The sequence below is a fragment of the Nomascus leucogenys genome, chromosome 11 (genome assembly GCF_006542625.1).
Source record: "Nomascus leucogenys isolate Asia chromosome 11, Asia_NLE_v1, whole genome shotgun sequence".
NCBI lineage: Eukaryota > Metazoa > Chordata > Mammalia > Primates > Hylobatidae > Nomascus > Nomascus leucogenys.
Window position 1 is genome coordinate 16629862 of NC_044391.1, and position 72089 is coordinate 16701950.

Sequence of the window (72089 nt, forward strand, 5' to 3'; positions counted from 1 at the left end):
GAGTCTTGCTCTGTCACCCAGGCTGGAGTGCAGTGGCGCGATCTCGGCTCACTGCAAGCTCCGCCTCCCGGGTTCACGCCATTTTCCTGCCTCAGCCTCTCGCGATCCGCCCGCCTCGGCCTCCCAAAGTTCTCGGATTACAAGCGTGAGCCACCGCACCTGGCTGTTACAGCTCTTAAGGTGGCGCGTCTGGAGTTTGTTCCTTCTGATGTTTGGGTATGTTCAGAGTTTCTTCCTTCTGGTGGGTTCGTGGTCTTGCTGGCTCAGGAGTGAAGCTGCAGACCTTCGCAGTGACTGTTACAGCTCTATAAGTCAGCGCGTCTGGAACTGTTCGTTCCTCCCGGTGGGCCCGTGGTCTCGCTGGCTTCAGGAGTGAAGCTGCAAACCTTCACGGTGAGTGTTACAGCTCATAAAAGCAGTGTGGACCCAAAGAGTGAGCAGTAGCAAGATTTATTGCAAAGAGCAAAAGAACAAACCTTCCACAGCGTGAGAGCGGACCCGAGGGAGTTGCCAGTGCTGGCTTGAGCACCCTGCTTTTATTCTCTTATCTGGCCCCACCCACGTCCTGCTGATTGGCAGAGCCCAGTGGTCTGTTTTGACAGGGCGCTGATTGGTGCGTTTACCATCCCTGAGCCAGACATAAAGGTTCTCCACCTCCCCATCAGATCAGTTAGATACAGAGTATGGACGCAAAGGTTCTCCAAGGCCCTACCAGAGCAGCTAGATACACAGTGTCGATTGGTGCATTCACAGACCCTGAGCTAGACACAGGGTGCTGATTGGTGTATTTACAATCCCTGAGCTAGACATAAAGGTTCTCCGCATCTCCACCAGACTCAGAAGCCCAGCTGGCTTCACCCAGTGGATCCTGCACTGGGGCTGCAGGTGGAGCTGCCTGCCAGTCCTGCGCCATGGGCTCGCACTCCTCAGCCCTTGGGTGGTCGATGGGACTGGGCGCCATGGAGCAGGGGGTGGCGCTGGTCGGGGAGGCTCGGGCCGCACAGGAGCCCATGGAGGGGGTGGGAGGCTCAGGCATGGCGGGCTTCAGGTCCCCAGCCCTGCCTCGCGGGAAGGCAGCTAAGGCACAGTGAGAAATAGAGCGCAGCGCCGGTGGGCTGGCACTGCTGGGGGACCCAGTACACCCTCCGCAGCCGCTGGCCCGGGTGCTAAGTCCCTCATTGCCCGGGGCCGGCAGGGCCGGCAGGGCCGGCAGGCTGCTCTGAGTGCGGGGCCCGCCAAGCCCACGCCCACCCGGAACTCCAGCTGGCCCGCAAGCGCAGCATGCAGCCCCGGTTCCCGCCCGCGCCTCTCCCTCCACACCTCTCTGCAAGCTGAGGGAGTGGGCTCTGGCCTTGGCCAGCCCAGAAACAGGCTCCCACAGTGCAGCGGTGGGCTGAAGGGCTCCTCAGGTGCCGCCAAAGTGGGAGCCCAGGCAGAGGACGTGCCGAAAGCGAGCAAGGGCTGTGAGGACTGCCAGCATGCTGTCACCTCTCACTGGGATATCAGTTTGTCTTCCAGCAGCACTCAATATTCTGGAAAAAGTGGTTATTGTTATGGTCGTTTTGGAATCTGTTTTATGCTTTCTGAGCCTCTCGCCCAATACATGAGCTCTTAACAGTTGGTAAATAGGCTGGGCAAAATGGCTCACGCCTATAATCCCAGCACTCTGGGAGGCTGAGGTGGGTGTATCACGAGGTCAAGAGATCAAGACCATCCTGGCAAACATGGTAAAACCTTATCTCTACTAAAAATACAAAAATTAGCTTGGCGTGGTGGTACCTGCCTGTAGTCCTAGCTACTAGGGAGACTGAGGCAGGAGACTCGCTTGAATTCAGGAGGCGGAGGTTGCAGTGAGCCGAGATCATGCCACTGCACTCCAGCCTGGCAATAGAACGAGACTCCATCTCACGAAAAAATTAATTAATTAATTAATTAATAGTTGGTAAATAAAGATAAGATTATATGGAGAATTTCAAGGTTACTCAATTTTCTTTTCCCAATAATGACACTCTTGTAGTCCCTGACGTCCTTGTTTTCCTCTTATTTAAATACATTTTTTAAAACTTTAACTGCTTCTAGTTCATGCCAGGACAGTTAGTTTAAAACAAGTTAGGATATTATTGCTAAATGTAAAAATTTCTCTGAAGATGTATTTTGGATTAAAATATGCAGGTATTTCAAATAAAAGAAAGCTATGGTCTGAAAAATGAGAAAAAAAATTCTCCTTTCATTTCTAGGCCAAGAAATATTAATGATAAACCCAAACACCCTTCTTTCATTGACAGATTTTTAAATTTAATAGCAGAGAAGGTACTGATACCCAATAAGTATCATGGAAATTTAAAGTCCTTTTTTTTTTAACATAAAGTTGATAAGGAAAAAAATCTATTTTTTTCTCACTGTATAGATATCTATCTTTTCTTTTTTTCTTTCTTTCTTTTTTTTTTTTTTTTTTTTTTTTTTTTTTTTTTTTGAGACCGATTCTTGCTCTGTCACCCAGGCTGGAGTGCAATGGCATGATTGCAGCTCACTGCAACCTCTGCCTCCTGGCTTCAAGAGATTCTCCTGTCTCAGCCTCCCGAGTGGCTGGGATTACAGATGTGAGCCACTACGCCCAGCTAATTTTTGCATTTTTAGTAGAGACGGGGTTCGCCATGTTGGCCAGTTTGGACTCAAACTTCTAGCCTCAGATGATCGACTGCCTCGGCCTCCCAAAGTGCTCCCAAATACAGAGATATCTATATATCACTACATAGTGATATATAGCCTCCCAAATACAGGCATATCTATATATCTTTATAGTGAGTAGAATAGAATATTTCTAAAAAGAAAACAAAACAAACAACCACAACAAAAATAGTTCTCTGTATAAAAAAAGGTAAAACAAAAAGGAAGACTGGCTACATAATTTTCAGGGCCCAGAGCACAAAAATGCAGGTCCAATTTTAAAAACTAAGAATTTTAAAATACCTATAGCAGAATATTAAACATGTTTTAGAGACTAGTAAATATTCCTCCTTTATTTCTAAAATTCATAAATAGAAAACGATTCAAACATTTACCTCATTGTAATGTTCTAAGTGATTTGTATGGTGCACAATGTGTATACATGCGGTAACACTATCCACTGGGGAAAACATTCTATACTATAACAATATGTACATGAAGCACTTATTCTTTTAAAAGGATATATGTTAGCTGTGTAGAAAAAATAACTTACATTGCTCTTGATATAGCAAAAAAATGTGTTTTCTATAGTAAATATAATATATATCTTCTTGAGAGCTCTTCTGAGAGCTGCCATTTATGTGCATGGAGCCACTGTTTTCATTCTACTATTAATACTTTATTTTGAGCCCAAACATTCACCAATGTTATCACTTCTTTTTCATATCATGATACATTTTCTTGGTAAAAATTAAGTCAAATGTAAAATCATACAATGGAACATTACGACTCTTCCAATTTGAAATAAATTTGACAAAACTCGGTATCAACCATTGCTTAATAATTTAAAATAATTAAAAATTTGCTTAATAATATTGCTGATTATTTAACATTCTTCCCATTCATCATGCTCTCTCATACTTTTGAAACTGGTTTTTCTATTCCTTTTGCTTGGAATGCTTTTATCATCCTCATCTAACTCTCAATTCCTTGGCTATATTTCAGATTTGGTTTAGACATAAATTCATAAAGTTGGAACTTGCTGGCTGTGTTCTGGCTGACTCTCTAGTTCCATAGTACCTGCCCGAGCATTGATGGGCCATTGGATATAGAATACTAGAATAATGTGTCTTGTATTATCAGTACATCTGTTCCTCATGGTAGATCCCTGCTTTTGTAATCTTTGTATTCCTAGCATATAGTAGGTGTTCAACAAATAGCAGTTTGACCAAACTGACCTAAAATACACCAATTTTGTTTGTAATTTTATTCATCAAACATTTCTCGAATACCTAGCACTTTTCAAGCAGTGGACAAATACCAGTGAGAAAGACAGATATGGTTACTGCCCTTACATAACTAAAAATACCAGCAACAAAGATAAAAAATGAAAAAGAAATCTACTATGATCATAGCTATAAGGAGAGGATAGGGTATCAACAGGCGTGTAACAGTGATCTTAGGATTCCAAGATTACTTAGCATAAAATGATGTTGTTAAACAGATGTCTTTAGTATTTGTATTAAAAAAATTATCAGAAAGATTGTGCAATGATCAATCTTGTTAAGCCTATTGTTTTATTCTTAGTGATGTTATCCCCCTTTTCAATTTTAGACTTTATTTATTTTAAATTTATATTATTAACCAGCTTTCCAGTGAAACACGTTTACTTTATATCTGCTCTTTGACAATATTAAAATGTATAATATGTTGATATGAAGTGCAAAACATATTATCTTATTGTTAAGCCTTCTGTTTTAAGATGTAGATGTAATTTTAATGACATATATCAAATGATATATAATTAAATGATTATATATCAAATGATTACAAAGAAGCTTTGTTAGAGAACTCCATTCCAATGTTAGTATAAAGTAGAATCACACGAAGTTATAAGTGACATAGACTCTAAGATTATCTTGTCCAGTACTATAATATTTATATCTCTGTCTATTTGCATACCTATAGATGAAATATTTATTTTCAAATCTGACTTTACTTAACACACATAAGTGTGCTCATTTTTACTACTCGGGCATAATTTATATTAAAAATTGAACAATTTATTGTCATCCTCATAAGTAAAAGGAGCATACACTGTCTTGACTACCAATGATCTCGGAACAGAAATAGCACCTTGGCGGACATGTTAAATGGGAAATCATGCTTTTTTGTTTCCTATACTTACTATTCTTTGTCATCTTATATTATCCAAACCTGAGATGCCTAGACATGAGTAATTTTAGTAACTCAATCTCACTTATTTTGGAGAAACTGCTATTCAGCTTTGGAAAATTAACTTTTGTTCATCAGCCATATTGCTTGAGATGGAGACAAGTTTTAGATCTTCATGAAGAAAATATTTGGACACATCCTATGCATTATTCGCTTCCAAGTACAAGGTTTTTAACTAGTTACAAATTATAGTGAAGCAAAGTCATCCAAAAAAAGGAAGAAAATTCTAATTTTTAGCTACAATAAGATGATCCACATGAGATAGGCTACCTTCTGTGCAAACCTGTAAGTGTTCTCTATGAGTTAGTAGTTAACTAATTACCTATTAGTAGTTAATAGTTATGATACTAGTTATTAGTAGTTACTAGTTAGTATTACTAACTAGTACTAGTAACTACTATTAGTTACTAGTTAACTAACCAGTGAGTTGTGGCCTTGGGATAACTTTAAAGTCTTCAAATTCTAATACTTAAGTTTATTTCAAATGTGGACTTCTGAGTTGTTTATTTTTCAGAGATACTATGAACAACTTATTTATTACTTTTTCCTAGGTTTCTTAAAAGACTGAGACCCAGATGAATAATTTCATTTTCCCTACCCATTGGAGAAGGTAGAAAACTACCAAATGTACGTAGTCCAGCCTTTGATCCTGGAACACTAGGACACAATAAGTTTAGAAAAATAAATATATTCCAAATAAGCTAAGATTATTTCTTCCTGAGAGCAAAGGAATAATATATCAAGTTAGGTTTTCTATATTAATTTAAAAGCCCACATGGGCATGGATATTAAATGACATGTCTCTGTTAAAATTGTAAATATGTGGCAAAAATCTTCTTAGCAGTGATAAAACATAGAAATACTTCAGTTTTTAACCTCAAAAGATATTACTTACATGTGCATATATTAGTCCCTGTACCATATCTGAGCTATAAAGAGTGTCAAATAATGTCTTCTATAAATAAAATAGAACCAATTAAAAAAAAAGCTAAACAAAAATGTAAACTATTTATAAAACATCCTGTTCTAAATTATTTTAAATATTTAAAACCTCTAGTAGAAACTATTATTAATATCAATTTTGCTTTGAGTCTCCAGAGACACAAAAAATAAAAATCACAGAAAAATAAACTTGAAAAAAAAGTTCAGATTTCCAGAGAATAAAATTAATACTTCAGATATTCTCCCAGAGATTTGTACTTATATTTTCTTTCTAAGCATATCTTTTGGTTGAAATCAATGCTTACATATAAACCTGTCTATGTAATTTTCAGGGCTCAGTGCAACATAAAAGCTCCATGTTAAAGAATTATTAATAATTACAAGATAGCAACAGCAGAGGGTTAAACTAAGCATGGTGCCATCTTCGTATTGGGTCCTGTGTGATTCTGAGGTTACTTGCCTAAGAAGTGGTCCGCGCTTATACTTTCTCTCCATAGTTGCTTCTCATTCTATAATTGCTTCACTTTTATGCCCCTATTTCCATTTCAAACTCATGTTGGGGCTTATTACAAAGTATATGAATATTTATTAAAAATATTGAAAATGTTCATAATTTTATTTATTTATTTATTTATTTTGTGATGGAATCTCGCTCTGTTGCCCAGGCTGGAGTGCAATGGCGCTATCTCTGCTCACTGCAAGCTCCGCCTCCCGGGTTCACGCCATTCTCCTGCCTCAGCCTCCCAAGTAGCGGGGACTACAGGCGCCTGCCACCACGCCCGGCTAATTTTTTGTCTTTTTAGTAGAGACAGGGTTTCACCATGTTAGCCAGGATGATCTTGATCTCCTGACCTCGTGATCCGTCCGCCTCTGCCTCCCAAAGTGCTGGGATTACAGGCATGAACCACCGCGCCTGGCTGAAAATGGTCAGAATTTTAATGCAAAAAAATATGTTTGAATACATTGGTTAGTGAATTGTTGGTCAGCATGTATAGTTGAGAAAATTGTCTTCGGCTGATTCATTATAAATACTGCAGGAAATAAAACAAATGAAAGTCTTTTTTGGTTAATTCGTATCAATTGCCCTTGTATGGATTTATGTAGATGAAATCATTTAGTGTTTGTAGTGTGCATTGATAATCTTGAACAAATTATTTGTATCTAATACTGTTGTAGTGTGGGCTAAGCTTTGCTAAGTACCCACAAAGAAATTAAGACCAATAAAATGCAATGAAGAAATGAGCACTACCTATTATATTAATGTGGAAGTTACTCAAATTTGATCACAAGTAGAACATTTGAGAAAACTGCTATTTAAAGTTCCCTATTAAAAATTACATTTGTCCTATTTTAAAATTTTGAGGCTGGGCACGGTGGCTAACGTCTGCAGTCCCAGCACTTTGAGAGGCCGAAGCGGGTGGATCACAAGGTCAGGAGATCGATTTTTCTTCCAAATCTGGAAGAAAAAAACATATTGGATAAAAAGGAATATACGGAATAGAATAAGGCTATACTAAAGAAGCTCACATTACTTCACTCAATAAGGACAAAGCACAGATTCGAAATTCTGGGAAAATAAAGCAAACCTGATCCTAATATAAAACAACCGTGGCAAACCATACTTTTTAGCTGAAGTGTAAGAAAATATAATCAATTTCGACAAGATGTGGCTTGCATTCTTCAGTAGGTCAGAGATACGAAATTGAACCAACAGGGAAGGAAGTTCGCCATCAGCATACTACTGGCTATGCGAGTGGCTTGGTTACAAGTCATTTATTAGTTTTCACCTTGTTTAAAAACTTCAATATTCATCCACATAAATTTTATTAACCTAGACAACATAAAGGCAAAGCTGTAACTCTCAGAAAAAGAACGGTGGGAAGGGAAATTAACATCTGAGAGTCAAATCAAGAGATACTATCTGAAATAGTACAAAAAATGGAGGTTGAAGAATTAGTAGAAAGAAATAAGGGAAGATGAATATGATCCAGAGTCTCAGCTGTTAAAACAATAAGTCAGGAGATAATTTCTAATGATGATAAATTTAAAGACCCGTAGAGCATACTGTTTAATAATTTGGAGGTAATAAAAAAGTTTTCTGGGATGTGGCCCTGGCCCTGGGCAGGGGTGAAACTATTCCATTGAACTATGGTTACTTTAGTACTGTTTTATTTTCTACTATGCATATACACATTGCTATATTTTAAATATTACAGAAGCAAATTAATGCATGATACACATCCATCTTTTTTGATAGTTTAATATGAGACTGTTATTACTAATATATCTAAAATATAGGCAATAACTTATTTTTAACCATAATACAATAGCTTTCCTATGTGAATTTCAATTTTTTTTTTTTTTTTTTGAGACAGAGTCTCGCTCTGTCTCCCAGGCTGGAGTGCGGTGGCATGATCTCGGCTCACTGCAAGCTCTGCCTCCCAGGTTCACGCCATTCTCCTGCCTCAACCTCCCGAGTATCTTGGACTACAGGCACCCGCCACCATGCCCGGGTAAGTTTTTGTATTTTTAGTAGAGACGGGGTTTCACCATGTTAGCCAGGATCATTTTATAATCAAAGAATTGAATATACTTTACATTTTTTTGTATATTCTACCATGATTGATGAAAATCTGATGTAATTGACTTGTATTTTCACTCTGGAAACTTAGTGTTCTGCAAATTCAAAGTCATGTATCCAGGTATAGTCTTATTTATTTGTATTTTCCACCTTTTCAAAAGGGGACTTAGCAGACCCTTCCCATTTTGATATTTTTTCTTTATTTTAAGCTTTTATAAGTTAGTTACCTTCCAACAGTAGTTATTTACTCTTCTCCATATTTTTTCCTATTCTCTCCTTACCAAATTCTGTAATTCATATGTTGACACTATTGGAATGTTACATTATGCCTCTTTTCTCTCAAAATCAACTTTTTAAAATTTTTATTTAACTCTAAATAAGATTTTCTTTCCTTAATTTCTAATCTTTAGGATTTTTTTTCTTTTCCCTCATAAATGCTTAATTTTATTTATATTATTGTTGTTGTTTAGGGACAGGGTCTCACCCTGTTGCCTAGGCTTGTGGTACAATGGCACCATCATAAGCTCACTGCAGCCTTGAAATCCCAGGCTCAGTTGATCCTCCTGCCTCAGACTCCCAAACATTTAGGAATACAGGTATGCACCTGGCTATACATGCTTAGTCTTAAAAGTCACTTTTGCCTTCTCTCCACCCACTCCCCATCTTTTTTTTTTTTTCTCATTTTTTTATAACATCATGTTCTGGCTTTATGTAATCAACGTGTTCTTGAATCTTTCTGAAAATATAAATTTAAGATGTTTAAATTTTTGTTTGAGGGCTTTAATTCTGTCTTCATTCTTTTTATTGCTCTTTATTCTTTTTGACTTTCCTTTTTTTGCTCTGCTGCTGATTTTTATCATATGTATGACAATCACTATAGATATCCCCATTTAAATGTATGGACAGGGACATTTTCTAGGTAGCTAGAATAGATTTCCCCTATTGTTGAAAGGAGGAGCGCACCATATACATATGTAAGGATGCTGACTGACTCACTTCTTTTTAGGATGAATAAACCAAAATTCTGAATTTAAGCCAAGGGCCTCTCAAAGGTCAGAAGGCTTTAAACATTGGAGCCAGCATCTACCCTAGGATCCCTAATTCTTTTAGGACTTCTGATAAATCTTTCATGTGTCCTTTAGGTCTCCACTGATCCAGATAAGGCGTAAGGTACTTAAACTCCCTGTATAATCAAAAATGGCCAGATACAGGACAAGGGGTATAAGTAGAGTGAAGTCAACTCTTCCAGTTGTTCCCTATATGGACAGTCTATTAACCACCAACACCCCTCGCCCTCTTCCTACAGTTTTATACCCCATCTGATTCTCCTGCAGACTCATATCCAGGTACCTTTTTGGTCCTGTTCTGACCAGACACGTTCACTGCCTGCCAAAATTGGCTGCATATTTTCTTTTGCCATTTTCTCCCCTACTTCATCAGTAGAAATGTGTCAACAATCTATTTTCTTAGACATGGGTTAAATGTATTACCCAACCAGAGTTGCTCATTCCCAAACCACCCATGCATCCCCAGATTTCTTGGCTGGCGCAAGTCCATTTGCTTACCCTCATTGTAAATGGACCTTAGGAAGGATAAAAGACAGTGTATATTCTCAGAGCACTCCTTGATGATTGTCTTTGTTCCTATTTTATGCACTCCTCTAGAGAAGTTACATTTTTCTATTTATTCCCTCCACAGTTATTCTTAAAATTAACAAAAAATACATGTTCTTACCTCCCATCAAAAATGTATCTAATTCCATTTTTTAATAAACTTCATTATTATAAAGTCATTGCTTATTTATATACAATGCAGTAATTTTCACTCTCTTTTTAAAAGTTATCATTAGCTCTGTCATCATTTCTTCCGAAATTCCTTTCCTTCCTTCTGGTTTTTGTTATTTTTGTAATAGAAAATTGTTTATAATTCTGTCCACCACAGTCTGCAAGTAGTGAACTTTCTCATTTATTATTTTGTCTAAAAATGTTCTTTTTATCTTAATTTTGAATGATACCTTAGCAGCATATGAATATCTAAGTGTTAGTTATTATCACTGAGCAAATGGAAAATGTTTTCCAGTGTCTCTCTGTTGCAAATATAAATACTTTTATTGGTCTAAATTTTATCTCATTTTTATAATGCCTGCATTTTCTTCCTGTTTTAAAATTCCTCTATCTTTTGATATTCTGCATTCTGCACTTTCTATTTTAAAATTCTTCTTTGTTTTGATATTCTGCATTCTGCACTTTCACTATAATGTGTACATATGTGAAGATCTATCTCTGTATCTATCTACTATTATATATATAATGTGTGTGTGGCTATATTTACATATTTTATATATATACGTCTAAATATATACACATGATTTCATATATATATATACAACTTTATATATAAATTACTTAAGCTTCTTCAGTTTGAGGATCAATATCTTTTAACAATTCAAGGAAATTATCAGCTATCTGTTCTAATATTGCTTCTTACAAGGCTCTCAAATTTCTTAAAGTTTTATTATATTTATATTGTACCTTTCATCCTATATTAGTATTTTTTAACTTCTTTTTTCCTATTTTTAATTTTCTTTTAACACCTGTTGTTTATGTTTATGTTAATATATTAATAGCTATTATGTACTTACTTTTCAGAATTTATTAATAATTTCTTCAGTTTTAATATGTTTTTAAAACATTTCTGCTAAAATTTTTTACTTATAGCAGCTCTATTTTCATTTCTAGAGATTCTACTGGATTTATTACAAATCACTTGGCAATTTTCTTGGGGTCTAATTTTTTTTATTTCATTTCTCCTTTTATACCTTAAATAACTTACCTCAGTATTCTGAGAAATACTCTCTCAGATTTTTCAGTTTCTTAAGTTCCAGGGATGCTATTCCTCCTTGGCTTTCTGGGCATATCTTCTGACTTAGTATCATTGTGGATTCTTTCATTATTATTATTATTATCATTACTATGGATGTGAACTAATCTTCAGTGGAAATTGCCTAATGTTTGGAAATAATGTGAGACCTGGATTGTGAAAAACAAACACTGTTTAACAGGTTTATTTTATTAATATCTTAGCTTGGTAATATGAATTCATACTCTAAATTTTCATAGCATGGATTAGAACGTTGATTTCTTTCACAAGTAAAAAATGTTCTTTATTGTGTTTATATTCCCCTCTGAAGAACCTTGGCCCTAGGTGGAGATTAGCATCCTGGATGTCTTTATAGACAGTGCATGGAGAGTTCTAGTCTCTTCTGCTTAGGGACAGCCTCATGAGAATCTGTGTAGGAGTCTCCCTTGCAGTTCCCTACTATGTGCACAGGCAACACCTTGTTTATAATTTGCTTTTATTTTATCCAGATTTTAGGATCTTATAGCAAAAACAAAATTTTGTATTACTTCGGTTCACCATGTTGCCACATTGTTCTCTATGGTAGCTAATATCCTATTTAAACTTTATAAATCTGTTTATTATGTAAAGAAAAATTGGTTCTAGATCCTGGGTCAGCAAACATTTTTCTTTAAACGGTCAGATAGCAAATATTTTAGGCTTTGTCAATCATATGTTCTCTGTTTCAACTATTCAACTCAGCCATTATAGCATGTAAACAGACATAAACAGTACACAAACAACTGAGTATGACTGTTCTAATAAAATTTCATCCATTAGAGGAGGTAGGTTAAATCTGGGCCATGGGCCATTGTGCTGACCTCTGATTGAATCACAGATTCTTACTCTTTTTTCTTTTGATTCATATTAGTGTTGGTGTCATTTGGTTGTCCTTCTATTTTTTATTTTTTTATTTCAATAACTTTAGGGGTACAAGTGGTTTTTGATTACATGGATGAATTGTGTGATGGTATGAAGTCTGGGCTTTTATTGTACCCATCAGCTAGTGTTCATTGTGTAGATCACTGATTCTTATTCTGATTTCACATTCAGAATTCAGGAACATCCATTAGCCTCACTGAAAATGTCCACAACATAACTATGAGAGAGTTTTTGTAAATGTGTGAGTCTGCATATATGTTAATATGTGTGAGTCTGAATATATGCAAATGTGAGTATGTGTGTATGTGTATGTTTGGTGTGTGAATACATAGTTGTGGATTAGAGTATGGGATCATTCATATTCACCTATAATTATTTATTTTCTGTGGAAAAAGGCTACATTTTCAAACATCTTAAAGATCCAAGGCTCTGAAAACATTAGTTAAATCATGCAAATATCCCTGAATGCTAAAGCTCTAGAATTGTCTGATAAGCTTTTCTCTTAACATATTCCCTTTCTCGTATAAAACAAATCTACTAGATTTTAAATAACTTTAAAGTAATATTCTGGGACCCTTTTTTTTAATTTTCAATAGGAGATGTGGGAGAGGGAGGCTGATACAGCTTAATACTACCATTTCTTTTGATAATTCTAGAACCATGCCATGACATATAAATAATTTAAGGTCAACTTATTTAACAAAGTACTTCCTCTCCCCCTAATTTTAACTGCTAATTTTAACATCCTATCATCAAACCACTTGATGTTCAACTGCCGATGGAAAAACTAATCGCCACCCATCTGGATGCACTCTATTATGTCCATATATATGTTGGCTCCAAAAGTATAAAAATAGTGCAACCATAGCTTTACCTTCTGAATAGAACATAATCTTTTTTTTTTTTTTCTTTTTGATCACTCGGGCTAAGACAGAGACACAAATAAATGCTAGTGCTTATTTCTGGCTTTTAGCCAAAGTTTCTGTTTAAGGAAGTTTAGGTCATCACTGGCAGGCATTTTTGGTTGAGATTGTTTCTGAAAGAATAGTTAAATTAGTAATGGTCTAAAATTTATTTCTGAGCTCTTGTAATGGTTTCTCATTTCTATGTATTATTACATAGTTATTAATAATTATAAGTAATACATTATGATTTTGCTCATCTGTAAACATAGTTGGAAATATCAAATTAATATTTGGAAGCAATATAATAATAGCTATTGATAAGGTATAAAAGTCTACCTTGGTCAACAGTCTGACAGTCAAAAATGAGTTCTAAAATACAATTTGAATATTATCTTTTTGAAAAAAAAAACAATGAAACTAAGGTATTCTTAGAATGATAGATTTTCAGGATTATATTTTAAATTCTTCCAATAACCAAACCATACTGTTTACACATAAGAAATCATAAACATATTATTTCCTTCAAATTAAATAGAATAGAACTAAATTTGGAAATCTAGCTCATCCAATTTTACCCATTGGTACCTCTAGAGTAATTTCAGTCAGGTTATTTAGATATTTTTTAAAATTTATTTTGTTGTTCTTCTCATTTAGTTATGTCACAAGACCTTTAGGGTGTTGCTTCACCAGCCAGATACCTCTGTGGTGGGTGGCACCTTTGCCTGAGTTTTGCTTGGGCCTGCTGTACTTCTCTCACCCACTTGGCCTGACAGACTGCACTCAGCTGTCACTACCAGCCCAGATCCCATGACCGTCAAGGGGAAGCAAGGCGCAGAACCATGAGGGGTACATGAGTGATTGAACGCAGGCTCAGGTCACTGCGCACAGCCAGGCACACTGCTTGTGGTGGGGCAGTCAGCTCCAAACACTGGCAAAAGTACCAGTTCCCTGCTGCAGCTGGATCAGGCCAACCACAATCAGCTTCCACTGTAGGCACTGGGGAACATGGTGGCGGCCAGAAGCTTGTAGACACCAGGAACCACAGAGCCCCAAAGAGGGTGTCACAGCCCTGGCTGAGGGAGCTCCTAGGTCTGGACTCCACAAAGGGCCACAGCTATTCTTTCTTTCTCATTCCCCACAACATGGTGAGGAGGGGACGTGTTTCAGCCCTGTTGTGTTGTAGATTTTTCAGTCTCACCATTTGGCGGGTCCCAACTTCTTGTCCCACAACCAGGAAGAATGAGGTATGTGAACAACTAGAGGGTGAGCAAGGTGAAGAGGTACTTTATTGAGCAACAGCACATCTCTCAGGAGACCTGGAGTGGCTAGTTCCTATCCACAGTCAGGTCATTGCAATAAGTAGACAGCTCTCAGCAGAGTGGAGACCCACAGTGGGTAGCTCCTCTCCACAGGAAGATCATCCCATTGAGTCTGCAGCCTGCAGCCCTCAGCAGAGAGGAGACCCAGAATGGGTAGCTCCTATGCACAGACAGGTCATCCTGACATTTCTGCAACCCTCAGCAGAGAGGAGACCTGGAGTGTGTAGCTCTTATCCACAAGCAGGTTGCTGCAATGAGTATACAGCTCTCAGCAGAGAGGAGACCCACAGTAGGCAGATCCTCTTCATAGGCATGTTGTCCTATTATCTGCCTGAGTCTGAGTCTGGGGTTTTTATGGGCTTCATATTGGAGGAAGTGCATGCTGATTGGTCCATGGGCAGCCATAGGAGAGTCCAAAAAAGGCACGATAAATTCTCACTCTTATCCACAAAACTGGCAGCCCAGCACCCAGACTTCAGACTGTTATTTGCTTGAAGGTGGAGTATCAGCAGAGACCTGCCCCTTTCCTCCTAGCAGCCTGTCTGCCTCCTGCTGCCATTCCTGGCACCTAGGCTGCCCATGCCAAAGGGTACCTGCAGACCCGTGTGAGCCACCCTCAGTCCCCCCTCAGCCTCCATCTTGTGGTCAATTGCATTCAAAGTTTGGAGGGGGCTGAGGCAGCAGGGGCCTGGCGTGTCACTGCCACCCCAAGCATATGCACACCTGGCCAGGTCATGGCAGTGCCTGGGTTTGGCCACAACTGTGCTCCAAAATTGGAGTGGGCACTGGCAGTGGAAAAAGGCCAGACAGTGGGAAAAGGCCAGGCAGCAGGAGCAGGCACTTCTGAGCCTGTAGGGGCAGAAGGGTTCCTTAGGCCTGCAAAAGCATAGGGATATCCAGGTCCACAGCCACAGCTGGGCAGCTACAGCTGTGTCCAAGAGTGTGGGGTTCCTGTCCCACCAACTCAGAAAAGGGCAGTGCTACCACCTGTTCCTGGATCCTGCCAACTCCATGGAGCAAGCAGCTGCAGCCACACCTCCCTCACTGCAGCTGGCATCATTGTAGCAGCTGCTCCAGACAGGCCACTGCTGCCATCAACTCCCCCTCTGGTACATCTAACTGATGTTAGGACAGGGACAAATGACTGATCTTATCTGCTTCATGCTGACAGGGGGTGTTGTTTTGAAGAAAATGGCAATCAGATCTCTCTCTGAGGCCTATCTAAGGGTCTCTGGTAAAAAGAGAGCCATCATCCAAGTCTCCAGTGTATGACTGCTTGGAGTTCGATGACCACTAGTTAGAAAAAAAGAGGTTAAATATGTGAAGGAAAAAAATCTAGTGCCAAATATAACAGAAATATGTAGTAAAATAGACTAATTATTCTGAAAACACTGTTGTGGGAAGAATGGTTTCGCCCTGGTAGAAGATATTGCATCCTGTACGGGGGCAATTAAACTTTAAAAGAGAAATAACTCTCTAAGGGTGTAGATAATCCCTTGAGAGTTCAGGATTAAAGGGTCCTTGACAATGATGTCTTATGGTAAGAAACAGAACAAAAGTTAGAACACTAAACATAGGATATCCACGGAGGGTTATTAGCACTTATCTTTTGTGATTTTTAACTTCAGGTCCCTGATTTATTCATTTTTGTATTTTGGGTGCTCTTCTAGGTCAACGGAGGTAATTTCTTCAGTTTCCCCGTCCTTCATTCAAGTATAATGAATCCCAGAATCTATTCCAGTGACCTATACCACTGTAGGAATAGAAAGAAGTACAGTGTAAATTTCCTCCCATTCTGGGCCTAGAGAGAGAGAAAGGGAAGGAAGTGCCTTTACTAGTACTAAGTCTGCTGGGTTGAATAGAGGTGGCCCTAGTTCTTGGGATTAGGCCTCTGAAAATTGTTTCAGTTCATGTTGGAAACCCGCCAAAGAAGTTATATGTTTAATTAAATCAGAGATTTCTTGGTATAGCAAGAAATCATTGGTGAGGAAAAGACATCCATACTTCATTTCAAAGAGACTTAAACTCAGCTTCAAAGGAGAATTTTTAACACATAGTAGGGCTATGGGGAGAAGAGTAATCCAGGGGACATGAACATCTTGAGACAATGTTCTGAGGTGCCTTTTGATAATATCATTTGTGTGTTTTACCTTTCCTGAGGATTGTGGTCCCCAAGCACAATGAAACTGGTATTGCATACCTAGTGTCTTTGAGACGCCCCCGGATGAAAGCTGCCTTGAACAAGGGGCCATTATCACTCTGGAGGTAATTAGGAAGCCCAAAGTGAGAAATGATTTCGTTAATTAGTGTTTTTATCACCTCAGAAGCTTTCTCTCTTCGACATGGTAATGCTTCTACACAGTTGATGAAGGTATCTACCCATACTAGGAGGTACGTGATGCCCCTTGTCTTTGGCATATGGGTGAAATCCATCTGCCACTCTTCCCCTGGGTAGCCTCCCATTCTCTGGGTTCCAGGAGGAGAAGCTATGAATTGAGGTGATTATTTTTAAAGCAAGTCTCACAAGCATTAATGAACTGTTTGACCATTTTTAGCAGGTTTTTACCTGAGACCAAACTTTGGGCCACTTGATAGGCTTTATTGTTACCTAGGTGGAAGGCTAAGTGGAGGATTTTAAAAACTTTCAATTGGCTGGAAGCTGGTAGGTGAAGCTTGCTGTCCTCTGATTGCAACCATGCTGAGGACTGAAGTGTGTATTCCTGAGAGGTAGCCTATTATATCTCCATGGAGGAATACTGAGGTTTTATTTCTTTTATGGAACTGTCCCAGATCAGAGAGGCCTCAATTTGATTAGAAATCTTGGGCCTTCTCACTGCTGATTCAGCAGTTACTGATTTAGTGTTACTGCCACTTTCTGTGGAAAGAAGACCAAGGATAATAGTCTGATAATAGTCTGGTATTTAATGGGAGGCCCATTGGCTGTGAGGAAGTACCTCTTTTCCAGGTAGTGTCACGGGCATGGAGGACTAGGAAAGCCCACTTAGAATCAGTAAAAATGTTAATTGCTTTCTCTTTGCTTAATTCAAGTTCCCTTGTGATGGCAATTAGCTCAGCTAGTTGAGCACTTGTGCCTCACGGGAGAGACACACTCTCAATAACATCATTCGGGGTGACTATTGCATACCCTGCTGTACTGATCCCTTGCTCTACAAAGAAACATCCATCCATAATGAGAGTCCAGTGTGGGTTCTGAAAGGGGGTTTCTTTGAGGTCCTCTCTGGCCACATAGGTTTGAATTACTATCTGTTTACAGTCATGTTCAAGCTCCACAGCTTCCTCTGGGAGGAAGTCGGCTGGGCTTAGGGAGGAACAGGTTCTTAACTGGACTGCAGATCTCTCTAATAGCAGAGCTTCATATTTGAGGATGCAGTAGTTCATTAGCCAGAGACTCCCCTTAGAAGACAGCAGCCCTGCCACATTATGTGGGGTATAAATAGTTAAGTTATTCCCCATGGTTAACTTAGTAGCCTCTGGTACTAGCAAAGCTACCACTGCAACTGCCCAGAGGCAGGCCAGTCATTCTTTAGCTACCAAATCAAGCTCCTTGCTTGTACCAAATCAAGCTCCTTGCTTAGGTAGCCTACAGGCTGCTGGGATGGACCTTGGGCCTGGGTTAGAACACCCAGTGCCATTCCCTTTCTTCATTTCTGAGAAATAAAGATTGAACATCTCCCTAATGGGAAGAATAAGGGCTGCTGCCTCAAGCATGCTTGTTTTAATTGGTCAAAGGCCCTTTTAGCTTCTGGTTAAGTTAGGGAGTAGGTCTTAGCTGTTTGAGTTTCCTTCATTGGATGATATAAGGGACAAGCTATTTCACCATACTCAGATGTCCATAGCCTGCAGAATTCTCTAATGCCAAAGTCTCTTCAGTTGTTTGAGAGTTTGGGGAGGGAAGAGGAGAAGATGGGCTTAAATTTTTCTTTGCCTAGTATCCTGATCCCCTCTGACAAGACTAGACCTGGGTACATCACTGAAGTCTGACAGAGCTGAGACATAGATTTTGAGACCTTATATCCTCTGTTAGCCAGAAAATTAAGAGCCTTATTCCCCTCCTGAAAGATTACCTCAGTTGGGACACAGAGGAGAATGTTATCTATATATTGTAAAACTTTAACCTGAGGATAAAGGAACAAAGAGAGGACTTGGGACAATGTCTGCCTAAACAGGTGAGGGCTGTCTCAGAACCCCTGAGGTAAAACCATGCAGGATAACTGGTTGGTCCGGTAGGAGGGACCCTCAAATGCAAGCAAATACTGGGAATCAGGGTATAACAATGACATGGTTTGGCTATGTCCCCACCCAAATCCATCTTGAATTGTAGCTCTCATAATTCCCACGTGTTGTGAAAGGTACACAATGGAAGAGAATTAAATAATGGAAGAGAATTAAATATCTTTGGTTGATATAACCTACTGATGATGTGATCATTAGCATTAAATTTGAATCACAAGCTTATTATATTTATATTTTCCCTTAATTCCTCATGCACTTTATAAGTTTTGGGAAGTGAGGATGGTCATGGCCGACTGGAGGAAAAAATTAAAGAAAAGTGTCCGTTACTATTTAGATACATTTGAAAACCTGTCCTCTCAGTCAGTATTTCAGGACTTCAAATTAAGAGATATTAAAAGGAAGGAGGTCTACCAAATAAAGAGTGAAATAATTGAAAGGGTTGTAATAAATGAAAGTGTTTAACTTAACCACAAACCTCCATTGTTCATTCACTCATCTGTTCATTAATTCATTTGACTAATGCTTATTTATTACCTACGGAATTTTATAATCTATTCTAGGAAGTGAAAATTAATAAGTGAATGAAAGAGACAAGTGTCTAATATTATACAAAGTTTATATTATATTGAAATAAGTCAAATCAAGAGGTAATAAAATTCATGAATAATATTCAAATGATCATGAGTGTTCTGGGGAAAACTATAAAGCAGAGAAGGAAGATAGGTTGTATGTATTAGGAGGGCCCAGGGGAGACAGAGAGGAATCATATATGTATTAAAGCAAAGGCAATGAGGAATGGTGTGGGAATTCTGGTTTCTTTGTGATGACCTACAGAAATAGGGTAGAGAATTGTAATAATACTAGGCTGGTGGCCTCAAGGCTGATAACGCCAGTGATCTTCAAGACATAAGGAAAACCCTTGGTAAACATTTGCCTCTCTTTTGTCTCTCAGCTTTTCCCAGTGACTTGAGGGAGCTCTTTTTTTTTTTCTTCCCTTCAACTCTGCTTTAGTAGAATTCTTATCTCAGTTCTTGGTTAGCACAGGTCCTATCATAGTACTTACTTATTGGGTATCATACTTACAGTTCTCGACATTTTATATGTCACATACTGCTTTAAAGCCTGTAGAAAGGTCTGCTTTTTTATTCTACTAGTAAGCTAACAATTTAGCCTACCACAATTTTATAGATACTAGCAGGAGACAGGGACTCCTGGGCCAGAGATGAAGGAGCACAGCACAGCAGGCAACAAGATGTGATTAGGATTGGTTAGGAAATCATCAACTTTATAAGAGGGATGCTGTAAGACCTGCCCTATCTTTCCCCTTGAAGGAGACATTATCTTTATTAACCTGGTAAAAAAAATTAATCTACCCTCTGCACTGGAAGGAAACACTATTTCTCTTTTCAAAGGCTGTTTGCTATACAAAAATCCTTGAAAAAATGGTTCAGAACAAAGCTCTCAATGGCTGTTTACAAGATGTGTACAATCACCAGAATCTCATGGAGAACTGTCTGCCAATGGCTACATGATTGCTCACCCAACAATCTTATACAAATTACCAAAATTTTCATGCTTACCATTGAGATTTGCAATTCTGAGTCTCTTCTCTCCTGGTCAAACTGTGTTGACTCCTGAATCCAATTTCCTAATTCTATGGTTTGTCCAAATCCACTCTCCTATATATCATATTCATATTATAAAATTTAATTAAAATTATATTAATATAACAGATAATCTTAATCTTATAGACATTGTGAAGTAGCCGAAATTTTTATTTCAATATTCTCAAATTTTCCTACCATATATTTTTTTCTTTACGTCTTGATAATGTTTGTTTTATTATCGGCTTTCTTGCCTTAAGGAAAATAATGTAAAAACAATTTATTCTAGTGTTAATAAAATAATAGACTGATTTAATTACCCCTTCAAGAACATTTGCACTTTAACAAGTGTGCAGTCATAACCAAAGTAATTGTTATTATTTGTACAAGTAATAAAGGTTAATTGAAAAGCTGTGTTGAGGCAGAATAAGCTTTTTGTGTCTCCATCTAATTCAGAAAAAGATTCCATTCTGTGTGTGGCCTCAGGTGCGTGAAGCAGACCCAGGAGACCAGGACCTGTTTTATCCTGAGCATCTCTGCTTTTATCTATGTTATATATTGGACCAGCACCAGAAATTTCACTGAATTAAAAGCTTTGTAGCTAAAGATAGAAAAAAACATCATCAACAAAACAAATCTGAAGGTCACTGGTCTAATTTATTTATGACTTGGAACTCACCATACCTTGAGTTCTTTCATTTTTACTCCTGTCATTTGTTTAAACATTATTAATTAAGGCGGCATCATTTAGTACAGATTTTCTATCTGTGATTTATCTTAACCAAGGAGCTGTTTTCTAATCTGAACTTGCATTGGTAAAATCTGGGAAAATATTAGTTCATGGTGATTAATGATTCTATATTCTAGACAACAAATGCTGTTGTTTACATAGAGTATGTAAATATATTTTAGGATATTCAGATTACCTGAGGAAAATATTTCTTTCAACTTGCTTAAGGGGCATTTACTTCTAATTTCTATATAATTAGAGAAGATGCATTTTCTATTTGTTGTCACAAAATGTAGTGTCTGTGAGTACTTAAAACTTCTGACAATCTAAGAGTGTGAGTTTTGATTTGTAGAATAGTGTCAAGTATCATGGGCATTATTGGTGGGGATTTGCATTATGATTTTCCAGAAAAAAAATGGCTCTTGTTTCTATGACTGTATTCCCAGAATACCCAATTACTTCAGCTCAACAAGAAATACCAAACACTTCTTTCAATCTTAGTGACTCTATCATTAAAACTGCATGACAGAAATGTCCTTATAATATGCAATAGGGAATTAATATTCCTCAGAATTAAAATATTGCTTGTCTTTTCTTTAGGGTTTTTTCTTTTCTAAAAAATGCATTAAAAACGGGTATTTTTCCCAAGCAATTATGTTATTAAAATTCAAAGCTAATTTAATTTGATTACTATTCTTAAGGAAAAGAAACTAAAAAATTATGAAAGCTTTGTGAATGTTTTTGATGTTCACAGAAATTTAAATATTCATAGTCTACAGCAAATTCACCCCAGTCAGCCTTGCAGCACTGTCCCTCACCTTGAGGGCATGTTTGGCTTTAGTCTGCAGGATCATTTGCTAAACACATTGTGGTGATCTGTCTACCTTGGTTGACAGCCTTGAGTGTCCTGTCTAAGGCTAGGCTGCATTCCTCCAGGAGTTTCAGAAATAAATCACTGACACTTCTTCTACTGCCTATAAAACCTAGGAAATCAATATGCTTCTCTCTATGTGTGGGCTTCCAGAAGATTTCTTATAAAAATTGTCAAATAAGTACTGCTTGATAACTGAACTAGGTCTAATATCAAGCCTGTAAAGCTGCCATTCTGGAACATACTGTAAAGTAAATGCTAATGTAAATTTGATCTGTACATTTAAAAAACACCATATGTTCTTCATAGAAATTCCCTTCTAGTAAGGTCTCTATGCCCTAAAAAGTATATAGCCTTCTAACTTTTGTCTCAAGAGTTTTCTGACACTTATTCTGTATATGTCTAAGATTTCTCCTCAAAAATTTTAGCAAATGTTTGTGTATTTATTTGCTTATATTTTGTCTTTATTTCATCTTTATTATATGGTACTGAGATAATTTGTTTTGTGATTCTTTAATCTTTAATAAAAATATAAATTTCAGAAATTTATATATTTATTTGTATATTTTATATCTATAGTTTAAAAATTTACCAGCATAAATTTTATTTATAAAACTACATTAATTTTTCAAATGAATTTTCTCTACTTTACATTTATCAATTTGATTATGAATTTGCTGAAGAGTGAACCATTTAACCATTCTTTTAATAGTTATTACACTTGATTACATTTTTTCTGGCTTATTAATTTGTGTTTTATATCTATTTTTATAAATTAGAGCTGAAAACTAATGAATTTTAAAACTTGTGAAATGCAGCTATGCTTAAAAGGAAGTTCATAACTTTAAGCTTGTGTATTAGAAGAAAGTACATGCTGAAAATACATAAATTAATAATCTAAGAAAGGAAACTAAATAAAAATGTAAAATAAAAAATTAAATAGATAATTAATGACATTGAAAAATATACAAACAATGGACAAGATCAATTAAACAGTTGATTTTTAAAATTACTAACAAAACTGATGAGGAAAATAAAACTACTAAAAAGATTAAAAGTATCAAGAACTTTAAAAGATGTAATTGCTGTTTATAGTCTGTATTACTATAAAAATTTTAAAAAGGTATAAATTTATGCCATAACTATAAAAATATACCATGTACATATTTCTAGAAAAAAATGCATTTTACTGAAACTAACTCAAGAAGATTTGAAATCTGATATTATTATAACTATTAAAAAGTGTAGTGCATAATATCAAACCTTCTCTCAAAGGAACTATTGAATCAGGTGGCATTACTGGTGAATAAATAATGTTAATCCTACAAATACTACTGCGGAGAATAAAGCTTTGACAAGATCAGCATAAACTTATTATCTAAACACAATTCAGTTTATACAAGTGTAAATACTCCTCAAGTTACACTGTAGATTCAATGTAATCATAATGATTCAAAGTTTTTTACGTTTTTATGTGCAACTTGACAAATGATTTTAAATTTATATGAAATTTCAAAGGCCAAGAGTAGAGATTTTTAAAATAGAAGAAGAATGAGGGAAATGTGCTTTACTGGACATCTAAAGTTTGTAAATCAGTCATTAATCCTGGGTCTTATTGGAGATAAATGTGTATGAGAGAGAGAGAGAGAGAGAGAGGAGAAATAGATTAGAGAAACTGAAAATGGAGTGGAAAAACAGATCTAGGAACTGATTTAGAAAAAAATTAGCAACAAAAACATTGGGAAGGAATGATCCTTTTTAGTAAATGGTGCTAGATCAACTGGATAACTTTGTGGAGAAAAAATAAAACCTGCTGAACACCACACCACATACACAAAAATAAATTGTGGAAGTGTTGTAGATCAATATATAAAACGCAAAATAATATATTTTCAGAAGTTAATATTGCAGAATATCTTTACAAGTTGTAAAGTGAGCAGAATATCCCAGAAAGTGAGTAATCTAATATATGTGATAAAATGTCAACGCGAAACCACCATTAAAAAGGAATATGTAAACAAGTGCAGCACATCCTAATATTGTACAATTGATTAAGCATGCCCAGGCTAAAGGGATAAAGTAAAACACAATCAAATAAGTTGAAATCACTTTGTTACCACCTGTTTTTCCCAATGAACCATCAAGAACCCAGCAAGATTTCAATTATAATATATAGACCCTACAAATTGAATTTAAATAAAGTAAGTGAATAATAAAAGAAAACAAGACTTTGAAGAATATTGACTTATCCTTTCTCAGAGAAGAATAGAGAAAATATTTTTCAAACTCTGAACGATAATTTTACAAATCAAGTCATTTTTGTCATACTCAATTAATCAGAATCGAAATTCAGTTGGGGCATATAGCACTGCTCCAAGAACTTAATTCTCTGCCAGCTGCAGAAATGGTCTGCTGCAACCTTAAGACCAGTTTTACCTAGTAGCGGGTTAAACCACCTGCCATGACTCTAAAATTAGTATCACCTATCACCATCACTCACCAGAGTTTACTGACTCCCAAAAGATTTTTTAGTGCCCATGAGCTTTCTTTCAAAACCATATGCAATATTTATCTTCCTAATAAAACCCTAACCTTTTCTTTGTTCTTCAGACATATCAAAGACCACCTGATCTACATGTATGCTCTGAATTGCAATTTTTGCTTCTCCAAATAAATGTTAAATTTAGACATTAATCCCTACACTGTATGTTGACTTTGACAAGACTATTTCTACATACTTAAATTTATTTATTTATTTCAATTTTTTTACAAGAACACCAAACATCTTTTATTAGCACAAAAAAGTAGCTGTAACAAGGCACATCAAGCAGAAACATGCATTACTAGTCAAAGGGTTAGTGATGTATACAAATGCAGCTTTGCTTTTTTTGTAGCCTTGGCAATAGCCATAGGGATGTAAAATCACATTTCGTAGCAGCTTGTGTAGAAACTATGGAGCGCTCACCAGGAGTACAGAGCACAGTCACAAAAATACATAAGAATGGATTGGCTATTTTATTGCCAAATATCTAGAACTGTACATTCAGTTCTGTTACTTAGAAGTGAACACTAGAACTTGAAATAACTTCAAGAACAGCTCACTCCAGTAGTGATACATACTATTCTAAATGATAAAAAGGAGCTAAGCAATTTATGGATACAATGGTTATGCAGTACCTTTTAAATCTAAACTTTAGATTTCAGATTTCCCATTAAGAATTAACTGCACTGAGATTCTATAAATTATACTTAATTCAGCTATGAGAGTTTACAACAAAGAGATAACTACTGCTATCCAAATTATTAATTATAGTTTAACAATAATCTCAACATCACCAACCGCTGAAGTTCTTATTTTCTGACTTATTCGGGAATCTTCTAGTTTCATTTTCTTCATGGTTCACAAACTAATTATGGGCATATGAAAATATCCAGCTTTTATGAAACAACAATTAGTCTGCACGTCGAGTTAAAAAAATCACATGGAAGAATACATTGTAGCAGCTATTCCAAATACTTGTTTTAAATTAAAGCACTCACTAAAAAATCAGTATTTAGGGCCTTTAAATAAAATTCTATTACTAACTTTGTAAGTCTGAAATTTTAAGAATGACTATTCAGAAAAGCTGGTTTACTTACCAGCACCTTTTGCAGAGGAGAAAAAGAGTGTAACTATAAACTACTCCAACACTGAATTGAACTGCACTATGCCCTTGTGGCCAGAAACTTGCATTTTTTTTTTTCTTAAAAGGAAGGCAGTCTTTTATTTTTTTGGACTCCCAAAGCTTTAATTATAGCAACTACAAACATCACTACTTCTGGAAGAGTATAGAAAAGCTGTCAGAGAAAATAATTTCAAACCGTCACAATGCTGAAATACTTATCCAATATTAAGCATTTGTCCTTCAGAAAGAAATAAAATTCTTCATAATAAATGCCCCAGCGTTGCCTTACTGAATTACTACAGCCATTAAAAACTGTTAGCTAAATCACCAAAATGTTTTTGAGTCTTACTGAATACCTGCAGTTCTATCCTGTTGTTTCAATAGGCACCACGTTTATCTGAATAAGTAACAGCAGATCTGAATAAGTAACAGCACCTGACAGATACAAACACTAAGTTTACATACTGTATGAAAAAACCCACCACTGATGTGTGTGTTGCTATAGGTGTGCTATCTCATCCACATGAAAGCAGACCTAGTTAATACCCTGTGAGGACAGGAGAGTTGACTTTGGCTTGACTGGTCCTCATTTTAACTTCTGAATCCAACTTTTTGTTTATAATGATACTTTTAAAAATTCCTGTAACATTGATGGTAAAGGGAGCCAATCAATCCATCATATGTAGTGCACCTGCAGATTACCACATGGCAGATATATCGCAGGCTAAAAGGAGAAGTCCCATCTAGAGATATAGCAAGCAACAGTTCAAAAAACATGCAAGACCTAGGATCTTTATAATGTTCTAAAAGTTCTGTTACAGTGTAGAAGTGAAATCCACACGAGTCATGGACATCAAAACTAAAGTTGTGAATCTGCTGCTCAATTTGCATATGCAGGGATCTGTTGTCATGGCAAAAGCTCAGAGAAGAGGTTGTCCTTGTGCTCAGAGCCCATGAGCAAAATTTGCCTTTAGGTTTCCCTTGGGAAAGGTCCATCACTCCACAGTAACAGGGATTCCCTGTAATCTAGAGCAAACAGGACAGGAGGCAGTGTATGTAATCAATGTGTGGACTTTCCATGCTCCCTGTCTGGTCACATGGGCATGGCTGTCTCCAGATACATGACGCTGCTTCTCCCTCAATGACTGCAAACACAGGGTGGTCCTCTCCTCTTCGAAGTCACAATTAGCTTTCAGAACTGCAGAGCTGTTTCCTCTTATTTCAGTCATTCCAGGAGTTAACTTTGGTCTCAGCTTATCTAATGGGTTAACCTGTGAAGTAGCTTCAAATGTATGTATTTGTGCATTAAGAGGGGAATCAACTTCTTCAATACTAAGCCATCTTCTCCATCTTGTCGTCTGTAGAAACTAGAGATGGATCAAATGTATCAAAAATGTTGAATGTGGACTCACAAGAGCTGTATGCTGTTGAATCAAATGCCATTTTTGGGCTAAATGTGAACCTGTAGGAAAAGGACATTTCTCATTCATTAATTCAGAAAGACAGATTTTTCTTTATTGGAGAAAAGAGGTTTGACTGCAATATTTTAAATAATTTTGTACATGAAAGAAATTTTGTGTACATCAAACCATCAGAAAGCAAAGGTGTCAGATGTGGAATGTTCCACTTGTGGTGTCATGTCAGTTCTCAAAGAGTTTCTATTTAGGAGAATTTTGGATTTTGGATTTTTAGAATAGCAATGCTCAATCTGTATTTCATGGTGGTTTTAACCCATATTTACCATATGATTAGAGAAATTTGTCATATTTTCTATTGTGTTGTGTTTCTAGGTAGAGTCTGAATATCCTGTGTATGAGTATTATGTCAAATATATTATTGAAAACATTTCTCCAGTTTGCCTATTGACTTATATGCTCTTAGTAGTTCAGTTTATAAACAAAAATAATTATTTTTTTCTATAATTCTCTACTGATTAATATTTTTTGCATGATGTACCTAAATCTTGGTCAACCCTAGTGTCACAAAGATGTTAACTTAAGTTTTCCTATGAAAGTTGTATTTGTTTATAGATACATAGATAAAAACAAAGTTGTATATTTTTATCTTCTATATCTGTGACTTTAAATATATTGTGACACCACTCTGAGTTCATGGTGTCATCTTATTGTGACTTGGCACACAGTTTAGAAATTTACAGAGTTATTGGCATATTTCTTCTTCTGTCACTTTAAAAACTGTTGTTTTGAAAGAATTTGTCCAAGTCATTCTAATTTTCAAATTTATTAGCAAATATAGAAGTTGAGGCCAGGCACGGTGACTCACACCTGTAATCCCAGCACTTTGGGAGGCCGAGGTGGGCAGACGATGAGGTCAGGAGATGGAGACCATCCTGGCCAACATGGTGAAACCCAGTCTATGCTAAAAATACAAAAATTAGCGGGGCTTAGTGGCGTGTGCCTGTAATCCCACCTACTCGGGAGGCTGAGGTGGGACAATCTCTTGAACCTGGGAGGCAGAGGTTGCAGTGAGCTGAGATCATACCACACTACATTCCAGCCTGGCAACAGAGCTAGACTCTGTCTCAAAAAAAAAAAAGAAGTTGAAAACCACTTCATATTATCTCCTCTTCAAATCTATCATGATGTTCCCCATTCAATCCTAATAATTATAGCCTGTGTTATCTTTTCTTTCCCTATTATTTCTTTTTGTACAAATTATAAAAACTCTTATCAAATATAACTTTAAAAAAACAAACTTTTGACATCGTTGAATTTTTCTATTATACATTGGTTTTGATTTAATTAATTTAAAATGCAGAGCATTTTCAAGTGAAAACACAAAAAATATTTAAACATATTTGCCTTAAAATAAATGTGCTTATTCGTTTTTGTGTTTCCTCCAGTTTTTCATTTACAAATGTAATTTTCTTTTACTGATTTTTTCTGAAGCAATCTCATCTCATTTTTTGAGATTCTCGTTTGGAAATAGCAAACTACAGGATTTAGCTGCTTTGTGAGCATGCATCTAAGTCATACTTTTATTGTATACAGGAATATTATTCTATTATTTATTTCTTCTTTCCTAAAATAATTTTAGATGAGTTCAACCTAAACATTTTCTGTTTCTCAATTTTATATTAAATTAGCTTTCCTAAAACACGAAGAATGAGACAGAGTTCAGAATAATTTTTCAAACTTAAAAAAAGTTATTGGAATAAAGGTGTTCCTAAAATTTTTAAATATTTTATACTTTTAGGTTTGAAATGGTAGCCCCTCATTTATTCTCATAATTTTAAATTGCCACCCTTTCCCTGTCTTTCTCTTTCTCTATTTTTTAATCACTCCTGCTACAGGTTTGTCAATTGTGTTTATAGTTTAAAAGAACAAACATTTTTATGTATTAATATACTGTTTGTCCATTTCCTGTGTCATTGATTGCTTTTCTTATCTTTATTAGTTCTCTTCTTCTGCATACTTTGCATTCAATTTACTTGTTCTTTTCTAGCTTTGTAAGTGGAACATTCAGATAATTGGTTTTAGGCCATTCTTCCTATTATAAGAATAAAAAATCTATACACTTTTATCTAAGCATAATTTTAGTTCCTTGCCACAAACATTGCTGTTTAATATGCTCATTCTGATTTATTCAAAATATTTGCAAATTTTACCTATGATGTCTTCAATCCAAGGGTTATTTAAAAGTGAGTTTTTGTTTGTTTGTTTGTTTGTGTTTTTTTTGTTTTTTTGTTTTTTTGTTTTTGCCAGTAGCAGGGGCTCTACATTTCTCTGAGATGGAGCTCCCAAAGGCAACCAAAGCCTCCATTGCCACTACCACTGCATTGGTACTACCCTTGCTGGCCTCAGACTGGGTAAGGAGCAAAGACCCCGAGTGCTTTAACAACACCTCAAGCAAGTCACAGCTGCCCTAAGGAGAAGAGGTCACTCTTCTCCCCAAAAAGCTCCCCATGCCCCTGGTCATCACCAGGCAGGGCCCCTCAGCTAGGGCCCACATTACAGCTACCCCACTCTAGGTTGATCACACCAAGCAGCTCTACATTCTTCTGGGGTAGAGCCCCAAGATGCTAGTGGAAGGCCCTCTGCCACAGCAACTGCCAGAATCCCTTCCCCTGCTGCCTCTAACCTGAGGAAGAAACAAAGCCTGAGTTCACCCAAGGACTGTGGTGTGCAGCCTGGGAGTGCCAAGTTGAGATCTGCAGTGAGCACTTCCGCAGGGGAGGAGCCCATACTTTCAGAGCACTGAGAGGGAGCATGGCGCAAACATGAGGAAATAGAGAGGAGCCACATGGCTGAGCAAGAGCCTATCTACTAGCCATTATGCTTACGAGCCATCTATTGGATCACAACCCAAACTTCAACACCAAAAATACTTTGCTAATATACCACCCTGTGAAATCATTGTCCAAAACTCAGATATGAATAGAGACCCTGTACAAAGTATTAGCCCCCTGGAAACAACCAGAAAAGAAGTCAACTGATGGTACTCAAATTATATCACATTAAAGGAACATCAACCCACACAGATGAGAAGGAATCAGCTCAAGAACTCTGGCAACTCAAATGGTCAGCATGTCCCCTCTTGTCCAAACAGCCACATTAGCTCCCCAGCAAGAGTTCCTAACTGGGTTGAAATGGCTGAAATGAGAGAAATAGAATTCAGAATATAGATAAGAATGAAGATAATTGAGATTCAAGAGAAAGTTGAAACTCAATTCAAGGAATCTTCAGAAAATAATGATACATAAGCTGATAGATGAAATAGCCATTGTAAGAAACAAACTGATCTGATAGAACTGGAAAACACACAAGTATTTCATAAGGCAGTTGCAAGTGTTAAGAGCAAAATAAACTAAGCTAAGGAAAGAATTTCAGAGCTCGAAGACTGGTTCAAGGAAGTAACTCTGTCAGACAAAAATAAAAGAAATAACCAAAATGAGCAAAGAAAACCTTCAGGAAATATTGGATTATGTAAAGAGAGCAAATCTATGATCTATTTGTGTCCCTAAAGAAGATGGAGAGAAAGCAACCAACTTGGATAACATATTTCAGGATATCATCTGTGAAAATTTCCCCAACCTCATTGGAGTGGTCAACGTTCAAATTCATGAAATGTAGAGAATGCCTACAAGATACTACACAAAAGGCCATCTCTAAGACATTGTCATCAGATAATCCAAGGTTAAAAATGAAAGAAAAAAATGTTAAAGGCAGCTAGAGAGAAAGTGTAGGTCACCTACAAAGTAACCCCATCAAGCTGACAGTGGACCTTTCAACAGAAACCAGAAGAGGTTCAGCATTCTCAAAGAAAAGAAACTCCAACCAAGAATTTATATCCAGCCAAACTAAGCTTCATAAGCAAAGGAGAAATAGATCCTTTTCAGATAAACAAATGCTAAAGGAATTCACTACCACCAGAGGTGCTGAAGGAAACACTAAAATGGAAAGATGGGTATCAGCCACTAGAAAAAACACACTGAAGAATACAGACCAGTGACCTTATAAAACAACCACACAAACAGGTCTTCATAATAATCAGCTAACAACAGGATGACAGGATCAAATCCACGCATATCAATATTAACCTTGAATGTAAACAGGCGGAATGTCCCAATCAGAAGGCACAAAGTGACAAGCTGGATAAAAAGGCAAGACCTAATGGTATGCCATCTTCAAAAGACTGATCTCACAAGCAATGACACTTATAAGCTCAAAGTAAAGGGATGGAGATAAATCTAAAAAGCACATGAAAAACAGAAAAAAGCAGGGATTACCATCTGCATTTTCCAGCAAAACAGAGAACAGCATGGGAAAGACCCAGCCCCATGACAATACCTTCCACCAGTTTCCTCCCACAACATATGGGAACTGTGGGAGTTACAATGCAAGATGAGATTTGGGTTGGGACCCAGCCAAACCATATCATTCTGACCCTGGACACTCCAAAATCTCATGACCTCACATTTCAAAACCAATCAGGCTTTCCAACAGTCCCTCAAAGTCCTAACTCATTTCAGTATTAACTCAAAAGTCCACAGTCCAAAGTTACATCAGAGACAAGGCAAGTCCCTTTCACGTATGAGCCTGTAAAATAAAAAGCAAGTTAGTTACATCCCAGATACAATGGGGATACAGGCATTGGGTAAATACTGCCATTTCAAATAGGAGAAATTGGCCAAAACAAAGGGGCTATAAGCCCCATGCAAGTAAAAATTCAAGCAGGGCTGTCAAATCTTAAAGCTCCAAAATGATCTCTGACTCCATGTCTCACAGCCAGGTCAAGCTCATGCAAGAGGTGGGTTCCCATTGTCTTGGTAAGCTCTGCCCCTGTGGCTCTGCATGGTACAGCCTCCCTCCCAGCTGCTTTCAAGGACTCATGTTGATTGCCTGTGGCTTTTCCAGGTGCATGGTGCAAACTGTCACTGAATCTAATATTCTGGAGTCTGGAGGAGCATGGTCCTCTTTTCACAGCTTCACTAGGCAGTACCCCAGTGGGGACTATGTGTGGGGGATTCAATCCTACAGTTTCCTTTTTCACTGCCCTAGAGGAGGTTCTCCATGAGGGCCCTGCCCCTGCAACAAACTTCTGCCTGAACATCCAGGTGTTTCCATATATCCTCTGAAATATAGGCAGACGTTCCCAAACCTCAATTCTTGACTTCTGTGCACCCACAGGCTCAACACAACATGGAAGCTTCCAAGGCTTGGGGCTTGTAGCCTCTGAAGCCATGGCCTGGGCTGCACCTTGGCCCCTTTTAGCCACAGCTAGAGTCACTGGGACGCAGGGCACCAAGTCCCTAGGCTGCACACAGTAGGGGTCCCTGGGCCTGGTGCACAAAACCATTTTTTCCTCCTAAGCCTCTGGGCATGTGATGGGAGGAGCTTCTGTAAAGGTCTATGACAAGCACTGGAGACAGTTTCCCCATTGCCTTGGTGATTAATATTTGGTTCCTCATTACTTATGCAAATGTCTACAGCCAACTTGAATTTCTCCTCAGAAAATGAGTTTTTCTTTTCCGACGCATCATCAGGCTACAAATTTTCTGGACTTTTATGCTCTGTTTTCCTTTTAAAACCAAATGCTCTTAACAGTACCCAAGTCACCTCTTGAATGCTTTGCTTCTTAGAAATTTCTTCTACCTTATACCTTAAATCGCTTCCCTCAAGCTCAAAATTCCACAAATCTCTAGGGCAGATGCAAAATGCCACCAGTCTCTTTGCTAAAACATAGCAAGAGACACATTTACTCCAGTTCTCAACAAGTTCCTCATCTCCATGTGAGACCACCTCAGCCTGAATTTTATTCTCCATATTATTATCAACATTTTGGTCAAATCCATTCAACAAGTCTCTAGGAAGTTCCAAACTTTCCCACATTTTTCTGTTTTCTTCTGAGCTCTCCAAACTGTTCCAACCTCTGCTTGTTAACTAGTCCCAAAGTTGATTCCACATTTTTTAGTATCTTTACAGTAGTGACCCACTTTATTGGTAGCAATTTACTGCATTAGTCTGTTTTCATGCTGCATAGACATACACAATACTGGGTAATTTTTTTTAAAAAAGAGGTTTAATAGACTCACAGTGCCACATGCCTGGGGAGGGTTCACAATCATGGCAGAAAGCAAAAGGCACATATTACATGGCAGCAGGCAAGAGAAAATGAAAACCAAGCAAATGGGGAAATCCCCTATAAAAACCACCAGATCTCATGAGATTGATTCACTACTATGAGAACAGTATAGGGGAAATCACTCCTCTGATTCAATTATCTCCCACCAGGTCCCTCCCACAATATGTGGAAATTATGGGAGCTATAATTCAACATAAGATTTGGGTGGGGACAGAGCAAAACTGTATCAGGTATCTAATTAATTTCTAATTTGCTTCTGTTGTGGTCAGAGAACATACTATGTAAGAGTTCTCTTTGAGCTTGAATGACATTTACATATCAGTAAATGTCCCATGTTTAATTCAGAATTTGTATTCTGCAGGTGTTGGAAATAGTCTTCAATAAATATTATCAGATATAATTATCAATAGTGACAATCAGGTGTTCCATATTCTTTAATAAGGTTTTGTCTAGTTGGTCTGACAGTGGTGTTGAAGATTCCAACTATACTTATGAATTTTTCCCTTTAGCTTGCTAGATAATATTTCACTTAGTTTGTGGTTCTATTATTATTTATATATCTAGGGAATGCACATATACAAATATTATGTTTTCCTGATATATTGACCCTGTAATTACTATGAAATGTCATTTGCCTCTGGTAATATTCCTTGTCTAAAATTCCATTTGTTTTTATATTAGGTAGTCACTTTAGTCCCTCCATCTTTATTTACTACTATTCATGTGTACCTGTACAGAACATGTATACAGTATCATATAGAATAGTTTCACCACCCTAAAAATCCTGTGCTTTACATATTTCTTCCAAACTACCTCCTCCCAATTTTCTAGCAATCACTGATTCTTTACAGTCTCCATAGATTTGCAAATCTGAAAACAAATATTATTTATGTCCTTTTTTACACCTGTGCTTTTAAGGTTCCAGGGTTATTGTTTCTGTTGTATCAATGGGTGCAGTTAGTAATTAAAACTTCATTATTTTTCCCTTTTTAATCATCTCCTATTTTCATTTAGACCTTTTGTCTGGAAGAATTGTATGCAAGACAGACTAAAGTATTTTAACCAAAAAATATTTTTATATAGCTTAACCAGGAAGATATACTATGTTTAAAAATTATTCAGCACAAAATTTGAAAATTTTAAAATATTTTAAAATGGGCTTACATAATCTCCACCCCTTGCTCTTTAATAGTCATTTTCTTCTCCCCTCTCTTTGAGTGTTCTGAAAAATAGTCAGAGTGTCACAGAATCCTTAGGGTGTCACTTTTCCAGCTGGAAGCCTCTTTGGCTGGTGGCTCCCTTGCCTGTGTTTTGCTTGGGCCCACTGGACTTGCTCCACCCACTCAACCTGGCAGGCTGTGCTTGGCTCATGCAACTGGCCTAAATCTTATGCCTGCCAAGGGTGATCCCAGTGTGGAACAGTGAGATGTGCATGACTGAGCAAGCATGGGATCTGGCCACTGCAGACAGCCAGGCACACCAGCTGCTGCAGCATGGTAGACAGCTCCAGGTGCCAGCACAGGTGCCGGCTCTGTGAGAGGCTGTATCTGGACAAGGCATACCTCAAGCAGCTTCAACTGTAGGCTCTGGAAAACACTGTGTTTCCCAGAAGCTTGGAGATGCCAGGAACTGCAGAGCTCCAAAGAGGGTGTCACAGCCTTGGATCAGGGAGGCCTTAGGTCTGGGCATCCTGAAGGGCCACAGCTCTTCTCTCCTTCTCATCACTTGTAACATGGTGAGCATGGGGGGCGGGAGGGGAGGGGACATGTTTCAGTCCTATTTATGTTACAGTTCTTTCAGTTCCACCATTCAGTGAGTCCCAAGATCTTGTCCTACATCCAGGAAGAATGAGGTACGTGGAAAACTGAAGGGTGAGCAAGCCAAAGAAGTGCTTTATTGAGCAATAGTACAGCCCTGAGGAGATCCAACTTGGGTAGCTCCTTTCCGCAGGCAGGAGTTGTCCCGTCGAGCCTGAAGCCCTCAACAGAGAAGATACCTAGAGTGGGTAGCTCCTATTTGCAGGCATGTTGTCCTGATATCTGCAACCCTCAGTGGAGGGGAGACCTGGAATGGGAGGCTCCTCTCTACAGGCAGGTTGTCCTGATGTCTGTGGCCCTCAGCAGAGAGGAGACCTGGAGTGGGTAGCTCCTATCTCCAGGGAGGTCATGCTGACATCTCTGTAAGTCTGGCTGAGTCTGGGGTTTTTATTGGCTTCAGAAGGGAGAAAGTGCATGTCGATTGGTCCATAGCCAGCCATGGGCAGGCCCAGGAAAAGCACCATGAGTTCTCACTCTGGACCGCAGACTCCACCCAGAATTAACAGCTCTGCCCTCATGCCTTAGGCAGTCCCTGGCTTGAAGGTGGAGCTTCACTGGGGATCTGCCCTTTCCACCCAGGAGCTGTCTGCCTCCTGCCACCATCTACATGTCATCTACAGCGCCCAGGCTGTCCATTCCAAGAGGCGTCTGCAGGCCCCTGCCAAGCTGCCCTCAGCCCTTCCCTCAGCCTCACTCCCATGCTTGTTGGCACTTAAAGTCCAGAGGGGGCTGAGGCAGCAGGGAGCTAATGTATCAGCACTGCCCTAAGCATTCACACACCTGGCTGGGCCATGACAGCAACCCGGCCTGGCCACAACTTTGCTCCAAAATTGGAGTGAACACCATGAGTGAGGAGATGCCTGGCAGTGGGAGCAGACACTTCTGAGCCTGCAGGGGCATGGGGGCTTCCAAGGGCCTGAGAGTGGAGGGATACCTGGGTCCACAGTCACGTCTGGGCAGCTGATGCTGTGCCCAAGAGTGGGAGGCTGCCACTCTGCCAACTCAAAAGGGAGCTGGGCTCCAACCTGTTCCCAGCTCCAACCGGCTCCAAGGAATGTGCAGCCTTGGGCACACCTGCCCTGCTGCAGCTGGCATCTTCATAGTGGCCACTCCAGATGGGCTGCCACTGCCATTAAGAAGATAGAAGATGATTAGGAGTTCCCCATGGAGACTGAACATCAAAAACTGCCAAAGAAGAATGTACAATTGAAAGAAGAGAGCAGACATTTTGATCAACTTTGCAAATGAGAAGTTCCTTTTCAGGGAATCACTGCTTTGAGGCTCCAAACAGCTCACCTGAAATGAATATCCAGGCTAGGATCATCACCACAAATCAGCAGTTTAAGAATGTTCTTTAATTGTCCATTAGAATGCTCAACCACCCGTGTAACTTGTGCTGATGTGGAGTACAGAGAATCCAGCTTATATCTCATGATTTGTCCTACCAACGTATAGCTTAGGTTGCAAACTTGGGGCCTTATCAGATGCAATGTGTTCAGAAATCCTAAACAGAAAACAAATGTGATCTTATATGGTCTGAGCATTGTGGCAGAACCTACAGGGATGGCTAGGCTAAACCCACAGAAAGTGTTTCCTGCAGTCAGAACCCAGAGAACCCCTCTGGATAGAATGAGAGGCCCTAAGAACCTTTTGGCTCATAGACTCAGATCTGTCCTTGACAAGGTTCTGGCAAGAAGGGTAGCTTTTGCATGGTGTCTCAAAATCTTCTAACAACAGTAGCAGTCTATACCAGCAGGCCCAACCTAGGATGGTGTCTGTGTTTCAATGGGCCACCATATGGTTAATCCAGGAGTCAATCAATCACAAATCTACTTGTTCTAGGGCAGAAACAGACAGTTTATTGAAGCTCCACACTTATTTGACAAGTGCAAACTGCTCATTGGTTATATTTCCCCTAGTCAGCATTGAGGATTTTTTAAATAATAAATCCACATAGGTAACAAAGAGCTTTTTAGAAGGAGAATAGATTTGTATCAAAAAATTTTCTCCCCACATGGCAGTTTGTTTTCTATGTCAGTTTTATGCTTGCCAGTGGCCTGATCTAATGGCCAATTAGCTATAGCCCACGAGTCAGGTAGGTTCATGGCTTTCCATATGTCCCACCAAGACATCACTAACTACAGCAATTCCCACTAGGGCTTGGACAGAAAATCTATCAGGAGTGCAAATAAACTATAGATCAATACTAATAATGTATTCAGCAGTGGGGAACAAAATATCTTGCTGGTGTTGGAGTATAGATATCTTAAATGGAAACTGATATCAATCATAGAAGAAAACAATGAGAAACTAGATTTTTTTTTTTTTTTTGAGGCGGAGTCTCACTCTGTCGCCCAAGCTGCAGTGCAATGGCCCTATCTTGGCTCACTGCAAGCTCTGCCTCCCGGTTTCATGCCATTCTCCTGCCTCAGCCTCCCAAGTAGCTGGGACTACAGGCGCCCCACACGAGACCCAGCTAATTTTTTGTACTTTTAGTAGAGACGGGGTTTCACCATGTTAGCCAGGATGGTCTCGATCTCCTGACCTCATGATCCAACCACCTCGGCCTCCTAAAGTGCTGGGATTACAGGCGTGAGCCACTGAGCCCGGCGGAGAAACTAGATTCTATTAAAATCTAAAATATCCTTTCCTCACCATTAGGAAAGTGCCAAGGCAAACCACAGTGTTCCCAATGCAAATGTCAAAGGTCTAACATCCATATAGTAAAAATTTCATAAATTGCTAAGATAAAGACATGCCACCTACCCAACTATGAAAAAGACACACAAAATCCTGAAACAGAGGCCTTAAAATTATACATATTTAAGTGGCAAATATACACATGAAAAGATGTTCAACATAATTATTCACCAGGGAATTAAAAATTGAATCTAGAATGAAGTACTACTACAGAATGAGGTATTTCACAAAATGGTTAAAAGGAAAAAGATAAAATATCAAAGGAGATAAAATAACTGAAACTCTTCTACATTGCTTTTGGGAGTGTAAATTAACATAATCACTTAAAATGTATGCCATTATATAGATGACTATGTGCATGCCCTATGACTCTGAAATTCAACTCCCAAGTTTATACTCAACATAATATAAATATATATTAACAGCAAAATTATAATCAATAGCCCTAAACTGAAAACAAAGGAAATGCTATCTAAAACTATAATTCTATACAGTAATAGAACGAATGAATGATGAGTACATGTAACAATAGGAATTAATGCCATAAATAAAATGTCAACAAACAGAAATGAGACACAGGTCAACATACAATCTATGATTTGATTTGTATAATACAAACACAGGCAATATTAATCTATACTGTTTACAAACAGATTAAGTAAAGGCTTTTCTGTTGAGAAGTGGAATGGGATGTTCATGACTAAAAAAAAAAGATAAAATGAACTCATAGTTTCAGAAAATGAGCTATTTCTTGATCTGAAAGTTAGTTATACATTTTCCATTTGTAAAAAAGTCATGAAGATGCCACTAATATTAACACTTTTCTGTATACACAATTATATTTCAGTAATAAAAAAATGAGAATAGGTAAAATGATGATATCAAAAGGCATATTTCCCATGAGGGGGTAGTGATGGTAAATGGTAGCAATGAGTTATGTTGCACTGGTTACAATCTGTTTCTTGGTGTCGATGCTGAGTTCACTGATTTTTGCATGCTTGGGGGTGATAAATGCATTTATTTCCTTATTTGTGGTGGTGATTTCACTGACATACATAAACCAAAAGGAAAAGAATGGCAGCATCAAATTTGGTGACAATTTCGGGAAGAAAATGGGAAAATCATGGAGGAAGATCTACTAAGCAAATGGAAAACAAAAAAAGGCAGGGGTTGCAATCCTAGTCTCTGATAAAACAGACTTTAAACCAACAAAGATCAAAAGAGACAAGAAGGCCATAACATAATGGTAAAGGGATCAATTCAATGAGAAGAGCTAACTGTCTTAAATATATATTCACCCAATACAGGAGCACTCAGATTTATAAAGCAAGTCCTTAGAGACGTACAAAGAGACTTAGACTCCCACACAATAATAATGGGAGACTTTAACACCACACTGTCAACATTAGACAGATCAATGAGACAGAAAGTTAACAAGGATATCCAGGAATTGAACTCAGCTCTGTACCAAGTGGACCTAATAGACATCTACAGAACTCTCCACCCCAAATCAACAGAATACACATTTCTTCTCAGCACCACATCACACTTATTCCAAAATTGACGATGTAGTTGGAAGTAAAGCACTTCTCAGCAAATGCAAAAGAACAGAAATTATAATGAACTGTCTCTCAGACCACAGTGCAATCAAACTAGAACTCAGAATTAAGAAACTCACTCAAAACCGCTCAACTACATGGAAACTGAACAACCTGCTCCTGAATGACTACTGGGTACATAACGAAATGAAGGCAGAAATAAAGATGTTTTTTGAAACCAATGAGAACAAAGAAAAAACATACCAGAATCTCTGGGACACATTTAAATCAGTGTGTAGAGGTAAATTTATAGCACTAAATGCCCACAAGAGAAAGCAGGAAAGATCTAAAATTGACACACTAACATCACAATTAAAAGAACTAGAGAAGCAAGAGCAAACACATTCAAAAGCTAGCAGAAGGCAAGAAATAACTAAGATCAGAGCAGAACTGAAGGAGATAGAGACACAAAAAAACCCTTCAAAAAATCAATGAATCCAGGAGCTGGGTCTTTTAAAAGATCAACAAAATTGATAGACTGCTAGCAACACTAATAAAGAAGAGAAGACAGAAGAATCAAATAGAGGCAATAAAAAATGATAAAGAGGATATCACCACTGATCCCGTAGAAATACAAACTACCATCAGAGAATACTATAAGCACCTATACACAAATAAACTAAAAAATCTAGAAAAACTGAATAAATTCCTGGATACATACACCCTCCCAAGACTAAACCAGGAAGAACTTGAATCCCTGAATAGACCAATAACAGGGTCTGAAATTGAGGCAATAATCAATAGCCTACCAACCAAAAAAAGTCCAGGACCAGACGGATTCACAGCCAAATTCTACCAGAGGTACAAGGAGGAGCTGGTACCATTCTTTCCGAAACTATGCCAATCAATAGAAAAAGAGGGAATCCTCCCTAACTCATTTTATGAGGCAAGCATCATCCTGATACCAAAGCCTGGCAGAGACAAAACAAAAAAAGAGAATTTTAGACCAATATCCCTGATGAACGTCGATGCAAAAATCCTCAAGAAAATACTGGCAAACTGAATTCAGCAGCACATGAAAAAGCTTCTCCACCATGATCAAGTGGGCTTCATCCCTGGGATGCAAGGCTGATTCAACATATGCAAATCAATAAACGTAATCCAGCATATAAACAGAACCAATGACAAAAAACACATGATTATCTCAATAGATGCAGAAAAGGCCTTTGACAAAATTCAACAGCTCTTCATGCTAAAAACTCTCAATAAATTAGGTATTGATGGGAGGTATCTAAAAATAATAAGAGCTATTTATGACAAACCCATAGCCAATATCATACTGAATGGGCAAAAACTGGAAGCATTCCCCCTGAAAACCGGCACAAGACAGGGATGCCATCTCTCACCATTCCTATTCAACATAATGTTGGAAGTTCTGGCCAGGGCAATCAGGCAGGAGAAAGAAAGAAAGGGTATTCAATTAGGAAAAGAGGAAGTCAAATTGTCCCTGTTTGCAGATGACCTGATTGTATATTTAGAAAACCCCATCGTCTCAGCCCAATATCTCCGTAAGCTGATAAGCAACTTTGGCAAAGTCTCAGGATACAAAATCAATGTGCAAAAATCACAAGCATTCTTATACACCAATAACAGACAAACAGAGAGCCAAATCATGAGTGAACTCCCATTGACAATTGCTTCAAAGAGAATACAATACTTAGGAATCCAAACTACAAGGGATGTGAAGGACCTCTTCAAGGAGAACTACAAACCACTGCTCAATGAAATAAAAAAGGATATAAACAAATGGAAGAACATTCCATGCTCTTGGATAGGAAGAATCAATATCGTGAAAATGGCCATACTGCCCAAGGTAATTTATAGATTCAATGCCATCCCCATCAAGCTACCAATGACTTTCTTCACAGAATTGGAAAAAACTACTTTGAAGTTCATATGGAACCAAAAAAGAGCCCACATTGCCAAGACAATCCTAAGCCAAAAGGACAAAGCTGGAGGCATCACACTACCTGACTTCAAACTATACTACAAGGCTACAGTAGCCAAAACAGAATGGTATTGGTACCAAAACAGAGATACAGACCAATGGAACAAAACAGAGCCCTCAGAAATAATACCACACATTTACAACCATCTGATCTTTAACAAACCTGACAAAAACAAGAAATGGGGAAAGCATTCCTTATTTAATAAAGGGTTCTGGGAAAACTGGCTAGCCATATGTAGAAAGCTGAAACTGGATCCCTTCCTTACACCTTACACAAAAATTAATTCAAGATGGATTAAAGACTTACATGTTAGACTTAAAACCGTAAAAACCCTAGAAGAAAACCTATGCAATACCATTCAGGACATAGGCATGGGCAAGGACTTCATGTCTAAAACACCAAAAGCAATGGCAACAAAAGCCAAAATCGACAAATGGGATCTAATTAAAGAGCTTCTGCACAGCAAAAGAAACTACCATCAGAGTGAACAGGCAACCTATAGAATGGGAGACAATTTTTGCAATCTACTTATCTGACAAAGGGCTAATATCCAGAATCTACAAAGAACTCAAACAAATTTACAAGAAAATAACAAACAACCCCATCAACAAGTACGCAAAGGATATGAACAGACACTTCTCAAAAGAAGACATTTATGAAGCCAACAGACACAAGAAAAAATGCTCATCATCATTGGCCATCAGAGAAATGCAAATCAAAACCACCATGAGATACCATCTCACACCAGTTAGAATGGCGATCATTAAAAAGTCAGGAAACAACAGGTGCTGGAGAGGATGTAGAGAAATAGGAACACTTTTACACTGTTGGTGGGACTGTAAACTAGTTCAACCATTGTGGAAGACAGTGTGGCGATTCCTCAAGGATCTAGAGCTAGAAATACCATTTGACCCAGCCATCCCATTACTGGGTATATACCCAAAAGATTATAAATCATCCTGCTATAAAGACACATGCACACGTATATTTATTGCAACACTATTCACAATAGCAAAGACTTGGAATCAACCCAAATGTCCATCAATGATAGACTGGATTACGAAAATGTGGGCCGGGCGCGGTGGCTCACGCTTGTAATCCCAGCACTTTGGGAGGCTGAGGCGGGCAGATCACGAGGTCAGGAGATCGAGACCATGGTGAAACCCCGTCTCTACTAAAAATACAAAAAAATTAGCCGGGCATGGTGGCGGGCGCCTGTAGTCCCAGCTACTCGGAGAGGCTGGGGCAGGAGAATGGCGTGAACCCGGGAGGCGGAGCTTGCATTGAGCCGAGATTGCGCCACTGCACTCCAGCCTGGGCGACAGAGCGAGACTCCGTCTCAAAAAAAAAAAGAAAATGTGGCACATATACATCATGGAATACTATGCAGCCATAAAAAAGGATGAGTTCATGTCCTTTGTAGGCACATGGATGAAGCTGTAAACCATCATTCTCAGCAAACTATCACAAAACAAAAAACCAAGCACTGCATGTTCTCACTCATAGGTGGGAAATGAACAATGAGAACACTTGGACACAGGAAGGGGAACATCACACACAGGTGCCTGTTGTGGGGTGGGGGAAGGGGGGAGGGAACGCATCAGGAGATATACCTAATGTAAATGACGACTTAATGGGTGCAGCACACCAACATGGCACATGTATACATATGTAACAAACCTGCACATTGTCCACATGTACCCTAGAACTTAAGGTATAATAGAAAAAAAAAAAGAAAAGTAATTGGAAGTTTTCATTTTAATAAGGTTAAACATATACCTACTCCTATGTTAATTATCTATTTAAAATACATAAAATATATGTCTACAAAAAGACTTGTACAAGCCTTCTCTTTCTCTCTTCCTAAATTTTTCCATCTGCCCTTTCTTTGCCTTCCATTCCTTTTTTCCTCTCCTAAGCAGAGTCATCTATGTTCAAGAAAGGAGGTTGGAAGAGGGAGGAGGTTCCTCCAGGAATCTAAGCTCAGGTACCCAAGGAAGCTGGACTTTGAAGTGGAGAGTTACATGTTCTGGTGAGTATGACACTGATAGGGAGCCGGAGGCCAAAGAAGGAGCCACAGCATGGCCTGACATCCTAGGCAGTAAGGTGATAAAAAAAAACCAGGCAGAGGAGGCACAATGATCGAAAATTTAATTAGATTGACCAAATAAATTTTTTGATTAAGCAAATAAGTCAAGACATAAAGAATAATTACATTTAAGATTATTTTACCAGCTGAGAAATGATTTTGAAATGTGGAAAGGGAGAAGGCTAGTTAGAACCATCAGGTATTATACTAGAATGGTAAGTATTGGTATGATTTTTTCATATACTGTCAATCTTCATTATTCATGTATTCTGTATCTGTGATATTCACCTACTTACTGAAATGTATTTGTAATCCCAAAATCAGTAGAGCACTTTCATGGGCACGTTTAGGCATTGGGAAAAGCATCAAAAAATTGTAGTTGCCAAATGTACATTTTTCCAGCTAAGGTCAAACAAGGGAGTGTTCTGCTTTTTTGTTTCAACACTTCTAGTATAAACAAATGTTATTTTCTTGGTCTATTGAGTGCCACAGCTCATTTTGGGGCTTTTAGTTGATGCATTTGCTGTTTTAAATGGTCCCTAAGGATAGTGCTGAAGTGTCGTCTAGTTTTCCTAAGTGCGAGAAGTATGTGATGTGCCTTACAGGGAAAGTGCCTGTTAGATAAGCTTTGTTCAAGGAAGAGTTACAGTGCTATTGGTTGTGAGTTCAATGTTAACCAAAATTATATATAAAAATAAGGTGTTTTTACACATAAACACATATATAACAACATTACATATTAATTAATTGATGAAAATATTATGACTAGAGGGATACTGTATTACCAGAAAGTGAGGGCATGATCAAAGAATAGAGATATGTCTAAAAAACTAGTAAGATCCTGCTTGAACGTTTTTTTCATTGAGAAAATCTAGGGCAGTTTGAGCATCAAGATAAATAATGAGAATGTCACACTATAGGCTATTTAATAGAAGAGAAGTTAATGAGTTTATATGTATATAAATAAATGAGGAAGAAAGGAAAGCTCTTTTTCCTATTAATTAAAAATAAAGAAGTATTGACAGATATTCATAATTAGAAAATCATAACAGTGACTGAAGTTTTGCCAAGGAATGGTATACTAGTATCATATTGGAATATCTATCTACACAGTGATGGCTTTCACACTGAAAGACCTGCGCCTAGGGATGGGAAAATAGCCTCCAGACCTAGGTAGATGGTCATTTTACAGAATGAAAAGCCTGCAAACCTTCAAGGCTACTGAGAATAACAACAAAAGACTATTAAGGACATAAGAGACAAGGAGAGATAAAGTAACTGCTCCAGATTGAAGGAGACTAATAAAGCATATAAATTAAAAGCAACAGTTTTCCTGGACAGGTATCTGGATGTGAAATGAAACATATACACTGATACAATGATTGATAAAATTAAAATGGAGTGTGTGGATTGGAAAACAGCATTTCTAAATGGAAGGTGGTATGTAGGAAAGTATTCTTGTTTTTAGAAGGTGCACACTAGAGTATTTTAGAGGTGATGGGGCATCATATCAGACAAAGACAATTTTCATCTATCTCTCTGTCTTTTTGTGTATCTGTTTATTTATCTATGTATTCTATAAGATAGAACATTATTTCTCAATTTTTTTTTACCCTGCAGAAACCTTTGAAATAATTTGTAAGTTTTCCACAAAAAAATATTATATCCGTAGGTCTTAGTAACTTAATGAGGTCTGTAAATTTAGATATATTACAATAATAACTTTCAATGCTATTTTAAGTTGAGAATGTTTTTGGTTTTGTTTTTGGTGGATGTGCTTATTTGGACATATTATTAGCCAACTCTCTTTGTGTAGTTCCCCTTCTCCATAAACTACATCACTTTGAATGTAAGTCAAGTAAGGCAGGTAAAGGAAATGAGAGTTTTTATATTTTTTAATAAATCTTTTTTTTTTTTGCTTTTTGGTAGGTATTATATTCCTACCCCAAATTTTCACTATACAAAATGCTAATAAAGGAAGCACATGGCAAATGACTTGTTTAATTGCAGTTTCAATGCCTCCTTCCATTAAAACTAGATCCAACAATTCTCAAAAAAAAGATAAACATAGCATACCTTTCTTAAATTTAATTTCTTTGTGTAAATTTTAAAAACACATAAGGCAAACAATGTTTTTATTAAATTACTGTCATAAGGCAAAATGAGATTTTAAAATGTAAAGGAAAGCTAACTATATTTAATTTAAATAAAGGATATATGTTGATTTTCATTAATGTTATTGTGTTGAGTAGTACATTTATTTAACCATAATCTAAAACAATGTGAACACAAATTAGTCTAAGACACAAATTTATACAAGACTTTGAAATTTTTTTTTTATCTGAGTGACATAATAGGAGCTAATATATGAGTATAGTAATTACAAAGTTATCATATATAGGTGTTAGTTTTTTCATCTTTGTATTCATGAAATGTGCTACTGTTGATACCAATACTGAAAGATGTAATTTATTTAAGGTGAAACCTGAGCTTGATTTTTCCTGCACAAAATAGTCAATTCCTCATCAAAGCTAAGTACAAGGGATTTATTTTCAATTGAAATTAAACATATTCTGCTTTTGCTGAAAATATTTGTTAAACAAAGCAGCTTGCTCACACCTGAAGAAGTTAGAAGCAGTGGTAAAATATTCACTGTTTTCTTATAAATGGCAAAATATTCTTCTTTTATATAAATTGTAAAAGAAATTCACTTCTTGCTTAGGAAGGAGCAGTAAACCTCAACTGAAGTATAATTATACCACGGCTTAGCTATCCTCTTCTCTCAAAGTCAAGTCCCCTAGCTGAGCAGAAGATTCAATAAAAGGGTCACAGTCACCAAGTCTTGAAATTGAGTCAATGCCGTTCAGTTTTGTTCTGCAGTTCTTCCAGGTAGTTCTCAAAAAGACTTAAAACCTACTGATTTCCTTTCTCACATTCAAACCCAAGTAGCAGCGGAAAATATCATATACAACCCCACTATCACCCCCGTGTGACTTTATTTTTTTTCAATGTGATTTTCCCAAATATTTAGCTTCTTTTTAAATCCTAGGATCTTTTCACTTAATGTCATAATATTTTCTCCAGGGCCTTGCAGAGATTAGTTCAACTGGTTTATGTGGTGAAAAATATCTCTTAAGTAGACTAGTTTTTGAACTCATTCTTAATCTTCAAAGCACTGAGCAAAATCTGGCCTACTATTTCCTTGAAAAAAATTCCTGCAGTAAGATGAATAAGTTCTGGAGATCTAATGTACAGCAGCATGAATACAGTAAATAATACTGTATTGTTTACTTAAAGTTTGCTAAGAGAATAGATCTTAAATATCCTTATCTTCCCCCTGCCCACACACACACACAGTGGTAACTGTGTGTGGTGATGAACATGTTAATTTGATTGTGGTATCATTACACCATATATGTTTATGGATACACATGTCAAATCATCACAATGTATACCTGGAATATATATAATTTTTAATTTGTCCATTATACCTCAAAATGCTGAAAAAAGTAAAAAAAATTCCTGCAATTCTTATTTCAACTAAATCATGCTGCTTTGAAATATTCCTTCATTAAATCATCAGATTTATTTGCTTGGCAGGGAATTTATGTCCTGTTTGTTCACACTTGTCCTTGAGTGATAAAGTAATAAAGTTACCTATTTTTGTAGTATTATTCAGATTTTATTTTCATTTTATTATTAAAAATTGTTGACACAATATTTGCAACACAATGTTTTTTTAAAGAAAAACAGTTCTGCATTATAACACCAGGGTGTTCTTTACTTTTTTTGAAGAGTTGAAACCTCTTCTGAAGCTTACTATTGATGGGGCACCATAAATACACATGTCAACATAGTCTTTATAAAACAGACTTGTTGTTTAAATGTATAAAGACAAAACTACTAAGTATATCTGCCTTTGCTTGCCTCTACCAGTTTTTTGAGTAGCTTCCATTACAATGACAAACTGCTTTTGTGTCTTTTATTGCAATAGTGCATGGCCATGCTTGAGAAGATTGTAACTTTTCACTCTAAGCTTCTCTTCCTCCGTAACAAAACTCATATTTAAAAAGCTCTATATAGAACTGTAAATGTTATGTAAATTCATAAACTCATAAAATATAAAGCAAAAGGACATAAGTAACATGAGAAAAATAAATAAATCACAATAAAATTCATGTCTGACCTAACAATCCTTGATTTGCAATGATTTTAAAAAGCAGCTAAATGTGGTAATAATGGGGATGGCAAGTGAGTTGTGGCATGTGAAAACACATTTTGTAGAATCAAACTCCTATTTCTTATTAGCTTGTAAAGGTTATTCCCACCCACAAGCCAATCTGATGGATTAAGGAGAAATTGAGAACGGTAACTCTAGAGGGAAAGGCTGACATTATTGGCCCCTCCATGCAATGAACAGCTTACAAACTGTCTCTTTGGGAATTTCACCTCATATAAAACACTGAGAATGGATATGACTACATGACCACAGTTTTAGTGTACATTTCCATGTGTGCTGAATGACTTTTATTAACTTGCTACCCAGGCTGCTTGGTCAGTCTCCATCAGTACAAACTTTAACATCACATGGAACTTCAAGTTAAAAAAGAAAGAAACAAACAAAAAGGCAACTATCACTATCTCTCACAGAAATTATAGTGACATTTCACGGCACTTTAGATTTCTTGTAAATCCCATTTGAATACGTTTCTCTCTCTCTAAATATGTATGTACGTAATATATTACTATATGTACTATATAGTAATATATACTACATATTAATTTAGCTATTACTATATATGTATATAACACCATCTTTGTATGTGTGTAACACATCTATATATACAGAAAGAAAAAGGGAGGGAGAAAACTGTAGATTAAATGATAGTACTACATCATTGTTAAGTTTTGTGAGTTATGTAATTCTACAGTGGATAGGTAATGATATAAGAGAATGTCTGGAATTTGGGGGATAACTGGGCATATTTCTAAATTTACTCTCCAATGACTCAAGAGAGAGAAAGAATGCTAAATCCAAAGAGCAAAACGTAAGCAGTTAAGAAATCTGAGGAAACGTATATTGGTATTCTTTATAATACTATTGCAACTTTTCTGTAAGTTTTTTTTTTTTTTTTTTTTTTTTTTTTCAGAAGGAATCTCACTCTGTTACCCAGGCTGGAGTGCAGTGGCATGATCCTGGCTCACTGCAACCTCCGCCTCCCAGGTTTAAGGATTCTCCTGCCTCAGCCTCCTGAGTGGCTGGGATTACAGGCGTCCACCACCAAACCTGGCTAATTTTTGTATTTTTTTTACTGGAGATGGGATTTCACCATGTTGGTTAGGCTGGTCTCGAACTCCTGACCTCGTGATCCGCCCGCCTCGGCCTCCCAAAGTGCTGGGATTACAGGCGTGAGCCACTGCGCCCGGTCCTGTATATTTTTTTATTTAAATCAAAATATAAGTCGTAAGGAATGAAAAGTCCACATATACATGAAGCCTTTAATAGTTCTCTTATATTTGTAGCATGTTATGTCTAACCACACTACTTCCTAAATTAACTACATACTTAATTTAGGAAGTGACTAAAGATATACAAAGTTACATCAAATTTTTATGCTTGTCTTTAACAATAAGTATTTTTGAGTTAATAAATTAAGGGTTACTTCCAGTCTAAAAAATATGTAGAATTAAACATTCCCTTTATTATTTCTTAATGCTCAAGACATGTATTTGTCATAGCCTCCATAATATTTTATAACACTTTTATAGGTCTTAAGTCAGGCATTGCCATTATATGTCATTCTTAATAACTGAGTCAGATTCAAAATGGATGCATAATACTTACTTAATTAATCAATAAATGCATCAATGGATTTGTGCTTTTGTTTCATCATATCTAAAGAGAAAGTAATTAAAATTGATTCAATTATTTATTAAAATTTTCAGAGATTATTTAGACTTTCATTAATGAATTAAACTGTGATAAATCTGGGCAGTGTTTATGTTCTCATGAAGTGAAATGTAATAAAAAGTGAAGAGAACTAAGTTTTAGAATAATCATTAATGTCTTCAGAATTGGAGTAGTCATCTTATCAAATATTCACCATTCCTTTATCACTAGTAAAGGACATAAAGCTAAACAATTATGAAGACTCCTTACAGCTTTAAAATATTAATCCTAAATATTATCAGAAGAACCATAAGCATGGGATATCCTAAGCATGTGCACACACACACACACACACATAAGCAATCATACCTTAACTTTTTAAATAAAGAGCCTATTGTATTTCAATTCCAGTCATATTTAGTTAATGAGTGTCCTGTTTAATATTCCTCTAAGAACTGAAGTATATTTTGAGAAGTAAAAATAATTTAGACAATTGTAATGTTAGATCTGAAAAGTCATAAATATACATTGTTCCAGGATCAAGCTTTGTACTATTTGCAAAGTGATAGGTTTGAAAATTCTTGTTTAAAAAATAAACTGATCACTTTTTTTTTTCTGAAGACACAATTAAAGTGAAATTAAATAAGAGTATAATTCCACAAGAAACAAAATAAAAGGGGTGCCATCAGGAGGAAAAACATTTCAACCAATTCCAAGTCCCAGACTGCAGACTAATGAATGTTAACCAAATATTGAGGACAAAGGAAAATGCAGCCTAAGTTCCTATAGAGGAGAATGGAGCCCAAAGCAAGGCATTCTCCCAATAACCTCAGAGGTCAGGATTCAAAAATACCAGAAACAGGAATAATGTTAGACAGGGAAGAAAACATAAATATGAATGAAATGTATTTGGAACAGTAGACCCCTCACCCACAACACTGATGCAAACTTCTCATGCAGAAAACTTAAATCTGCCCTCCAGGTAAAGTGAAACATAGTGAATAGCCCGTGGGTTGGGGAGAAGGCAAAGAGTTCTTAATGTACTGTCATTTAGACATCCCTTACACAAAAGCTAGATCCATCTTAAAACTTGGAAGCATCAATTTTCTAATCAATAAGACACACCAAAGTACACAGTGTTCTGAGACCTTTATGTTCTCATTATATATAAACAGAAAGTCACAATCACCATACATTTAAGGAAAGCCTGAAACATGGCATAGAAACAGCAGGTTACATGCACAAATACAATCTTCCTCAAACAAATATCTTCAGAGATATTTGAAAAGACCTATTATTCGCAAAGGGTGATGCTATTTAAAAGAAGTGTGAGAGAGAAAAAATAAAGAGGGAGGGAGAGAGAGAGAAAAGGAGAAGGAGAGAGGCAGACAGCAACAGGTGTTTGAAAGTGAAAATAAATGAAAATGACGAAGACAAATTAGTGAAAGTGGAAAATCTACAATATTCCAAAAAAAGCATACATGGATAACAGATGCTTTTATGAGCATAAAAGCATAAATGGATAAATATAAGGGAAGATATAAAGGACATAAAAATCAGTCTAAGGTATCCAGCATATGTTTAATAAAGGTTCAAAAAGGGCAAATGAACGATCATGCCTCCATATTGAAAGGACATTCCAAAGTTCATGAAAAAAAATGTATCAACCTTGACACTATAAAATATTGTGAAATAGCATAAACAAAGTAACAAAATGTTTAAAGTTTTTTTTATTTAACAGGGGGAAGAAAAATAAAGAAATATAATTGTTGAGGAAATAGCTACCTGCAATGTTATAAGAATTGAATTTGCATCAGTATACTCATCAGCAACACTAGATTTCAGGTGCCAGTGCAGTGGTGTTTGTTACATTCTGAGACATTATTTTAGCCAAGTGTTCAATACTCAATACCTTCAATTAAGTTTTAGCCAGAATAAAAATATTTTCAGACACAAGAAGAATGAGAAAACTTTCTTGTATACATTCTGTCCTAGGAAATTACTTACGGATATGCTTAGCAGTATAAGAATATAAACTATGTGACAGAAGATCACAAAGCAAGTGATATCACAGTTCCAGTTTCTATAACAGACCTAAATAAGATGGCAATAAGTCTACATTGAACACTGAAACAGGTGTGTTACAATCTCCAGGGCAGAGGTAGGTGTTTGGTAAAAAAGAAAGAGAAGGGTATTCAAAAGATTTCACTTTTTTCTTTTTTAGTTTTTGGAACAACTTAGGGCAGTCAATGCAAGGTAAAAAAGAGAAAGGAAGAAATCACAGGGATAAGAAGCTATTTAGGAGATTAATGAAAGTTATAGAAGACGGTAAATTGTCAGATAAATGATTTACATTGTCATACAAAATAAACATTTTGTCCTGGTTTAACTAGAAATGGTGACAATTTAATTTCTGAAGATGGGCGTGAAGGAGTTGAGGATCTTTGAGAAATAAATGTTAATCACAGGAGAGAAAATTAAGAAATCAAAAATTAGTTATTTAAGCATTTAGTTTTTAAATATAGAATTCAAAGGGGAATGAAGCAGGAAACTTTACTTTTTATTAAAAGTCTTTCTGCTTTCTCAAGCATTTGTAAATATTACTTTGATTATTCTTCAAATGAATTTTTCACATGAGCCAATCATTATCAATTTGCATTTTCTTATTTCATAACAAATTTATTGACATTTTTATAGTGTCAAAAAGTGGCAAATATCATATATAATTTTACTATAAATAAATAAAACACATGGAATGGGTTCCTGAGTCACTTCTCCTTGTATTCTTCTCAAAACACAATCACATTGTTTTGCTTTATCTAAAACTTTCTTTTCCTGCATGGTTCTTTATGATATAATTGCCAGCTGTTGTGATGTTTTGATTTGTTTTTTTTTAAACTCATTATAAAACACTTTATGTCATTTCAACACCAGCTAGGAGGCATTAACAGTCCTCAAGTTACAGAGCCATAGCATTTCCTTCTGAAACATTCAAAATTACCTTGAAAAATTGAGGCAATTACTTGTTTAAAATATTTTCAGAAGATACTCCCACAAAAGCAATGATATGTCATTTGCTTTAGCCTCACGAAGTTTCTGGCATCATATTACAGTGTATTTATCAAATTCAGACATCCACTTATATATCAATATCAAATTTAAAAACTGAATTCTCATAATCAGAAACTGAGGTCAGCCTGCCTGAATTAGCATTGAAGCTCACTTACAACCTGTGTTACCTTGAGCAAGTACTTATTCTGTCCATTTCTGATTTCCTTTGTGACGAACAGCGTTAGTCATTTCTATTTCTGTGTACATTGTGAAGATTATATGTAAATTGTTTTGTACTGTGCCTGGCACTGATTACGTCTGTAATTCACGGGAGCAGTGTTGTTGTCAATGTTGCTGCTGATAGTGCTGATAAAATTTATCTTCATCTTTGCAAACCCCAACCTTCCAACATAGCTTTTTGTATTTCCTAAGTGATAGTTGATGGATACGACCAATTCTCCCTTCAAGCCAAAAATACCCATGACTGCAGAAACTAGTAGATAGTTATTCTAAAAGAGATGACATTATAGGAAATGCAGCATATGGCCACAGAGCCGTATAACTATGGTCCTTATGGCACCTATAAAATGCCTTCATAGCTAATTCCAAGTGAGTTGCTACTCAAGAGCTATCAGTCATTGAGAACAAGTATCAGGTAGCTGATGCCTTAAAAAGGCAATATACGGTTGATTATGTAAGTTCTGATGTATCTTAGAAAATGTTTCTTTTATACTCATTTTACTGATGTCCACACAGTACAGAGACTCATGTATTAAAGAGAAAATACATACTAATAGCAAAGTTTCCAATTTACTCACAATACTCCTTATACATGCACAGAAAGCTTAGTTTTCATTTTCCATAAAAGATATAAACTTACTCAGTTTTCCACCTTGCTAGGTTTTAAGGGGAGATATTAATATAAAATAGTTTAATCTGCTAATATATGATTTCATAGTCTTCGCAATTATAAGTCTATTTTCAATGATTTAGTCACTTTCAAGGACATATTCTGCCATTCAAATGCCTCATTCTGTTGTAATTTTCATCAAGATATGTCAGGACATACTGAGTCCATCAACATTCTCATAGTAGCAGGGGATAAGAGGACCTTCAGTCTTCTTTTGTCTCTCAGCTCCCCTCTCATCGATGCTGTGCTGCAACTGGTGTAGTCTAGATCCCATGACAGTGATATTAAAATTGATTTTCTGATTAGTCTTTGTAGGGCAATATTCTGACATCTACTTCTAGAGGCCATGGTGCAAAAACTACTTGTCCCCAGTCATGATGTACTTTGTCAAACTTGTGTTAGACTGTCTACAGGGCATGTGAGTTCTCCAGTTCCACACCGACATGTCTAGATTCCCCATTTTCTTCTCCATAAACAACTTTCTGGGATTCAGGACAAAGGCCTTAGGTTCAACTGTTATGCCACCTCCACTGGCATACTGCACTTTTGTTTTGCATCATGCTCATGCTGAATATCAAGCTAAATAAGCTATATTTGCTAAATCTTGGGAAACTAAATGTCCTAAAGGAAGTCACCATGTTTACAGAAACATTTGTTTCTGCCTCAAATTCTTCAAATCCCAACAACCTAGTACAGTATCTATCAACAACAATTAATTAATAATAATGGGCTGAATTGGTGGGCAGATCATTTGAGGCCAGGAGTTCAAGAAGAGCCTGCCCAACATGGGGAAAACCTGTCTCTAGTAAAAATACACAAATTAGCCCAGTGTTGGGGGTGTGCACCTGTAATGCCAGCTACTCAGGAGGCTGAGGCAAGAGAATCACTTGAACCCGGGAGGTGGAAGTTGCAGTGAGCAGAGATCTCATGACTGCACTCCAGCCTGGGCAACAGAGCAAGACTCTATCTCAAAAAACAAACACACAAAAAAATGACTGAATCAATCACCCAATCAATAAGATCATGTGGCACCAAGATAATTAATTAAGTAATGGAAAGAAAGAGGATTATAAGTCACAATGAAAGTAAATATTAGTTTCAATAAATACATAATTTTGCTTTGCTCCAACTATGAGCTCATTGAGATGGATCATTTCCACCCATGATGAAAAGCACAGCCCATTCCTAATAGAGGGCAAATTAAGTGGTGTAAAAAGTGACATTAATATATGTAGAACTGAGTGAGGAAGTCTGACCTTAGGTACCACAGGGGTCATGGTTGCTGATATTGAAGTTGCCAAGAATTATGGCAAGATAGAGATGACCATGGGAGTTATGAACTTGCTGGTAAAGTCATTAAGGAGAAGGGATTGTATTTTGAGTGTTCGTTGCTAAAACACTAAATATAAAGATGCTGGTATTAAGGGTATGGTAAGCATTTTCAAAAAGTCACTGCTGATTGGCAGTGGCCAAAGTGTAGCTTATAATTAGCATGAGAGTTTGCAGCAAAGAGGGCTAGAAAAGAAAGCAAAATTTCAATTAAAGCAAATAAGTTGGATTTGTTGTTGATAGAAATATTTGATGATACAAGAAAATATATCTTAATAGTATACTGTTACTTTGAGGTTCATTGGAAAAATCCAGGAGTGGTTGTGAAGATGGGGAATAGTGAGATAAGCAGTGTAATAGAATAATGCTACAAATACTGAACAAAGTATTTGACAAGTAGAATTTCTCTATGGTAAATACGATGAAGAAAGCACAGGTAAAGGAAGAAATTAACAGTGGCATGGGAAATAAATGCTAAACAGAAGCTATATTGATGGAGAATATTGGATAATTGACCAAACCCAGACTGTAAAGGTCTCACTTGTGAGCAAAATTGCTCATAACCCTTGTAATAAACTATCTCAAATAACTCATGAAAGTCTGCATATATTAAACCATTGTCTTAGGAAGAGTCACAAACACCTATGCTGTGATTAGTGCTGCAACATTCATTAATTTGCTTTTGTAAATTAAGGGCTAATTAATTAAAAGAAGGCAGCTGTCACTTTTATTGTTTCAAACCCCAAATATGTGACAATACTCAATAAACATTTTTAATTATCGTTCAATGACTAAATCACTGAAGTTTGTCTTTAATTAACAAATACAAGTAAATTCAAAATAAATTTATATGTAAATGGACTCACAGGTGGACCTTAACCACCTGAAACAACTTAAATGCTGGTAAAATAGGGATACAACAATTCACAATACAATTAAAGTTATGAAATGTATCATATACACAAAAGAGAGTCTGGAAAGATCTAGTCTGATTGTAATGATTTTCTAGACTCTAAAGCACTAAGATGAAATTTTGGTTTCCAAAATTTCTAAACTGAATCTCCATGTAAAATCAACTTTTAAGATTTTTAACAAAAATCTTATTTTCCATTTTACTTTTTAGTGCACATAAAGTGCTATTTATCTCTGCCCTATCCTTCATTTAATCTCTTCTTGACCCTTTAACATTTATTGTTTGCATAACACATTCTATTTCAAAACAGTCCCAAGAGTTTTCTTTATGATTTCCATAATTTCCCTGTGAGATAAGTAATAATGTCATCCTCCCCTGGGATTTTATAGATAAAAATATTATCTCATCAATTTACATGGCTTGTTCACATAAATAATGTAGTCAAACTTCATTAATTTAGAAATTAAGTTTCCTATTCCAAATCATGGCATTATATATTAACTTTTTACTACTCTTCATTTCGTCTCTCCCATAGCCTCAATCTGGCATGGTCTTCAAACTGTAATCACTCTCTCTACCTCAAGTGTAAAATACTTTCCTTCTTTATGCCAACCCATCATTGACTTTCTCAGTGTGGCTTTAACTGGCACCTTTTCCTGTCTGCAAATTGCTAGTACCTAAAATGAAATTATTCTGCAGCCTTAATTGTATACAAAATGCTGTATAACTACTTCATCCCAGAACAAGATCAAATGTAAATTATAGGTTATGCTTTTAAAATAAAGATCTTTCCCAATTCAAGGACTGATCATGAATTTTCCTTCATACTACCTTACGATACAATAAAATATTGTCAGTTAACACGTTTAAACTCCTATAGAGTAGAATATAAGACAGTTTTTCAAGAGAGACTTCAATATAGTTCGTCCATTTTTTGTAGTCCCAATAAATTGCAATCAAGTTTGTCATGACTTCACTGGTAAAGAGAGAATTTAAATACACTAGGATTATTTCTTTATCTTTCCCTGAAAAGCAAGTGGGGAGAAGACCACATGACACAACAACTTGACCAAAATTTAAGAGATCAAGATTTTAATTTTAATTCCCATACTAACACTTCCTTACCAACCTCAGTTTCTGCAACAGTGAAAAAATGTAACTGGAACTCCATCACCTATTTCAGTGGTGTTAAAGAAGATCAAAGGAGATGACCTATTTGATAGATCTTTGTAACATATAGAGCGGTTTAGAAGTGCAATGCATGAATAAATAGCCACATCTCTGCTCTCTTTTTCTATTGCAGCTCTCATTATTCTGTGACGAAAAGAACCCTCACGTTTTTAAGAAAAATGCAATAACAATTTTAAATTAAAAACACAAATCTGGACAAACAAACAAAAAAAAAACTTCAAGCTTGAATTCTTTCAAACCTTTGAATTCTTCACTAGCCTCTGGGCTATCTTATATGCCATACTATTATCCAGGAGACTTTCCCAGTAAGCATTGTACTTTATATCACTATCAGTAAGTCATCATCTCCTGGAAGCCTCTTTGTCTATTCCCCTTTGCCTACTCCAATTTGGCTTAGTTTCCATTTCTCTGTGCTTTACTTTCTCCTCTGCACTTTTCTATCCTGAACAATGAAAACTGTGTAATGTAATCATATATTCACCTTTCTGTATTCTTCAATAGACTGAAAGTTCTGGACAAGCTGCGAAGTTATCTATTGTATTGATCATTGTTTTTCCAGAGCCCAGCATATAAAGGTTTTTATAAGTGCACAAATCAAGTCTTTAACTCCACCAGAACATGAGTCTTTAAGTCTTTCTTTATTACCTTCAAGTAGTAACCAAATAAATTTAGAACATGGAGTTTAGATGAGTGAGGCTTCTCTAAGTTTTGCTGTAGCATATATTTTGAATAATAGAGAGTCACTCTTAAATGCAGAATAGGAGAAAACAACTGACCAAGAAAGATCTTGAGTATGTCACAGATATCATACTCCATATATAATGACTGAACGAGGTTATCAAAATTATTTCTGATACTGATAACCCACATTAAGGACTCCATTTTAATAACTTTATCATGTAATCTATTCATAGGAAGCCCAATGAGCTCAATACATGCCCTTTGGTAAGTCTACATTTTATTAGACCACCTTTCCAAACACATTACCTGAGGTTCCATATTCTATATAAAACTGCTTTGTTGAATGGAAAAGACATCACTTTTGATTAATCTTTCATCAGAAGAACTTAGTTTTCTAGGTTCAGATATCATAAAGCATGATCATGTTTAAGAATAAGAACTCAAAGTTTCTTCTCCGCAATAACATATCAATATCTCTTTAGCCTAAGTTCAACTGGGAATGGTCTTAATGTCTGACATGGAACATACTAATCTGTACAAACTCTTTATCACCTTTCCTATTTCCTGAGCCACAGTGGTATTTCTACCTGCTGGGCATGTGCATTTTTAATCATGTTTTTGTTGTGCTATTTTCTGCTATTCTCTAAATTATCCTTTGTATTTAATCCTTTGCTGCTTTATTCCCTGGAGTCTGTTTGGTTGTACAAAATCTCTTGGCCTAGGTTTTTTGTTTGTTCATTAACCTCATACCAAGTACTTCACCATCTGACCTTCCCTCTCTATTATCTACCAATCACACTAAGTTCCAAAATATAACATTTTCATTCTTAAGTAAGAATGTGCTATTTTTTAATATAAAAACTAACAGGCAAGGCAAACAATTAACACATATATTCCTGATTCATGACCATTCAAATTTCAGATTTGCTTCTTTCCATGAATATTAAATAGTTCTGGTTACTAGCATTATTTTTGGAGTATTGTGGTGTTAAATATTTCATGGTGACAAGGCAAAAATAAGATGTACCATTAAATACAGGGCTGGCTGTATTAGCACCAACTAGCTCCTCTTCATAATGGTTACATGTGTTATTTCACAGTGCATGGAAATGAAAAATCTTTCATTGTGTACTTCTGTGTGAGCAATGGCAACATTACAGTCTTTGCCATATTTATCTACTCAATTACACAGCTTTCATCCACTCATGGCTTGACAGAACATCAGGTTTTCCTTCAGCCTTTTAATAAAGCCATATCATAATATTGGTATTATTAAAAGTAAAATAAATTTAAATATCTGGAAATATAAAATCTATATATAGTCAAGTCAATGTTCACATATTATACATTTTTTACTGAAAATGATAGAAAAGTATATTTTCATGCTTTTTTCTAGTTCCCTTTCCTGTAACACACACATACATGCACACACACACACCCAATCTCTCTTTGCAGCTTTTACTTTTCAGCACCTATAGACTGTGTACTCCAGCAGTTTAAAATCTTTCTCTTTGCACAGCAGATAAAAACCACATTGAAGCTGTTAACCTTATAAATCCCCAAAGCGTTTAGTGTAGGGTATGTAGACATAGCTTTTGACAGGAATAGAATTTCAACATTGCAACCCAGTGATATGAGGTATTCTCACAAATACTACCTGCAAGGCCAAATCATTCTGTCATCAAATGTTACATTTAATATACAAAATGAATCAGTGTGGTTGTCAGTTGGCTATGACTTTTTTTTAAAGGTACATAATGGCCCACACAGGTTGGGTTCTTTAGTGGGGATAGCAGTTAGCTCTTCAAGTTTTAGGAATACATGCCCAATCCCTTAGAGTGTGCCAGGTCTCTATGGTTCATTGCACTCTGCTGTGGTGAGGCAGAGATATTTTTCTGCATCATCAATTGTATTTCCTATACTATCACCACCTGGAAGTGAAGAAAGAGAAGGTAAGCACATCTATAATTTCTTTCTCTCATGTAATACATGCACCATGTCCACAAAATCATAGAACATTAAGGTATAAGTATATCTAAAGATTAGAAAGCCTGTACTCTTACTCCTATGTTAGACTGGAATCTGCTCTGACAGTTTATGCTAATTAGTGAGTTTATTCATCTATGATTTCAGCAAAACAAGAACAAAAAGTTCATTTATTTATTTATTTATTCATTCATCAAATATTTATTCAATGATACACCCCACAGACAGAACAGAGAAGTGAGAAGTTAAAATCCTTGCTCTTATTACCTTTGGATTATCATGGAAGGAGAGGGACAAAATAAAAAACAATTAAGTAAAAAGACATGATGTTAGATATTGGTAAGAACTGTGAATGAAAACAAAGCAAGCAACAGAGAAGGGCATTGTTAAATAGAATGGGGAGCTCAATTTTAAATAAGATAATGGTAAAGGCCTCACTGAGGAAGTTTCTGGGGGCACAGATCATAAGGAAGTGAGCGCAAACCATGAGTGTTATTGAGAAGAGCTTTCTAGTCAATAACAAAACAAACAGCTGAAGATGTAAAAAAATTTACATGGTATGATCTGGTAAGACTAGAGAAGAATAAATAAGAAGAATTGCAATAGGACATGAAGTTAGGTAATGTTGGAAGGGAAAGGTATAGATCTTGAAAGACTTTCTGGCCTATTTCAATAAATTTTGCTTCTTTGAATGACATGGGAAGATATTAATGTCTTTTGGAACATAAAACTGACATTATTGGATAGATATTTCAAAAGATATATAGATAGAATCAAAATAGATTGATAAATTATAGCTAGCTAGATATATAAATAGAAAGTATTTTCATCAAAGACTATACAATGAGGGTCATTATTGTAAGTACAAGACAAAATTAGGCCATTGCAATTATCTACGGTAGGAATGATGTTGGCTTAAAATCATGTTGCTCTGTTGAAGGTAGTAAACTGTTAGTTAAATTTTGACTATATTTTTTTTTCAGTGAAGAATTCTTTATGTTCATTTAATGAATTTTGACCACATTTTAAAAGTAAATCTGATAAGATTTGGCACCAAATTGAAAGTTGGTTACAAAGAAGAAGAAATGATGATAAAAAGACTTCTAGCCTAAGCAGCTAGAAGGATGGCTTAGCTGTAATCAAGATGGAAAATATTTCAAGAAAAGAAAGTCTTGGTGGATACAAGTCTTACTTGAAGAAAAGTAAGTGGAAGATGCATTTTGAATATTCAGGTAAAGATATTGAGTAGGTGGTATTGTGCAGGTGTGGAATTTAGGGATTTGGGAGAGAAGACCAAGCTGGAGAAATACTTTTATAGGTTATTGACATGTATATAATATTTAAAGCCATGATTGTCAAGGAGTGGATTTATATGAGGGTATAAATTGTCCTCTGTGTCCAGAGATTCTACAATATTGAGGTGTCAGAAAGCTAAAACAGGGTAGCCACTGACAAAATAGGAAAACCACCATGTGTCCTGCAAAATAACTGAAGAAGTACTTCGAGGAAGTGGGAATGATTACTGCATAAAATCATGATGATATATAAAGGTTGATTAAAACTGAGGATTGCTATTGGATTTAGAATTGTAAAAATTACTGGTGATTTTGACAGAAGTGTTGGCAGTGAAATTCTCATTGTAATATCTTCAGCGAAAATAGGAAAAGAAATGCAAATAGTTCATTTAAAAAACTGTTTTCAGCTGATTTCCTGTTGAATAGGGTAGAGAAAAATGGTGATAGCTGGAAAGAAAACGGAAAGGGACCAAAAGAGTTGTGTGTGTGTGTGTGTGTGTGTGTGTGTGTATTTTAGGACAGAAAATATCAGGGACAGAAAGAGCCAGATGATGGAATAAGATTCTCTGGAGTTATCCAGCTACAGAAACATCAGTTTGAACAACTTGAATGAAGGTATCCACACATACTCTCACAAGAGGTAAGGATACCATACAAAAGGTCACTGTACCTGGTTGCAGTAAAATTATAAGAAAAGATGCATTGAAGAGTGTAGGAAGGGCAGTTTTGCATTACCTGTGTCACCTTTACCCCAAGCCCAGGAAGCAGAGTGCAGGGAGATACTGTCGACTTGGAGGAACAAAAAGCAAATGAGCACAGGACTTTACCTGGTACCCGATGCTGAGGAAGGAAGATCATTTGAACCCAGGAGTTCCAGACCAGCCTGGGCAACACTGAGGGGCCCTGTCTCTACCAAAAATTATAAAATTATCCAGGTGTGCTACTGTGTGTCTGCAGTCCCAACTACTTGAGAGGCTGAGGCAGAAGGATTTGTTTGAGCTCAGGAGTTTGAGGCTGTAGTGAGCTAGGATCACACCACTGCATGCTAGCTTGCTGACAGAGAAAGACCCTGACTGTAGAAAAATAAAATAAAAAAATAAAAAGTTTATCAGTTTAGCTTTGGGGTTGTTTACTAGCAGTAGAATTGCTGGGTCAAAGGGCAAATGCTTTCATAATTTTGCCAATTATTGCCTCATCAATTTTCTCATATATGGATTATGCTGCTTTGCATCCTTCCCAGCAGTACATGAGAATGGCTCATTTACACAACCTAGCCAGCAGAGGATAAAGTCAAAAGTTTTGATACTTTCTAATCTGTAGGGGAGAAATGGAAATCAAGTTAGTTTTAATGGGCATTCAGTTAAATGAGTCAGGTTGAGCATTTTCTCTTATGGTTAAAGGATTTATGCTTCTTTATCTGTGAACCATCCATTTACATACCTTGCCAATTTTCCTTTTTTTCACAGATTTGAAGCTCATATATTCTAATGACATTAGTATTTTGTCTATGATATAAATTAGAGGTAGATTTATATTATGTCATTACAGTGTTTCACTTGAAATATCACAATGGTGGTTATTTTTTGCTATGAACCATTTTTATTTTTATATCTATAGTCTATTTGTCAAGCTCACCAAATTTTTTTTCCTTTGCGCATCTGGATTTGAGCCGTAATTAGGAAAATTTTTTAACACTAAAGCTATAGAGGAATTTACTCATGTTTTTGTCTAATATTTATGTAGTTTCATTTTTAATATTTAAATTATGTAAATTTATGATTTCTTTGGAATTATTCTAGTGACTGCTATAAGGAATGGATCCTTTTCCATGATTATAATGGTATTAATTATACCTTTGTTTTATACCAAATTTACACAGACAATTTGATTAATTTTTAATTTTTTAATTCTCTTCTAACAGTCTTCTTATTAGTGGGCTAATGCCATTCACTTTTAATTAAAATGGCTTTATAATATTCTTTAATGTCTGCTGAGGCTATTTCTCAATGTTTTATTGAGAGTCACGTTTTTTCTGATTATTTTTGCTTGATTGTTTTCTAGATAAACTCTATAATAGACTAGCTGTTGAATATTTATTTTCACAGGATTCTAAATTAACGAAGGAGAACAGATATGTTAAATATGTTGAGTCTTCTGTCCAACATGATGATATATTTTAAATCCACTTTCTTGGTGTAGTTTTTTATTGATACATAATAGTTGTACATATTTTGGGGTGCATGTGATATTTTGATGCATGTATACAATGTGTAGTGATCAAACCAGGATAACTGGGATAAAAATCCCCTCAAACATTTCTCTTTTCTGTGTGGATTGGGAACACTTCAGTTCTTCTTTTCTTGCTATTTCAGTTTCAATTTAGCTCAAGAAGACATGTATTTGAATTTTTAGTATTTTTAATTCCTATTAGGTATTTTTTTACTGCAAATCCACTACTCAACACACAATGAAATTCTTCAAATGTAAGCATCTATAATTCAAGGCGTTAACGCTAGTATTTTTTTTTTTAGCTTTTCTAGACTTGCATGGTTGAATGAATAAATTTATCGCACCAGTTTCTCTCCTATGAGGTTTTTTTTTTTTATTGGAAAATCTGTTATGGCATCGTGAGTCAATAGAACTGGATTGTAGAACTGGATCATTAAACTAGAGGTAGAACTTAGTGAAAGAAGCTACTTAACCTCCTTTACCTTCATTCTCTTATCTGTAAAAGGAGATGAAGGGGATGCAGGTATCATTGTATCATTTAGGAATAGATTCAGTGGCATATAAAATTAAATAGACAGTGGCTGAAGCAAATAAGGTGTTTTGTTTTGTTTAGTGAATAACAAAAATTTCAGAACTAGAAAATACAGGGTGGGCTTGGTAGCCCCAGGAAGCCATCAGGACTTAGGCTCCACTTTCTAATCCCTCACCCTTGGAGTTGCTCTTATACTTTTGCTTTTATACTTATAACCTAGTGGTTGCAAGATGGCTTTCCTGACTCCAGTTTTATGTCTCTCTTTAAGGAAACAAGAAGAGGAAGAGTGTAGAATAAAAGTTGTATCAGCTGCCTTAGATTTTCCTGTAAGCTCTGCCCAGTCATTTCTGCTTATATCTCATTACTTGTGCCATATGGTCACTGCTAGTTCAAGGGAGTGGAGATTGGAGTGGAATTATTGTTTGTTTATTTGTTGGATTTCATTTAAGAGTAATGTCCTACCAAATAAAATTATGATTCTGTTCATAGAGGAGGAAGGCAATGGATCTAACAGTTCACCACGGTGGACTACGTGATCTCTAAAGTCCCTTCTATATATATCAAAATAAAAACAAACAAAATCTTTTCCTCTGTCAATTGAAGAATGGCAAGGTTCATAAATTTGGAAAGAAGATATTTATTTTTCATAAAGCGTTGCAACCTGCATGGTAGACACTCTGACAGGCGGGGAAGCATAGCTCCTTGCCCAAAACCTGAAACAGTCGATTGGAAGGTGGGGGTCGGGGGTGGGCAGTGGGGGAGGAAGGTGAGGAATAGGAATTTATGCTGAGCAGGTGGCTGAATATCTACATTTAATAACCTATAGGAGAAATCATGAATATTTATGAAAGAAGAAACATGAACATGCACAATGGAGCTTCATGGCCCCTCATATGTAGCATGTAGATTGGCCAGAACCACTCTGTGGTCAGTGGTCTCTTATTGGGAAGGAATGCTGGTCAACTGTGTCCAAACTGCTGAAGGGAGGGGACAGTGTCAGGGGTTGGTTGCTATCAGTGATGGAGTCTTTCACAAGGGCTGGTTTCTGTTTAGTGTTGGTTTCTGTTAAGTGTGTCTGACCTCTCATCCTGTCATTGTTAAGAGCTGAATTTTCAAGACTACTCTGGGGTCCCCTTGGCCAAGAGGGAGTCTGTTCAGTCATTGAGGAGGCTTAAAATTTCATTTTTATTTATCATCTCTCTTGCCCCCACAATATTTCTTTTCTTTTTTTTTTTTGAAATGGAGTCTTGCTCTGTCACCCAGGCTGGAGTGCAGTGGTGCAATCTCGGCTCACTGTAACCTCCGCCTCCCAGGTTCAAGTGATTCTCCTACTTCAGCCTCCCGAGTAGCTGTGATTACAGGCGCCCACCACCACTCCTGGCTAATTTTCTTATTTTTTAGTAGAGATGGGGTTTCACCATGTTGGCCAGGCTGCTCTTGAACTCCTGATCTCAGGTAATCCTCCCTCCTAGGCCTCCCAAAGTGCTGGGATTACAGGTGTGAGCCACCACTCCCGGCCACCCCAACAATATTTATTCACTCATTTCTTAAAGACATTTTCTATAATGAACCCAAGCTTTTATGTACTGAAATTTTAAACTGTATAAACAACTTTCAGGTGGTAAGGATTTTTAAGTATCAGACGTGTGGGGAGAGAGTAGGAGGAGGGGCAAGAGGAGGAAAACTGCACACACTAAATGGAGGGGAAATGGAGAAGAAAGACCTGCTCCAATCTCACTTGATCTTACATTTCTGCTTTTTAGTCACAAGCATTGTTGGGTTTGCTATTTTACAAAATAACTGGATTATGTAAAGAATTGTTTAAAGACATACAAAAAACAACGTTTGAATCACTGCTATTAACTACAAGTTGCTAGCTTTTTGTGTCAACTTCACTGAGGCATAATCTATAGACAGTAAACGGCCCCATTTTAAGTGTACAGTTTGATGGGTTTTGACAAATGTAAATACCTGTGTAATAACCACCCTAGTCAGGATATAGGTCAATTCCACCACTCCAAAAATTTTTATATTTCACTTTGCAGTCCACCTCTCCCAACCGAACCTGGAAAACTACTGATCTGTTTTCTGTCACTATAGATTAGTTTGCATTTTCTATAATTTCACACAAATGGGATAATACAATGTATACCCTTGTATCTGGGCTCTTTAAATCAGTTAATGATTTTGGGATACATCCATGTTGTTGCTGTATCAGCTGTTCAATCATTTAATATTACTTAGTAGTATTTCTTTGTATAAAAAAAATTACTATAGGCCAGGTGTGGTGGCTCACACCTGTAATCCCAGCACATTTGGAGACCTAGGAGGATGGATCACCTGAGGGCAGAAGTTCGAGACCAGCCTGTCCAAGATGGCAAAACCTCATCTCTACAAAATATACAAAAATTAGCCGGGCATAGTGGTACTTGCCTATAATCCCAGCTACTTGGGAGGCTGAAGCAGGAGAATCACTTGAACTCAGGAGGCGGAGGTTGCAGTGAGCCGAGATCGCGCAACTGCACTCCAGCCTGGGTGACAGAGTGAGACTTCGTCTCAAAAAAAAAAAAAAAAATATATATATATATATATATATATATATATCTACACACACTATATATGTGTGTATATATATAACTACAATTTGTTTTGTCCATTCATAGATTGATGGGCATTTGGATTATTTCCAGTTTTGAACTGTTACGATTAATGATTAAGTTACTGTGAATGTTCACATACAGATCTTTGTACAGACATATGTTTTCATCTTTCTCAGATAAACATGAGTGTTATTGTATGGTAATATGATAATTGTACATTTAAATTTAAGATTGCCTAATTCCTTTCCAAAGTGGCAGGACAAATATACATCCCACCAGCAATGTATGAGAATTTTATTTGTTCTACATTCTTACTAATGCATAGAATTTTCAGTCTTTAAATTTTAGCCATCTAATTAATGTTTAGTGAAATATACTGAGTTATTGAAGCACTAAACTCACAACTTTCTCCTGTAGTTCTCTTTCAATAGTAGATTCCTCTTTGGTTTTGCCTAATTTTTCACCATGCTTCATAAGTTCCTTCCCAAGCATGAGTAATTTAGCTGTCAGCTAGGAATATGGGCAGAATTTATACTTAAATTTTGAGTCTCATTTCTTTGCTTCTTTCGTTGGCAGGATTTTTTCTTTAAATTTCCAGGTGTTCTGCGAGTCCCGCACTCTATTCTCTGTCACCTTGAGCTGTAAAGTTGAGGTTTTCGAATGCTCCCTTTCCTATCCCTGTAGCTGTGGTAGTTGAAGAGCTCACCTTTTGTTCTTTCCTTTGTGCGATGGCTTGTGCCTTTATATATTAACCTACAGTTCTCTAAACTGTGTTAATTTTTCTTCATTCTAGTTGCAGTTTGTTAAGAGTAAGCTCTTCCCTAGCTTCTTAAAAAAAGCTTTGGTGACTTTAGTTTTTCTTTTTTATATTTTCCTTTAGATTCATTTGATAATTAACATCTGGCAGAAGTTTTGCATGATCACTTTACTCTACCCTTTTCCTGGAAATGTCCCCAGTTTCCAGCTTCTTAATGCTGTTTCCTCCTGTGCTTTCTCAATCTCTCTCCTAGGAGGTAGAATCTAGTAGAAGATAGGCACTGACCACTTCTAAAAATTATAAATTACCTCTTAGTTTTTACCTTTTGTCCTATATTTATGAATGCAGTCTTTTTCAGAAGGTTTATTCTTCATGGGACAGGAAAGATCTAAGATGTTGGGAACAAGTTCTCTGAAAAATCTTCATTACTAGATTTGAAAGGAGTGCTCAGATGCCTATTAACTGATAATGAACAATCAAAATAAAATATTAATTTCAAAATCTAATCAAAGTTCTGGGGGCCATGCAGTTTAGAATAGAGTAGCAAAGGAAAAGAGTTTCTTTACTTTCTCGGGACAAGAATCGTCTAAAGCAAAAGTTAAAATTTAGGCAAAATTAAACTGTGGTGCTTTTGTATTTCCCTTTCTTCTTTCTTCTGCTTCCCCAGGCACCCAGCATGTGTTGTTCTGTTGCTCTATGTCCTCACTGCACCTCATGCTGAGATCTCACTTGCCCCCTAAAATTTATTTTCCTTCCAAGTTATTTACCTCCATCCTACTTAAAAAGAACTCCAATTCTCCAATGTGGTTCTTCTCTACTAAATATTTAGAGGCAAATTTCCTCACATTCCCGGAGGCATTTTCATTTCTAGGAGGAGATATTTAATATCACAAATACATTTTGAATGGAGACCATTCCAGTGGTGTAATAGAACATATTAAATTTTTCAGTTTACATAGGAAAATGTATGTGGGGCTGAGGGTCAACTTGTGGTCAGTCCCTGAGCAGAGATCTCTACTAATGGTCAGCTCTCCTGGAATGTTCCTGAATTTTACCTCTTCTCACCTATTTTCATTTTGAAATCTAGAGATTTGGTAAAAGCTTCATGTCTTTGGTTTGCATAACAGATAGATTGTTTTGAAGTAGTAGTCCATGGCAGTGTCTCTGGGGATTCATGGGTGGTGGATGGCATGAAGGAGCAGCGGTAGTGAGACTCATTTTTGTATATAGATGAACTTGTCTCTGGAACTTTTATTCTTATTATTCTGCTGCTTTTCTCTACATTCCATACCTCCTTTCCCAGCCGTTAGCTGGTGAATTTTTCCTCCCTGACAATGAGAGAGTGTTATTGCCTGTACTTTTGTTGATCATGTCTCAATACATCTGGAGACAGGGTCACTTTCAAAGTTTAGCTTGGTACTTCAAAATTTTACTTGCTCTACTGTAATGTTCAGTTAAACTTTATATATATAATATGTACACACAGCTATATCTAAAGTATATATTATATATAAAATATTACATATAAATATATAATTTGTTACATACAATTAATAAATATTATATATATTATTATATATAATTTTATTTTTATTATTTACTTATTTATTTTGATATAGGGTTTTTTGCTTTGTCACCCAGGCTGGAGTGCAGTAGCACCATCATGGCTTACTGCAGCCTCCACCTCCTGGGCTCAAGTGATCCTCCCACCTCAGTCCCCCAAGTAGCTGGGATTACAGGCGCACATCACCATGCTCAGCTAATTTTTTTATTTTTTGTAGAGTGAGGGTTTCGCCATGTTGCCCAGGCTGGTCTCGAACTCCTAGACTCAAGCAATCTGCCAGCCTTTGCCTCCCAAAGTGTTCGGAATACAGGCATGAGTCTCCATGCCAGACTTATTATTTATTTATTAATTTATTCTTATTTATTTATTTATTTATTTATTTTAGAGACAGACTTTTAGTCTGTTGCCCAGGTTGGAGTGCAGTGACATAATCATAGCTCACTGCAGTCTCAAAAACTCCTGAGCTGAAGTGATCCTCCAGTCTTGGCCTCCCAAAGCCTTAAGATTATAGATATGAGCCACCATGCTCAGCAAGTTAAACTAATATAAAACAGCGATGTGCTCAACCATATTCTTGCTTTTGTCTATAATAATTCTTAAGTTTGCCTTTATCACTTTTGTTGTTTAGACAGCTTCTAAATTAATACATTGTATCATTATGACCCACTGTTTCTAATGACCCATTTAGCATTTTTTTTTTTTTTTAGTTTAATTATCTTCTCTGAGTTCTTACAGAATTTTCTTTTCTTTGGTTATGAGAAGCAATGTTGAATTCTCATGTTACCTTCAGTGGTCCAGCATCTGTTTTTCCTAGTCTTCTACTGTTGCAGTGGGTAGTTAGGCAGACATGAGCAGCGAAGGAGAGAGCACCCTCCCCCACCAGGAATGTCAGGCCGCCAACAGCTGATGGTCAAGTGGTTGTTAACTGCTTGTCTAAAATAATTGGTTGCAGCCAGCACCAGGGAAAGGCAGGCTCCCAATAGATAGAAAAAACCTGAAGCTAGTGATCAGGAGCTTCCCAATAAGATCTCAGGAGTTGGGTGAATGGGCTCCAGCATGTACACTAAGAAACAAAATGTCAGAGTTTAACTGGTATATGACCTTCTTAGGAGCATTTGACTGGTAAGGAGAAAGTCCTCAAGTGAGCATGTATACAGCTCCAGTAAACATACTGTGTATGCCCCATTCCCAAGCGCTAGCAGGCCACTGCACATGTGGACAGCCCACCCAAAAAGAAGAATCAAGGGAGAAGTAATGCAAGACCCCAGAGACATGCCAACATATAAAACCCCAAATCAAAATGTCAAACTGTGCACTTGACCTCTCAAGTTACCAGCTTGACTGTCTTCCATGTATGCTTTACTTCCTTTCATTCCTGTTCTAAAACTTGCCTCAGTCTCTCACTCTGCCTTATGCGCCTTGGTTGAATTCTTTTTTCTGAGGAGGCAAGAATTGAGGTTGCTGTAGACCCATACACATTCACTGCCAGTAACACCACTTTATGCAATTGGTGAGCACTACTTTCTTTGCATATTACCTACTTTGTCATTTAGGGATTGAATGCAGGGTCAATCACACAGCTCTTCTATTAGCTTCACATGAATCCTGATTTCTCATCCTAAAAAAGGGGACAAGAAGTCCTCTCTTGCCCCATGTGATGCAAAACAATAACATCACATGTTTCAGAAAGTGCCATGTGAATTACAAAGCAATTTCACACATAGTTAACACAATATGTCAGGTACTGTTTTATGCACTTAATATGCATTGCCCATTAATCATATGAGTAATGTGGTGAACACTGTAATTATTCCCTTTTCATACAGCCAAAATCTAAGCAAAGGAAGTTACTTGAGTTAATCTAGTCCACAAAGCTACTAGTTAACAGTGGGATTCCAGCTCAGAAAGTTCGGCTTTGAAGCTTATTCTTATACTACATGATTTATGTGAAGCTGTTTGCTCTAGACAAACTGCACAGTGAGATGCTAGCATTAACACCATATGAACATGAGTAAGTAGCTATGAGATAGGTAAATTTATTACTCCCTGACATTTAACTAAAGCAGTTCATTTGGAAAAGTCTGTTGTTGCCAGGAATTGATGTTGCTTCTCCACTCTCTGGATATCCTACGTGAAACTACAGTGCCAATAACACCAAACTGAGGTTATCTCAGTTTAAACTTTGAAAGCAACAGCATTTGAAGAGTGCAGAAAGAAAATTAGAAACATGACAAATACATTTATTAAGAATGGAACCAATCCCCCCGTAAACAATGTTATAGTAACTGCTTCAAATCCAAATATTACAGCAACTGCTTCAAATCCTGCCAGTAACAATCACAAAAAAAACTGTAGTAAAATGCTTAGTTGTCTTTTTGGACTAACTATATTTGACTATTTGAGAGCCATGACCTGCTAAATCAAGCCAGTGAGGCATACAGCTTCAAAGTCACTCCACTGGAAAAGTAATACTTAGCCCAGAAAATTTACCTTAGGAAATCATTCCTTAGTTAAGGATGTTTTCTCTTATGTAAATATATGTATTCCATGGAGGGAGAGCATAAGTCTGATTCATTACTCAGGCTTTGGTGGAGCTAGTTAATCCAATTGCTTGGCCAACTGAAGGTAAGTCTGGATAAGGAGATAGAAGGAGAGGCAGTGCAATACATAGAAGAGAAGCAGGTTTTAAGGTCAGAAAAAAATAGCACCTGAATGCAGATCAGAAACTGAGTAATGAAGAACAGATTATGAAACCTCAGTTTTCTTATCTGTGAAATGGTATAACACTTAATTCGTGAATTTATTTTGGTGATTACATAATATGGCATATATAAAACACCTAGATTATAATGTCTACTAAAACGTTAATTCCATTTTCTCCTTATACATCCCTGGAAGATGTATTGTAGAGGGCGGATCATCAAATCATTTCTGACCCCAGAGGTTTGGGTTGAGTGGAAAGGGAGAATAAGATGGATGGATAAAACAAGAGGGTATTCTCAGTCACAAGAAGGAAGTCAGAGGTGCTAAAGAAAAGATTCAACTATTTTGAAGTTCTGTTTATGATTAAACCTGATTCTCTCTCTCTCTGCCTCATCAATCTATCACCTTTCACTTTTAAAGGCAGACCTACACATAGCAGAGAACAAAACAAGTGAAAAGCATTCCTAGAACTTTCTTCTTTGCTTGGGTTTAGAGAAAGCAAAGAGAGAATAAGTTGACACACTGTGAATGTGTCAAATGGTCTTTCAAGCTGCACTTGCCACTTTATAATCCACCTAAACCATCCAAGTTTCTCTTGTATATTCTTTCCTCTTTCATAAATAAGGTTACCTAGTGAAATTCAGGCCATAATTCCCCCAGATATATTTATTATTGTTATCAACCTGGAGCAGAGACTTAGCTAATAGGAATGAAAAATGCTTGCATCAATCAACAGATGAAAACAATTGAGGTGGTGGGCGGCAGTGGATCAGGACCTTCTGTGAAATCACCCTCACAAAGGCAGTAATCCCTTCCACCTGTGTGCACTTTAACTCATTTAGAGCAGCTGACTAAATTACTGCCTGCATTTCTACCTTCCCTTCCTGTTTGGATCCCTTCTTCCTCCTGGAAATGTGAGCAGTTGGGTAGAAAGCTCAAGGTCTTTCCAGAGGCTTTTCTGAAGGTAAAACTTCTGATTATGTTTGAGAATTTAAAGATTAAATGGACACAAATGACATTCTAAATACTTTTTCTTTCATTTTTGACTTTATTTCTGATCTAATTCTCTATTTGACAGAACTTTGAGTGATTTATGGTGCTAAATCTCATTTAAAAAGAATAAATTCACTAAAGCAAGTTCCATACA

The 72089-nt window shown here is 36.7% G+C and overlaps 1 pseudogene; it reads right to left on the reverse strand.

The window, feature by feature from the left end:
* Positions 1-26144: 26144 nt before the first annotated feature.
* LOC100598592 lies at positions 26145-52734 on the reverse strand (annotated as a pseudogene).
* Positions 52735-72089: the final 19355 nt, after the last annotated feature.